Source organism: Mus musculus, chromosome 2 (assembly GCF_000001635.26).
Source record: "Mus musculus strain C57BL/6J chromosome 2, GRCm38.p6 C57BL/6J".
NCBI lineage: Eukaryota > Metazoa > Chordata > Mammalia > Rodentia > Muridae > Mus > Mus musculus.
The window spans coordinates 157,538,742-157,609,292 of NC_000068.7; the positions used below are offsets into that span (position 1 = coordinate 157,538,742).

Below are 70,551 nucleotides of genomic sequence, written 5' to 3' on the forward strand. Positions count from 1 at the left end.
TAGACTTGAGGACCTGAGCTGGACCTCCAGCACCCTCCAAGGCTGGGTAAGGGAGTACTGGTCTGTGATCCCAGCGTCAGCAGGGTGAAGATGGATAGATCCTGGTGGCTCTCGGCCTAGGCTGTGAGAGACTCTGTATGAAAATACCCAAGGTAGGTGGCTTCTAAAAAACACTGCTTCAGGTTAACCCTTAGCTCGGGTGCATGTGCTAACACACACTAAAAGGTAAATTAATTTTAAAAGGGATGAACATGAACAACCTCTTTCTGCCCAAATGGAAATGTTTGACTGACCAATGGGAGAGGAACCCTATGGAGACAGGAGGACCTTACCTAGATCTTCTCAGGCCAGAATGGTCACTGGATGACCAATGGCTCCTAGCATGGTCTAGAAGACCAAGGGTCCTGCTGCAAGGTGACTGGTCAGGGCCTGCTGTTTGCCCAGCAAGCAGGCAATAAGGAAAGCACAGGGCAGTGCTGTGGGCTGCCTGCCGTCAGGGGGACAACAGTGGCTGGAGGAAATAACCCAGCCAGGTGCACATCTCTAGGGCCAGAGCAAACGATCCCACAGATGAGCTGTGGGGAGAAGGGCAGGCATGGTGGTGAGAAAGAGACTGGAAGTGGATGGAGGATAGTTAGGGGAAGTCTGGCTGTTTGAGCAGGATGGGGTGAAGATGTGTGGTGAGCCTAAACTCAGTAGCTGTCTGGGGAGGCTCCTCTCCATGGCTGCTCCTGGGTTATCTTCCACCTAACATTCTCCCTCTGCACAGCTGGCTCTGGGCCTCCAGCTCTTTTCCATCCTCACTGGAATTCACCTTCTATTATGGAACCTGCCTTTGCTGACCATCGCTGCCTGGCCAGGTTCGAGCTGCTTCATAGGAGCACTGGGCCAGAATTCTGGGACTCACACCTTGACGGGGATATACCTGCCTGGTTCTGGTACTGGCCCTGGGCTAAGCATTTTTGGGGGCACTTTTTCTTTGGATCTTGTAACATGCTGAGGTGGGCCCTGCTGTCTGGTTCCTGGAGGCTGCTGAAGGATGTGACCAGAGGTCCTTGAGTGCCTCCTGCACAGGCTCTGACAGCCATGCCTTTTTTGAAAATAAGGTCTCACTATGGAACCCACTTTGGTCTCCAACTCACATTTCCCCTGCTTTAGTCTCCAGAGTATGGTGTCTTTGTTATGATCTTGAGGGATGTGAAACACTGGCACTCTCCAAATCCACCGGTGCTATGTAGGGAGAAGCAGGAGGCCTAAGGGAGAGAGCTGGCCGACATGGACACGGAGTGGAAGGCAGGAAGGAAAAGCCTCTAGCCTCTCACCCCGTGAGGGACTCCACTCCTTAAAGCTGTCCCCCAGGTCTAAAACTTCCTGTGTTAGGAAAGGTGCTTTAGAAAGAACATCCCATCTAAGAGCAGCTAAGAGCAAGAACATTTATTCGAGTGTGAACAATCCAGAAGTCAGCGATTGCAGTTACGCTGGCTCCGAGTCAGCCGTCTCCTCCCCTCCGGATCACAAGCTGGCTGTCAGGGTTCCAAGCTTCATGTTTTCACCCAGCAGCGGCACTAGACAGAAAGGGAAAGGAGGCCAAGAGAGCTACCAGCACATCTCTTCGAGGGAGCAAAGTGGGGCCCTGAAGCTACCCTTGTAAGTCCCACGACATGGAAATGAACTCACAAGTCTCAAAACTGTACCGGCTACGCCCTTTTCTTATCTGTAAGACTGACTACGCCCCACGTGATGGACTAAGCTTTAGGGCCTTTGAGAGCTAGCTACCCCCTAAGAATGCCATGCCCACACACTGTTTCAAGTTCCATTCTGGTTACCGCTGACTTGGAAGGAATCTATTTGTCTCTTTCTTCCTCGGTCCACCGTTGGTCCGCAGCTGCTCCATTTTCTCTGCTCCCACCCTTCCCCCATGGCCACATTAGGATGCTCAGGAACACTGACCTTCTACAGCCCTGGGGTTCACTCAATGCAAACACTATCGACAGCAGAATTCTGTATTTCCTGTGGGCGCCTGGATACATATTTACAAGTTTTTAGAAAGGTCTAGGAAAGTACACACCAAGCCCATCCCCGCGGTTGCCACAGGGGACGGGGAAGGGAACGGGATGGAAGCAGGTGGCCAGAAGGGACCAGCAGCTCCAGCAGTGGTGTTCTGGTTCTTAAAAAGGAGCATGGATTCATGTTTCGCTTGTGTCATTAAACTTTAATTTGAAAAAATTCCCATTCATTTTCAGCCAATTACGCTGGCCCTGTGCTGGCTGTGCTTGCGAGTTTGTGCCCAGGGAGGGAGAACATTTACTTTGTGTGTGTCTGTGAATGAAGTGCAGCGATTAGAAAGTAGATTAAAAAGAAATGTAGCAAACAAAAGCCAAACAAAACGGGCGGGGAGTAGAGAAAACTCATTCATGACAATAATGGAAACCAAAGAAATCAACCCAGGAGGAAAGCCACAAGTTTCTGAGGAAAAAGCAGTGTGTGTGTGTGTGTGTGTGTGTGTGTGTGTGTGTGTGTGTGTGTGTGACATGTAGTGAGCGGCTGGACAAACAGAGTTCTGCCTCGTCCCTGCAGTGAACGGCACAGTATTATACTGATGTCAGTTTCCCCCAAATTAATCTCGGAATTCACAGTATCTGACAAGCAGCTTTCAGAGTCTGTGTGGAGAGAGGAGCAGGCTGAGGCAGCTGGGAGGAAGCATAGTGAAATGTGGCATTTTACTTCACAGATATCACAAGGTGGTAAAGAGTAATGACAAATTAAAGTCTGCTACTGACAGGAATAAACAGATTAGTTAAAAAAAAAAAACCTAAACAAAACCAAACCAAAACCCCAGATAACCAGGGGCCTCCAAGTCCCCTAGCTGTGCGGCTTCACTCTAGGGAGAGCGGAGACAGGATGAATGTGCTGACCCGTTCTATTGTGCTCCGATAATTGGCTGTCCGTTTTGAGAAAGGCTAGACACTGTCTCAATTCTATCATAGAAATATATTCCAGATGCAAGAAAGAGCCAAGAACAAACCTGTGAAACCATTAGAGGAGAATAAGGGCTCTATCTCAATCAAACATGATATATATTCAACAAGGAACAGTGGAGACAGAGGAGACGCATTTGATTGAAACTGGCAACTTCTGTCTAAGGCAAGGTTCTACAGTGAGCTGAGAGCAACAGACACGCTCAGAGAAACATTTGTCCAAAAGCACAAAAGCTTACTATCTGGATTACATCAGGACATTCTACAGGTCAATGAGCTGAAGAGCTCGAGAAAAATTGACAGTTCGGAGCGGGAATAATACAGACGCCCAGTGTACACATGAAAAGCTCACTGGCAAACAGGAAAAGACAAATTTAAAAAGGGATTTAACTTTTTCACCCATCCAATTGGCAAATACTGAGGACTGCTCACAGTGTAGAGATTAAAGTCTCGAGGCCTCTGGCTAGATCCTTGTCTGGTTCAGAAACCATGGCGGGCAATGGTGACGTCTGCTAAAAGTGAAAACGTGCAGACCCAGCATCCTATTTCTCCTTCACTGCCAAGAGAAGGTTGCTCAAAACAGAGTAGAGTCAGAGCCAACTGATGGAGGAGGAGAACTGAGGGAATGAACGGGTGCTTCTCTGTTAAAGAGCAAGAATGTCAGGGACCAGCATGGCTGTGTTGTAAAGATACTAGAGGGAGTCAAGATGCAGCCTCAGGCAAGCTCTCAGCATGGGGAACTCTTTCAAAGCACCCATGCCCAAGAAGCAGATCCACAAACCTGTGGAGGGATGGGATGCAGGACTCTGGTACAGGAGACAGCAGCTGGGCTCACATCACTCCACCTCTAACAGGGAGAATGTCTTCATGCTTTGCTTCCTTAATTAAAGTGTCATTTGGAGAGATTCTAATTTGTTTTCAGCTAATTATGCCAGCTCTGTATTTAGTGGTGCTTGTGTGTTTGAGCCCAGGGAGAAAGAATGTTTACTTTGTGTGTGTGCAGAGCAAGCTCTCAGATCAGTGAAAGGTTGGGATGGAGCGTGGCGAACACGGGTCAGGCAAACAGGAGCACAGAGGGAGCCGTTCTGAGCTCCTGGAAACCCTGTACTAGGACTGAGGGTCAAATCCACCAAGAAACAGAAGGCAAGCTGACCCAGAGGAAGCAGGCATCTTCTCTGGAGGGACGAGATACTCTCTGGGCTGGGAGGGCTCTGTGAGCACACAGGAAAAAGACACTAAGTTCCTTCAGATTTATCTGTGAATTCAGTATAAATCCAACAAAATTTCCTATAGAAAGTTCTTTTGAAAGTTGATAAATTTTAAAATCCATGCAGTAGGACTAACCCATAAGGATTAACAAAATAGTTCTGCAAAACAACAGAGGACCAGCCAACCGGTCCTGCCCTGATCCAAGCTTAGCATCAAGCCTGGAAGCACAGACACAGGCAGAGGACCAGGGGTGGCCCGACAGTGCATGGGGCCCACAGGGTTGGTGCCAGGTAAAGGGAACAGGTTAGATCAAACTGTCTACATACCACAAAATAGTGTTTGGGGTGGGGTAACTTTAGATCGTAAGATTTATACATATGGAATTTATTATTATACATGATATATTTATTAAACATGATATAATTATATATTCATAAACTATATATATATCACTTATAGATGCCAGAGAAGAAAATACAAGAAATGTATATAAAGGAGGTTTCTTAAGATTGTCAAAAGAAGGTGTAAAAAGTAAAACCAACAGACAACAGCAATTCAATTAAGTGTCAAACCCCACAATGTAGAAATATACCACCACCACAAACCACCAACAAAGCATTAGTATATCAAACTCATAAAATATATAAGGATCTAAAAATCAATAAAAGAAAAATCTTTAAACAAACAAAAAGAAGAGGGAGGAGGAGGAAGAGGAAGAGGAGGAGGAGGAAGAGGAGGAGGAGGAGGAGGAAGAGGAGGAAGAGGAAGAGGAGGAGGAGGAAGAGGATGAGGAGGAAGAAGAGGAGGAGGAGGAGGAGGAGGAGGAGGAGGAGGAGGAGGAGGAGGAGGGAGACAGGAAGGCTGTAGCATCATATCCATAGTACCAGCATCCGGGAGCCTGAGGAGACAGGACCTGGAGCTTGAGGTTAGGATGAACTACATAGTGAGGCCCTGTCTCCAAAAAATGGAAGAAAAAGAGATGGGAGGGAGGGAAGGAGAGAGGGAGGGGAAGGACAGAAGGCAGTCAGAAGGGGAGAGGCAGGAAGGACACAGGCACAGAGTCCAGAGAGGAAACTAGGAATGGGGATAAATGAAAGTATCGGTTGGGGTGGGATACGGACAGTGCACACTAACCCAAGACAGTATTTTTATCCGCCCAACTGGTGAGAACATTAACCTGGAGACATCCTGGCAGGAGATTGACCTGGGAACTGGGGAGAACACTGTAGTTGTTTTTTATCTGAATTCAGGACGTGTCTTCCCCGTGACCCAACAGTTCCAAGTCCTTGTCCTACAGAAATCCTGGTATGTGAGCAGAAAGGGACCAGCACAAGGAGTCACCAAAGGCATCTCAACTGTCAGTCGACAGGACACAGCTAAGACAGAAGGCTGTGTGTGGCCAGCCAAGTGCAGCACTGGAGTGGGCGCAGATGCAGACAGCCACTCGAGGCCAGTCCTGTGGGCCACAAGGCTCAGTGGCACTTCCAGTGTGGACACCATCTACCTATGCAGACAGACAAAACAAAAGGACAGAGACATGTTGGAAAGGGCACAGGCAAACACTAGACCAGAGGAGCACTCAGGTCAGCTCCTGCCCACTGTAGATACAAGGATCCGAGGCAGAGGCTAGGGCCAAGTAGGGATGCCCCATCTGTACTGTGGTCTGTAATTAAGAGAAAATGTATTCATGTTTTACTTGTATAATTGAAATTTAATTCAAACATTCAAATTCATTCCTTGCCAATTAGCTCAGCTTTGCACGTGTGCTGTGTTCTCATTCGACCGTCCAGGGACAAAGCACGTTTGCTCACTGTGTGTCTCTGAATGCAGCACAGTGATAAGCAAATTGATTAAAATGTGGAAACTGAAATGAAAAACCAGCAAAGTTTCTCTGTTCACGAAAGCAACAAAACTAACAAGGTGTTCAGGGGTCAAGCCATTAAGAAATGTGGAGAACGCCTGCGACCTGCGGGGCCAGCTTTTATTAGAAGGCATTAAAAAGCAAAGCAAAACCAAACCAAACAAGGGAGACTGACCACGGGAGACGGGCGCCGTGGTTGTTGATAGGAGATGCTGATGGCATCCTAATGATGTTATTTTTCCCTCCAATGCAGTCTCACTTAATAAGATTTTTTTTCCCATGGAACTTTGACAAGCTAATTATAAGATATACAAAAGTAAACCAGCAATATAACAAGGTTTTTTTTTTTTTTTAAGAATAGAGGGCAGAGTAAGGGTACTTACCGTAACAGGTATTAAGACACTATTCAAAACTTTGCTCATTAAAATACAGCCTTGGCTCACAAAGACAGACAGAGATCAGCAGAATGAAGGTACCATACACAGGATCTGGGAGGAAAGAAGGGGCAGGCTGTGAGGTGCTCAGCAGGGTTGCTGTCTGCCAGACTCCATTTCTGTCACATCACACACAATGTGCCTCAGATGGAGTGAGTCCATCTGAGTAGGCACAAAACCATAGCAAACACCAGAGTTTGGGTGCAAATACAGACTGTCTGGCCCAGGGTGAGGATCCTGTCTCCAGACCACACCAGTACAGTAAGATGGACACTGATGGGGGCCATTGTCAGAGTGGGTAAGCTCTCCAGGAAGACCAGCTTGGGTCTGCTGGCCTGACCTCCCAGCCTGCTGGTTTCTCTTTCCTCTCTCCTGTTCCTGTCTCTCATCATCTCATCACTTGGGTGGTGTTGGTATAATCAGCTGTGTCTCCTCTGGCTTCTATTCCCTCCCGGAGGGACCACCGAGCAATGTATTTTGTGAGGGAGGTGATGTTCACGTGAGCCTAGAGGTCAAGGATGCCCGAGACAGTCCCTGTTCCCTCACTGTTTCCCAAGTGTCTGCCTCTCCAGACTTCGCCGCTCCAATTCCTGGTTCTAGTGCTGCAACAGGCACACTTTTTGGTGGAAGCAAGAATACATGTTGACTTTTGGAATTCCAGTGTAAAGCAGGAGATTCTGGCTTGGTACTTAAAGAGCTCACTGATTACTGCACACAGAATATTAAGTCATGATCCCAGCCACAAAACAGGATCAAACTGGTGCTAATTAGACATGCAGGCAGGATAGAGGGCAGATAAAAGCTCCCAAAAGAACAAGGGATCATGTTGCTCTCTAAAAGGTAAATAATTGAGTTTTGCCCACATTTGGTCATATGCACATTATTGCCCCAAACTAATTTATCTTCTTCTGCACTTGATCCCAGCCCCGTTGGGAGCTTATTTCAAATTGCCTCCATCCCTAATTGCTCAATTACACTGACTCCACAGCCCAGGATATCCATGTACCAGCATCGCTCCTTCCCTCAACATTAAGATGAAAAAGGCCAGGCCCTGTATCTCCTTAGCTCCTCCCTGTCTGTCTGCCTCTCTGGAGTCTGTCCATCCTGGAGTAAGCCTCTGACCCAGGGTTGCTCTCGGCCCAGAATACTTTCTACTGGGTTTCCCATCTGGGTCTGGCGTGTGCTTCTGTCAAGAGTACCCATCAGTGTGGGACACTGCGCACTGACGTGCATGACTGCCTCTTTCTCCTCTGTCACTACACAGCCCTACTAAGTGCCTGACTTCGCCTAAAGAACCCAGTGTAGGCTGAAGTCTAGGCTGAACCCAGTCTAGACTGAAGGGGTGACATGATCTGTGTTAGTGAACGACGTGTGCTCTCATGTTGGAGCTCATGTCCACGAACAGGCTCATTCTTCCTAGCCTCACCATGTACACACCCATCTTTCACATCTCTAAGTTCTCCTTCTTGACTCTTTAAAGGGCTCTCAGTGACAGTCTTGTGTTCCTGTAACTTCCCACAAATGCTCTTTTAAAGCCACTACAAGTCAGCTAATCCTGAAATGCAGAGGGAAAATTCCTGTCTTGATCTGACTGGAATTCACTGCCACATCTGACAATGTTCATTACTTTCTCCTTGAAATCCTTCACTACCTTGGTTGCCATGGCAACAGCCTCTCCAAGTTCTTTGTTATGTCTCTTGGGCCCATTCCTTTTCTGCCACCTTGATCAGCTTCTTAGACATCTCTAACTCCTGCTCTTGACCTGGGCCCTCTGACATCTCCACATAGTTCCTGGGAAATCACTTTCTTTGGGTCCCTGCTATTGAGTGGCAATGGCTCCAGGACAGCTTGCCTTTCTCCAGCCTTCTACTTGGGATTCAGGTGTCTGCCAGACCTACCTGTCTATGTCTCCAATACCTTGGTTACAACTGAGTCACTTTCCAATGTCTCTGACTGACTCGCAGAACTATGTTGTTCTTCAACCCTGCCACCCATCAGGGCTGCACTCTAGACATCTGGGCTCTCCTGGCCTGCTCTTTTAAGTGTGTGCACGAGCATGCAAGTGCATTTCAGAGTGTATGTGTGTGTATGTGAACGTAGGAGCCTGCAGAAGTTAGAAGACTCAGCACAATATGAGTACTGGGAACCTATCTGGGTCCTCTGCAGGAGCAGTGTACACACTGGACTACAGAACCATCTCTCTAGCCCCAGCCTGACCTCTTTGTGTTTTCTATCTCACATGAAGTCCTGATTTGTTCCTCTCCAAGCCTACTGGTCTAATTGAGAGCTGTCTCATACAATCTCCAGCCTCTGGACAGACAGAGATCAGGGCTTTCTAGATTCTTCACTTCTCACCCAGCTCTACAAACCTATGCGATTTCCTAGTATGGAGTCTCATGTAGCTGAGGTAGAGCCTGGGCTGCTCTACCACGCAGAGGACACATTATCTAGTCCCATAAGGCATAGTATGGGTCCCAGCTCAGGCAGCTAAGCCATGGCTTACTTGACCTTGACTTCTGGTGCAAAGTATGTAAAGAAATAGCTGGAATTCAGTATATACTGCCTAGGAGAGACCAAAGAATCAAGACCATGGCTTCACCTCCATCCCCTCTGCTTCTTACCACTATCCTTTGCTTTGCTTTTCTGGGTCTCTGTTTCCTTCCCTGAGATACAGGCCAGTGCTGGCTGGCTGCCTCACTGCATGCAGGTGGAGGCTGTCGTGATCAGACAAGACAGTGACCATGACCTCATGGCATACATTATAGGAGCTGAGCCCACATTGAGGCAAGGGAGCATCCCTAAGATCCAGAAAATGTAACCACTACTTCTATGTAATTTGTTGAGTCCCTGTATAACACAACAGAAATCTTTTTGACAAAATGAATGTATCTAAATCTCCATTTCAGATATTGAAAAGTTGAGACAGGCAGTGATTATTCTGCCCCTTCATCGACAGCTGCCTGTTGCTAGGTGCCCAGAGCTACAAAGAATGTTAAGACATGACCCCAGCCACCAGGCAAGATGAAGCCACAGCTAATTAGAGCCAAAGTCAGGACCAGCAGGGCAGATGAAGGCTCCCTGAGAACATGGAGATCAGGTTCCCCGCATAAGGAACATGATTGAATTCTGTTCCTTCCATCAACACAACTAATCCCCTCACCTTCACACTTAATCCCACTGCTCTGGGCCCCTCGCTGTCTGTCCCCACTCTGTAAGCCTGGCTGCCTGAGCCTCCCCTGTCTTGATGCTGAGCACGGGTGCCTTCCTGTCTCTGTAGCCCCTCCATCCCCCTCCTCCCTCCTCTCAGCCAGATTAGAGGTCAATTGTTCCGCACCTGGGGCTTCAGCCCTGACCTCAGAGCTGTGCAGCAAACGCTTTGTTGGGTTCTGGAACATGGCTACCTTTGTTGTCTCTTCCAATGGCACCTTCTTCTCAGGTGCCCTGTTATATCTGCCCTTAGAATGACGGCCAAAGATCAGCTTTGGGTCTGGTTCCTGTGAGTGTGTCTGTACCTTTGTGCTGGTACATGTATGTATATAGAAGATGTGTATGTGCATGTGCATGTCAAGCCACAGGTTGGAGTCAGGTGTCTTTATCACTCTCCACTGTATTTTCTGAAGCGGGATCTTTCCTTGGAGCTAAAACTTGTTATCCAGTGTGTGCTGTCAATATCCATTCTCATGTATTACACAGGGCTGGGGATTGAACTCAGGTCCTAATGCCTGCATAGCAAGCATATCAACTAAGCCACCTTAGTTTAGACTAGAGCTTTCCCTCTAGTGAACAGCAAATCAATAGTTTGCACCTTGGTTTTGGACAAGCCTTCTCACGCTCCAGGTTCCAGTCTCTGGTTGATGATGAAACCTGGAGCTATGTCTTCCTGCTACCTGCACAGAGAACCAGAAGGCCACAGTGACAAGAAACACTGGGTAGCATTTCAAGGTGAGAGAGTGTGGAGAAATGGCTCACCTACTTAGTCAATATGAATGGATCCATCTAGCTGGCATCCACCAGTCTGTAGGCATCCACTCCTGCAGGGAAACATTACTCAGGGGCCACAAGAGTTCATGCCACCCTCTCCCTCACCTGTACTGACCTACCTGAATGCTCTGTCGGCCAAGGCAGCTCACCACAAGCAGCAAAATCATCTTTGCCAGAAGTTCCCCGCAAGGTCACCTTTTGGGGGCTGCAGTCATGTTGATCCTTCCATGCTCCGGAATGTGGAGCTGATGACGGGGGCCTGTTCCGCACCTCGATCAGCACTGTCACAGCCGTGGGGCATCTGAAGATGTGACGCTAGCACTGAAAAGGAACTCAGGGATAATGTAGTTTAACTGCTTCCTCCTACAGACTGGGAAGTAGGCCTGGTGAGTGGAGAAGCATCCTTACTGGGAAAATCAGGATGGGGACTCTGCCTATCTAACTGAAAACGGTGCAGAGGCTGGGACAATGGCTCAGCAGTTAACAACGGTGGCAGATTTTGCAGAGGACCTGGGTTTTAGTTCCTGACACCCACATAGCAGCTCCAGGGCATTCAATGCTGTCTTCTGGCCTCTATGGGCACAAGGTACCTACATGGTACACTTATATACATGTAGGCAAAGCAATTATAAAATAAACATAAAAAAAATAATGTGGAGCTATGGGTTCTAAGACTCAGGAAGTAAATGTTATCTATCCAGGGAAGGAAGCCAGCACTGTGTAAAAGGGATGCTACAATCAGAATGGACAGACCCTTTGTGCCAGTTCTTGCTGGAGGTCCTCTATATAAAGTCTGGATGATTGAGACTTTCTAGGGGATGCCCCAATCGCAAGACCCACAAGTGTGTACAGCCCTCAAACACGAGGCAGAACTGTGACCAAAGGAGGGTTGCTTTTTCCAGTCTTGACCACTGTAGGTTATCAATTCAGAATGACCCAGGCAGCTCCATGCAGCTGGCCGATGGACGAGACTCAGGTACCCATCCATCAGCACCACCTTAACACTGACGGTTTCAATTGATTGCTGTACTATTTATTTGAGACAGGGCTTCGTGTAGCTTAGAGTGGCTTCTAACTCCTTATGTAGTCAAAGATGACCTTGAACTCCTGATCCTTCAATCTCTACCTACCAAATGCCAGGATAACAGGCATGAGCCTCCATGCCTGGCTGCTTCCTTTGATGTAATTTCTCATTTCAGGTGTTTATTTCCTATCAGCAAATATTTACTTAGTGCCTCCCAGCAATGGTTTCAGGACAGATGAGGTCTCTGGCCTGGTGCTAAGCGTCTTTGGTTTGGGTGGGTGGGTTGCTCCATGCTTTCTGTTCCAAAGTTAACCCTGATGAAATAGTCCAGTCCACCCCAGGCAACCAGGACACGGGCCATCTTGTCCTTGCTCACTGCTGGCCTTTGCCTTCCTGATGCCGTTGCTTTGCTTTTTTTGTTTTTGTTTTTTTTTTTTTCGAGACAGGGTTTCTCTGTGTAGCCCTGGGTGTCCTGGAACTCACTCTGTAAACCAGGCTGGCCTTGAACTCAGAAATCCACCTGCCTCTGCCTGGGATTAAAGGTGTGTGCCACCACGCCCGGCATGCTTTTTAGACACTTTAAAATATCTAATTCTTCCCTCACTCCAAATTTCTAGTAGGTTCTCATTTCCTACTTGACTGTTTAATCTCCCTTCACCTTCTCCTGTGAACAGGTGTGTTCTAACCCTCACGCCCCCAAGTCTTCTCTCAGTCTTCCCCTTTGCAGCTCTACACCCCTCTTCCACTCAGGACTGGTGGGAGGAGGAGGGCAGCGTTAAGGTAAGGCTCAGATCTGCTCTTATTCCTGGGCAATCCATGTCTGCAAGCCCTTCAGTATAGTAGGCACAAGTGTGCCGGTCTTAGGGCATGGGAGGGTTTCAGGAAGTCCTACTGACAACTGCTCAGGGTTTCTGACTAGAGAAGTGTCTGCCAAGCAGCAGCCACATAAAGGAGCAGCCTAAAAGGAGCTGCCTCCCGGCGAGTGCCCTTCCTTCCAAGCTGGGAGAGCCAGCTCACCTTTACCTGGTCCCCTCAGACGCTCCTTTCTGCCTCTATCACTATGCTAATCCCAAAAGGGATGATTAAATCCCTTAAGTGACACAGTGAGTCCTTCTTGGTCCTCATGATGGTGACAGTTGTCACCCCAACCCCAGACACCTTTTGGACCACCTCTTTTGAGGACAAGTGTCTCTGACTGGCACCTGAAGAAGGAGCACAGGGGTGCCAGCCAGATTGTGAGTGCCAGTTACTCCACTCAGAGAGCATGCCATCCTTGTGGAAGTCAAAAGTTGAGCCAAGTGCCACAGGAAATGCCCTACATTAGTAAGGAAGCCCAGTGGCAGCCCTGTGGACCACAGGTTGAAATGGAGTTGGGCTGGAGGCTCAGAGACACAGGTGCAACTGAGCAGCTAGAGATGACTGGATCCAACTGAAGAGAAAGCCATGAGCCTGGGAGACACTGAGTGGCCAGAAAGTCAGGTTACAGGTACAGTAGTGTTATCAGCTAAGGAGGTTCCACAACTGCACACCAGGCTGTTAGGTGGGCACTGCCACGAGGGCCATTATGGCAATAGCTGGGTATATGCTAAGCCCCTGTGGGCCCTAGTTTGTCTGTGCAAAATGGCACCACAGAGCACACACAAAAATGGCTTTGAGTGTGGAAATAACTGATTCATACTTGATTAGTAAATAAAAAGAAACCCAAAACCATCCACCAAAAAGCCTCCCCCACAGAGGGCCCTGTCCGTCTAAGTAGAGGCTTTATAGAGATGAGGCCTGTGAGCTGCAGAGGGCACAGGTCTGGAGGAAGACTATCATTTGGGCAGTCTGTCTTCAGGGATGCAGGTATACAGCAGTGGAAAGGGGCTGAAGGAGGCAGTTATGAGCCTGACTCTGGTGACGATGCTCATGATCTCTGGGGAGAGAAGGTGGCAAGGGCAAGGGAAGCAATGCCAACAACCAACTCAGCTTATGGTCTACAGCTTAGGAATCAAGGGGCATGGGGGGCTGTCAATCTGCAGTTAAATGCAGAGCCAGTGCTGGCCTCAGTCGTGGAACAGGGAGGCTACGCTACACTGCTGTCAGCTTCTCCACATGCCAGATACGAAAGAACGGTAGGAGCAGGAAGCGTTCCAACGCAGGCGGGGTTCAAGGCACAGAGCAGGAAAGAGAAGGATGGGCTCAGGGCTCTATTACATCTGGCCTGACAGGTGCCTGCCTTGTGTGCTCTACTCTACAGAAAGGATGCCAGGCTGTGTGCTTTTTGTGAGTTTCTTTTCATCTGCTGCCTCAAAATACTAGTCTGGAAAATAATCCTTGTTACTGCAAAGTTGCCAAGAGTCTTGGGAGGGGATTCCCTTCCTTCTAGGAAAGACCAGTCTCCTAGTGCCTTTAGGAATGCAGCACTAACTGACTGAGTCACCACCTATTTTACCCACAAAGCCACAGACCAACAAGTACTGTGCCAGGCCTGGCCAGGCAGGTTCTGTGTCTGGTCAGGTGACACAGCCTCTATGATTATGGGTCGTGCAGGACTTCAATGACCCAGCTAAGGGGTGGCAACCGTGGCACCAGGGAACCACTGAAGTGCTTTGTCTATTTCCCTCCCTCGTGGGTCCTTTCACATCTGCCTTGGCTATACATGAATATTCTTGGCATTTTTGAACCCAAGAGTAAAGCTCAACTTTATTCCTTTAATGTAAAATCCTTTGATTAAATACTTTATTGCCTTAACACACTTTGAGCCAACATCTCTCAAGACTGAAGTAATAAGCATAAAGGTCACCGATGTCGCATAGGAGACGGCTCTGGAAATGTTACAGACTTCTTCCTTGACTAATAAACGGGTAACACGAGTGGTGAGGAACAAGGTCATATGCCAAGTGGTGGGAAATCAAACCCACGGCTCTGTAATCGTCTGCCTCCCTGCCTCTTTTATGGAAGGTTGCCACCACTACATGGGACGGGGAATGGGAGCTTGGGCAGGCTGTCCAGTGAAGTGTGGGTTTTCTACAACTGCCCAGGGAAAGAGAAGAGGCAAGAACCACCCTGAGCTTTGTCTCTGGGAAGGGTCTTTTCAACTAGATGCAACAAGGCACCCTCACACACACCCCTGTACTGGCTGCTCTGAAGAGACAGAGCCTAGTAAGAGCCGTGGAACAGCCTTCTACCAACAGAGGAGGTAGCACCATGAAGACTGCCTGGAGGCTGGCACCAACAGCCTTCATTTTAAGGTGAGGGAACCAGAAGGGCACTGGACAATCACACACACAAAGGCACAGCACAAGACCCAGGGCTCTGGGAAGCCTCCTAGCAGGTTTTGAAGTCCTCTCAGTTCACTCTGGACACCAGTGTTTGATCCCCTTTTCCTAGATTCCCAAAGGAAGACAGGCCTTCTACATGGAATGTCTGTCCAGGCATGGCCTGGCTTTACCTACCAGGATGGATAATGCTGTTTTCAGCATACTCCACTCTCCCCAGGCCCGGTGCGCAGCTCACCATTGCCACCTCTGAGTCCTTCCTCCTCGTGCCCAGTGATTCTGACAGGCTGGAGGTCGGCAGCTCCCACTGCTCAGACCTAAGCTGTTCCCCAAGGAGTGAATCCCGCCTCGCACGCTGCTCACTGCGATGCCCCCCCCCATTAGCTCCCAGCTGTTTGGGGCCTGCTAGCAGCAAATTCAGCTTTAAAATCCTCCCACAGTGTCCCCCACTGTCAGTGCTCCAGACTTAAACAGACTGACTTCTTTCCCCAGGAGCTTTTTGGGGTCTGAATCTAAGGCGGCCAGATACTAGTGGTCCTACGCTTTACTCTGCAGCTCAGTCTCTGTATCTGTAAGCAGAGATGCTTGAAAAGCAACATTTCATTTATTACTTCAGTGCTCAAATACCTGCACTTGCTCTTTAGATCTGCAAGTCAACCCTCCTGAGGTGTATCAGCTCTTCCCTGAGCCTCCCAGAACACCTGCCACAGTGCCTGGATCTCGGGGATAACTTACTGAGCAATAAATATTATCGCCTTTCTCTTCAGCCTGAAGGGCACCGCAAGGGCAGAAACTGTCCACTGTGGTCCCAGGGTTTCACCACACATGAGATTCTAACCAAAACAAAAGTCCTGAGCAGGACTCATGGGCCACGTCCTCCAGGAGCTCAGTCTGTGACATTTGTCAGCGGCAGTATCCATGAAGACTGAATGAATGATAGACAAACCATCACCAGAGAGAGGAAGAAACAACGAGGAGCTCCAACACAGGCAGTGTCTGAGCTCCCATGGCACGGATCAAAGCACACACTATATGCAGGCAGCTCCCTAAGTATCCCACCAGCAACTCAGTTCGGCCACCTTCCTCAACTGGGCTCCAAAAGAGCCCTGGAGTCGGGGGCCAGGGCGGGGGTGGGGAGACTCCCAGATCAACAGGGTTTGGAAAACTATTTGTTTTAGACACCACATTTTACTTATCAGGAAACTGACAGTGGGAACAGGACACCTCCTCACAGGGTCACAATGGCAAAGCAAGGGCAGCAGTGTGAGGCCCGGGAGGCCTAGTGGCCTTCTGCACGGGAAGTCTTGTTGTTTTCCTGAAAGGTACTTTAGGGACAAGGACAGCATTCTAGGTAAGGTGGGAAGCCCTGTGGGCAGAATGAACTCTGACGTGACAAGTACCGTTCAAGGGATGGGCTACCAGCACCCTACTGAAAGGGCCACAGATCTCCGGCCAGAGGCCTATATATAACCCTCAAGCACATGAACTAAACAGAAAGCTGCTTTCCAAGGGAGAGCAAAATAAGCAATGGTCTTGGCCTCACTTAGGATCCAGGTCCTCCACAGGAGAGGGACACAAAAGCCTGTTTGCTTTCGGAACCTGCAGTTGTCTATTTTGCTAAGTCTCCCCACTAGGCTAGAATCATGAGGTCCTAGAGTGTCAGGCTTGTTTGTCCTCACATCTCCAGCAAGCCTCGTACAAGGCCTCTGTGTTTGTTGAACAAACTTGCCTTTCCCTATGCCCAGCTCCTCAGCCTGTCGAGCTCCGTAGAACCTCAGAGAGCTATATACACAGCAAAGACCACACGATGCAGCAAGAGGACAACTGAAGTGGACAGAAAAGACACCCTGAGAATAGTCACTGCAGGTTTTCAAAGAAAACCCCTCTAAAATAGATAATTCTTTTGTAATTTCATTTTTTGTTTAGATAAGGTCTCACTCTGTAGCCCAGGCTGGAGCTACTCAGAGGAATCCTCCTGCCTCAGCTTCCCGAGTGCTGGGATTATAGGTATGAGTGGATTACATACAGATCACAGTTGTCTCTTTGGAAAAGTTATAATCAAGAGGAAACCATAGATCAGCAATGCCAGGAATGCAAAAAAAAAAAAAAAAAAAAAAAAAAAAAGGCAGAAAAATGCAAAAGAGCAGAAGCAAACCCACACAGCCACACAGCTTTCCCCAATAAAGGGAATGTCTGGGGAGGTCACTTGAGCTTCTCTGAAGTCACCAAACCCACCTCAAACACTCCCTCAGCAGCCCTCACCACAGCTCCTGCTGCTCAGGCAGTGTTCCTGCCCTGCTTTCTGAGAGAGCTAGAGGTGTATGCCCAGCACAGGGCACTGACATGTTGTCCCAATTGAGTGTCCCAGGTCACACTCATAGTACCATGGGCACATCTACATCAAGGGACTGGAGTCTCTGCACTTCTAAGCTGTTACCTAAGATATGCTGGGTGGATGACGAGCCTTATTTATTTTTCCAACTGAAATGCCACGAGGGGTTTCACTCATTTTTACTTCAAAAGCAGCATCATAAAAATCCTTGACGATTAGAGCCCCAGCTGTCCCAAGTTGTTTATCGAGGGATCCACTCCTCAAGTCCTATAGAGCAGACAGCTTCAGGCAGGAAGCCATGGGAGCTGAGAAGTGCAAATGGCATCTCTGAAAACTTCCAGACTCCCTCCTGTTAATGCCTGAGCTGCCCCCTGCTTTCCTCCCCAATTCCAGCATCTGTTCTCCAGAGAACAGATCAGATTTTCCAGCTAAGGTACTCTGGCGCCAAGGACTCAGCCCTGTGTGCTTCACCCTGCCCCCCACCAACTCAGAAATCCAACACCATGACCCAAATGGACTGCAGCCACATAAAACCACAAAGTAAAGTTTATAAAGCTTTATTAAACATTTCAAACAGCTGTGGAACGAACACACCAGAAATAAAAGCTTTACAACAGCAGTCCGAGTGTTTCACAAGTGTGGCCTCTAAGTCCCACTCCCCAGAAGCCTGCTTCCAGCTCTGTCCTATGCCTGCCCCCCCCCCCCACTTGCACACAAGAGGGGGAAAGGAGGGGGGTACATTTCCGACTGGAAGAACAACCATGCTGATCCCCAGTGGGTAGGGGCCAGGAGAAAGTCTCATTTGCAAACACTTGTTTCTGAAGCGCAGAGAAAAGCAAACAAGTACCAAGTCACCAAATCTTTCTTCCTGTGTTTTCTTCATAGTGTACAGTCTACGTGCGCAGCAATGAGGAAGCTCCTGGTGGGAGGATGATGGCGACTGCTCCCCTGGGTCTTGTCTGAACCACCTTGGAGTCCACTGTGCTGGTCGCTCTGCAATCCCCATGCTAAATAAAAACTGCAGCAGGACCTACTACAGCTAGCTACTACTACTAAACCTCAAAATCAGAACATATTCAATAAAGCTTCTTCAAAAGGAATATACACATGTATTGGTATGTAAACACACACACAACACACATTCACACATACGTGTGTACATACACGCTGACACTAGTGCACACATACATACAGGGCACATCAAAAATATCCAAACACCTACCAAGGGAATCATGGCTGCTATGAAAAATGTAATACTTTCTCATTCACTCAGCCAGGGACCACTGGGTCTACGAGAATACTGCACATCTCCCTCCTGAAGAGCATGCACTGGAGACATGAGGTGGCCCCTTTAGGTCAGCTGAGAGAGACAGGAGGAAGAGCAAAGGGAGAGAGGCTGGGCTGGAAGGCAGGAGCCCAGATACCCAGGCCAAAGAGCAATGTCTCCCCATCGCTTCTTTCTTAAAAATGAGGCAGAGGAAATACTGGAGGTCTGCAGACAACGAGCAGTTGAGACATGATTCCGTCTCACCTTCTCAAAAGGGAACGAAGGATGAAAAAGCGAGGCTCTCGGGCATCAGCAATCTCTTCAAATTTGAGATAAGTGCAAAAACAAGCCCTGTCTTGGACAGGTGCTCCCCAAAAAAGGAAAGGGGTTGGAAGTGAACCAAGGGGAAAACGGGGAAAGGGGACGAGGAGGGAACGAGGAAGGTCTTGACGAGGAAGGGTTATGGAGGTGACATTGAGACTACACTGTATCCACACAGGTCATATCAAGGGTATAGATTCCCCAAATCAATGAGCAAGGGGGTGGGCCAATCCGTCAGCCGGGACCCAGATGGTGACAGAACACACAACCATAAGACCACCCACGACTACAGGACTCTACAACAGAAGCACCGATCAGTGCCATTATTCACATTGTAAGGATAAAACATCACAGGCCAAAAGGCTCCATTAGGAATGTGGTACCCGCAGGACTGCGGGATTTGAAACTCCAATGCTTTATGACCTATGTCAATGCCTCCCCTCCCGTCTTCTGCTTCCTTGGCAAGCTATCTCGGCAGACGTTAGGTGCCCACAACACCGGGGTCATGGGCTGATTCCGGAAGTGGGGAATCGGAGCAGTGGTACAGGAAACAATTTCCCCAGCAGCTATAGCAGATGAGAAAGAGGGCTGCCAGGAAAACCAAGGCACATATTGTGCAAGGTTTCCGTTCCAGGAGGAAGCTGAGCAGGTAGAAGCCCATGAACATGGAGTGGCTGAACCACAGAGCGGGGTTGAGGGGCTTGGGGATGAGGAGGACGGGCAGCAGCCACTGGAGGCAATACATGATCTCTGCCGGGCAGGGCCTTCACCAAGGCTGCCAGGCACCGCTGCAGGAACCGACCTAATGGGAGCCAGCAGGCACAGGTGGCTGCCCTTCGCTTTCTTCGACTCTCTCTCCAGGAGCTGAGCCGCTGTGCTCTCTGGCTGTCAGCCCGGGATCACCAAGGCAGCAGGGATCCTGAAGAGAAAAGTCAACACAACAAACAGACAAAGGACAGACAGACACACACAAAAAACAAAAAACAACAAACAAAACAAACAAAAAAACAGGAACAAATTGTATACTTATTTGGGAAAATGGATCATGGTTAACAACAGCAAATGTGAATGCCCTTTCCTCCCCACCCACCCATGAATGTCTACTCCTATCCAAATTATTACTTAAAGATAGCCTGCTAGGGTGTGTCTTCCCTAGGCTTCTACTGGGGGATCCCAGGAGGACACGGTCCCCACAGTGGGCTGGCTTTGCCTGGGCCCTGCCCAGCAGAGATCATGTATCGCCTCCTGGGGCTGCAGCCCGTCCTCAAAGGTCCCAGACCTCACAATACCGCCCTGTGGCTGCCACAGGACACCATGGGCTTGGTGTTGTGCCACCGTGTGGTAAGGAAAGGCTCTGTATCTAGTCTCACATCTTGCTGCTACTGAGTGTGGTGGAGTATGCCAATTTTACAACAGTTATCTGTGCACTGCCGACCTGGAGAGGCTAGGCAATGGAACCTCAGATCCTGGCAAGCTATGGGAAGATACAGTAGAAAGCAGCCTGAACCATTGTTTGCCTTTTGCAAATAGTTCAGCATCATTTACCCCAAACCAGCCAACTTCTTTGAAAAATAAATTTTTAAAAAAAGAAAACCAAAACCACAATACCCAAACTCAGTTGGACCATTAAACCTCCATCTTTTACTGACATTGAACAGAAATGGGTCTATGAAAGTATTTAATCAAAATTAATGTCCTATCCAAATAGGGGCAAATACTATTTGGCCTCTGTGCCAAGGAGGCTTGCTGGAGAGGTACTTTCTCCAGCCACTGGGACCGTGGGAACCTTCTACTTGCAGATGGCAATTTGGTCTTGCTACCATTATCGCAATTCACTAAAGATCTATAAGACAACGCTAACAGAGGACACAAGCTTTACTTTGAAACTAGAAGACAGTAGCCACAACCCTACGTGGATGTAGCAAAATCCTATTTTGTGTTCCAGCTGCATAGCGAACTCATACAAAGAACCACCCTGGCTCAGGCAGACCTACTAAGGATTAAGAGAAGGGAGCACAAAAAACAGAGGTCCGTATCTGTCCCGCAGAAAATTTGGTCTACTTCTCCATAAAGCTCGCTCCTTTGGCACACACAAAGCACGCCAATCCTTCCTACATCCCTCCCAGAGTAGATACAATTGCTTTAGCTACGAAGAGCAAGAGTGCCGGTCCAGCTCGGGATCGCAGCCACTACCGCCTGCCGGACAGAGCGGGAACCAACAGTCAGAAAAGATCAAAGATTCTCACAAAACAGCTGGCATGGGTTTAAAATTCACGGACTAGTAGGAATGCAGAAAAAAGGTATACATTTTGCTTTCAGAGAGACTTCTGTAACTTCGGCTTTCCATCCGTATGGAAGGTATATTTTGGCGCGGCACTGGTTACGCGGCATGTAGAATTTGTAGGCTTGGGTGTGTCGAACCAAGAGGCTTGCACCCCTACCCTCATTCTACACTGTAGAGCCACGACTTCCCTCCATTTTACACCGAATTTCAAAAGCGGGCAGAGCAGAATCTTCTGGAACGGTGTTAGAGCGGGCTCAGGAGGTGGGGGTCGGTGTGGAAAGAACAGACGGGATTTTTTTTTCTCTCTTGGCGAATGAGGAGCGCCCCCCATCACCCCTCCTTCTCAACATCCCCCAAGCGCGCATGCGCACTTAGGTGGCAAGAGGGTACTTAAGGCACGGCCACCGGGGCTGCGGCATTGCGCCCAGCAGCGGACTCCGAGACCAGTAGACCTCGGCGAACCCTTGCTCTCGACCACCCACCCACTTTCGGAACCATGGCCGCAGTGGCAGCAGCCTCGGCAGAACTGCTCATCATCGGCTGGTACATCTTCCGCGTGCTGCTGCAGGTGAGTATGTACCCGGGCTTTGGGTGGGAGAGGGCACCCGAAACGCGCCCCGGGACCCCTTAATCCATATCGCGATTGCCGCCCCTACCCAACCCATCCTATCCCAATTGCCGCAATCCCTGTGTACCAAAGTGCCGCGGTGGTACTATTTGTCCCCGCCCGTTCCCGTGCCCACATCCTCGCGCAGACCCTGTCCCCAGTGCGCCCGCGCCCAGCCGGGAACAAAGACTCAGGGGTGCGGCGGTCGCCCGCTGCGGACGATCGCGACCAACGCGGTAAGAAATACCCGCTATATTCAGGCTCGATCCCAGGAGGGAGGCGGGGCACTTGTGTGCTGTGAAACTTTACAGTTCGCACAACAGAAAATTTTCACCTTAAAAAATTGCGCAATGCAGGAAATTTTCTTTTAAATACACTATGTACACACATATAACACTTGGGTGGGTGAAAAAGAAGTTAGAAAATGGCACTCCTCAGGAAAAATAACAAAAAGAATCTCAATAAGGGGGAAAGGGAGGAAATAGAGAAAACGCGCATTGCAGGAAAAATAAGCCAGACAAAGGCACTTACTAGGAGAAAAATGGATTAGATAAAAGTGCATTGGAAAAGAAACAAAGAAACGAAAAAAAAAAAAAAAAAAACCGAATTGGAAACACACTAGAGAAAAAAATGCCCCTTGCAGGACAAAAACGGAAGGGGAAAGAACATTTTCAAAAAAAAAAAAAAAAGAAAGAAAGAAAGAAAAAGAAAAAAGAAAGAAAGAAAGAAAGAAAGGGGCAAATCATTTTATGGAAAAAGAGAGTGCGCGATATCGCGCGCAAAAGTGCTTCTCTTAAAGCCAAACTGGAAGAAAGCGCTTTGTGCAAAAAAAAACTATCTACCCCAAGAGCTCCCTTTGCAGGAATCCTGCTAAAGGAATCCTTTGCCAAAGGAATCGCATATTTCCTTCAAGGTGTTCCTGGAATGCTGCATTTACTGGGTAGGATTCGCTTTTCGAAATCCTCCAGGGACACAGCCCATTGCGAGAAGTGAGGTATACTTAAGTTGTGGGTCCAATCAGCTTGCAGCCATGCAGCTCTCAGCACAGTTGGAAAAGCTCCAGCTGCCCTGACTGGTGGACAAGCTGTGCCTCGGCCGCCACTCCAGGCTATGCTGGACAGGCGGGCGGGGCAGGGGGCGGGGCCGGGCGGGCAAAGCAGCAGCAGCAAGCAGCAGTAGCAGCAGTAGCACACAGGATCATGGGTACTTCTCTAAGGGTGGGTCCTGGGTCTCTCACCGCAGGTGTTCAGGTACTCCCTGCAGAAGCTGGCGCACACGGTGTCCCGGACCGGGCGGCAGGTGCTGGGGGAGCGCAGGCAGCGAGCCCCCAACTGAGGCCCCAGCTCCCAGCCCTGGGCGGCCGTGTCATCAGGTGCTCCTGTGCTTCTCGACCAGCATGGGAGCCAGTGCCGCGCAGGAATGGGGGGTCCCCTGTGTTCCCTCGTCAGAGGAGCACTTGCCAAGGTCAGTGAGGGGCCGGTAGGCCCCCAGAAAAGCAGCACCGACAATGATGAAGATATCAGTTCCCTTCCCAGCCCCTTTGCCCCTGTCCCACTACCGGCGGGTGGGAGAGGAGGGGGGAAGAGGGGAGCAACCCTCGAGATATGGGCGTAGGCACCACATTCTGATCTGGACCAAGTCGGAACAGTACCATCTCAGCCGCACAAGATCCTACCATGAAGATCGAACAGCCCATCAACCAGCAGAATGGACATTCTGACATCACCAGCTGAAGCCCTACATCTCGGTGCAGAAGAGAAAGTGTCAACTGTGTGCAGCATGGGGGGAGTGGAGGGCGTGGGTGGTGGAGGAAGAGGGTTAAGAAAACTAGTGGGGCCCCCTTGCTGCCCCTTGCCTATGGCACACATATTCCTGCCTTGCTCCCTCATTTCCCCTTTTCCCCCCGCCTTCGAAAGCCCTCCCCAAAATGTGTCACTTGATTTGGATATATTCAACCAGTAATTGAATCCCACCTTTACCAAAACACGTTCTCTAACCCCCGGCCCTTCACTGATCTTGCTTATCCCTGGTCTCACGCAGCAGTTGTGGTCAATATTGTGGTAGTCGCTAATTGTACTGGTTTAAGTGTGCATTAGTAGTGTCTCCCCAGCTAGATTGTAAGCTCCTGGAGACAGGGACCACCTCCACCAAAAATAAAAAAATGGACCTCTCCTGTCTTGTAGTGTCCTAGGACCCTGCAGGGCAGTGGGGGTGCACCAAAAAGTTCTTTTGTGGCTTCTTTTGCGACTGCGTCACATTATCCATAAAGCTGGGCAATGTACTCATTGTGGAGGGGCACACCACTTGGAATGGGGAGGGGGACCACAAGAAGACAAGAATAAACTGAGATGCCCATATCTGCCTCATTTAAATCTGTCCTGAGATAAAGGACTATTTCTCATCCGCAATGAGAAGAGTGGAATTCATCTGTCCCAGAATAAGGGACATTTTCCCTTCCCCACGATGATGGGTGAATTTATTTGGTGGTGCCGAGATAAGGTACCATGGCAGGTTTTCTATCTGGGAAAGATGGAGAGAAAATAACTGGGACTGGCCCTCTAAATGGAATACTAAGGGTCATACGGGTTAATTTAAGAATATAAAGCTATACCACAGATCTCTCTACCCAGGAGCCCCAGGAAATGAATGCTGGGCAAGAAGAGGGGGTGGTGGCTGGGACAATGAGCATGAGGTGTGGCTTGGCCCCTCCTCCACCAAGCTTAATGCTCCAGACCCCAGGATCACCCTAAGGCTGGCCATCCTGTCTTGATTTTCCAACCCTCCAGCTGGACACTCCCTCTCTTAGTTTTCTCAGTTCATCCCTAAGGGCCTTATCAGATCGATAGCTTGCCTTTTCCCCTCCCATTGCAGCAGGGAGGGTGGGCTGGCCCCTTAGTTCCCTTTCTTGGTTAGCCAGAGCTGTTCACAAGTGTCAGCTGACTGCCTCACCAAATGGTCCTGCCACCTGTTAAGCCTCATTTCTGGCTTTACCCGTCCCTGTCTCTGCACACCTGCTCCTATGCCAATGAGTTAGAAGGTCACCAGTCTCTCTTGCTATTTCCTCAAACTTCCTAGTCCTGGTCATCACATTACACACTCAGGTGCACAAAGCACCTCAAAGTTCTTGAACCCTGACCTGCAGATCCCCCAAGAAACCCTGATTTTCAAATCAATCACTGGCACCTCCCTCTTCTGCAGGGACTTTATAGTCTCATTCAGCACTAGGGAATTACGGGGGAAAGTAGCACAGATTTTGGTGTGGCCTTGGCTTTTCCACCCAGCCAGGTTGCTTTTAGTTCCCTACTAAGGTCCAGATGAGCCCCATACACATCAGAGAGGCGGGATTCCACAGGACTTGGATGTGAAACCCATTCCAAGGCGCGGTCTTCCTTAGCAGGGTAGATACAGCTGCTGCTAAGGCCTGAAGTCAGGTCAGGTCCTGTGCCTGCCCCGTAGTTACTCATCTGCAGTCAGTGGCTACCTCCTTTATGGTTAGAAACTTCTGTGGTTTGCCATACTAAACTCATTGAACCTTGAGTACATATACAACACAGGTTCCAAAGGAAGGTTGACTCTCCCCTTGGAGATCTGGAGTGGGGGGCCTGATGTCACTCTATTGTTCCATGTTCTAACGTCAGCCCAAATTAGATGCCAGCTGAGTACACAAAAGCCAAACCAGGGAGAAAGGAGTCTGGCTACTCTGGTCATAGCATATCCTGTGCCCATCCCTAAGCCAGGAGGCTACTACTGGTAACTCCAGGGCTTTCCAGATGATCTTGGTAAAACCTTTTTCTTCCATCTATTATCCAGCAGTGATGAGTGTAGGTGGAGTCTTCAAGGCGCCCTGGTGACCCTGAGAATGTGAATGTCTACTACCCACTTTCTTCTCCCACTCCACACCCTTTTGTCCTGACAGCAAACTAAACCCTCCAGAGGAGGCAGGAATGTGTTCGTGCCCTTTCTTTGTGTCAAACCTGCAAGCCTGATACAAAACCACCTTGTTTATACAATGCTTCCACAAGCTATGCATTAAAACATTTTATTCTCACATAAAGCAATGGGATGTGTCTTTATTGCAAAGTCCTTAGTACACAGAACTAAATATCCCTTTTTCTTAAAGAGGTTGCTACCTCCAAAGAGGAGCAAAGGTGGAGAAGGTGAAGTGGAACAGCTTTATGGGAATCTAGCAACACACGAGATTCCAGGCACTAATGCCAGAGAAGGCCTGACCAGCTCAAGCTCAGTAGGGTGGAGGTTACTAAGTACCAAAACTTTTAGAGATGTGGGTTCTAGGAGACTTTTAAGTCTATCTGTAAAGTAACTGAATTGTGACTGAAATGTATCTGAGGGACAGGACAGGAATTAAGATTTTTGGCTTTGACTCTGGGGCTGGCCAAAGACAGCTTAATTACACAGAGGTTTTGAAGGAAGCAGGCTCGCTGCTGACTCCTTACTAGATATCTACTTTCAAACTTGGATCGCTTCAGGAGCCAACATCCCAAAGGGCGAGCCTCTGAGCTGGCAGCTAATCTTCCCCAGGAGATTTAAATGTGTATACACAAACATAAGACTAATTTACCAAAGTCTCTTTTTTCAGGTGACCACTGACTTCTTCCATATGCCTGAGAGACAATGTTTGCCACAATCTTCTCTGGAAATAATCCTGTCCCCCTCCCTCCACAGGGCTCATACCACACCAGGATACAGATTCCTGAACATTCCCAGGGCAGAGCCAGAAGACAGAGAGGAAGGCAATACAGGGCTCTTGGTAAATCACACAGTCACAAGCTTGAATGGAATGCGTGTATTTCAAAGAGAACAAGTAAAAAGGGCAGCCTAACTCTCATCCCCCTAGAAATAACAGGTAAGAAGTTAAAGTGTTCTGTCAACAACTTTAAGATGACCATTTTCAGATCGAGAATTGATCTGGTTCCTGGAAACTGACCAAGGTTCCAGAAATCCAATCTTTAAACAGGAACTCTGGCCATTAATGAATCTTGACTTAAAAGAAACAAGCCAGCTCAATCTAATGCTTGCCAGGGGCACATAAAATGGAACTTTTTTTGGGTCCTGGCTTTGGTGTTGCAGTTCAGATGGCTGACAGGATGGCTGGACCATGTCAGACAGGGCAGAGCTGTCCCCAATATATCAGTTCCCTGAAAGGGACAAAGAAGATCCGAACCTATAAACAGAAATAACCTATAAACTAGAACGGGCCCCAGTTTCCCAAGTAAAAAGAGACAAGAGACTTAGAAGAAACCTAAAGGTGGTTTGGCAGAGAAAGGAAAAAAAAAAAAAAATCGACTGTCCCCATCCCCCATTCTTCCTTTCCAGCCAGGCACTCCGTTCCTTCTGCTGCCCTTGAGTGCCACTCCCCACAAACTGGAGAGGGAACCGGTGTCCAGACTCGACGAAAAGTTGGTGGAAGTGAGAAGCACACGGGACCCGTAGCAGATGGTCACCCTATCACTCCGGACACAAAAGAGAGCGTTCGGGGCCCACTTCTACTTTCTCCCCACACTCCTTCGGATAAGGGTGGGGGAAGAAAAAGAAAAAAAAAGGGGGGGGGGAGAGAAACTGAAGTGGCGAGGAAAGAGTGTCCAGCCTCCCAGAAGCTGAGCCCCTCGCCAAGGTCCGGAACAGAGGAGGTGGTGGTCGCGCCCGCCCCTCCCAGCCCCGTCCCGGGAGCGCGCTGACCTTGGAGGCCAGAGTGACAGCTAAGGAACCCCGGAACCCACCCAAGGGACGGGAAGGGACCACCCCCAAGGCCCAGGTTGGGACGAAAAGGGGAGGTCATCTGACGCCAGACAAGGGTGCGCCCGACCCCGGCCGCGCGGAAAGCCCCGGCGAGAGGCCAAGCGACGCCTAAGGTGACCCCGGAGGGCTAACATGGCGGCGCGGCCGCACCGAGCGCTCTCACCCTGCCCAGGCGGGCGACGCCACGATACCTGCGAGCCCCACCATGGCACTGCCGCCACTGTCGCCGTCGCCGCCGCTGCTTGCCTCCACCTTAGCTCGCCACCAACGCCGCAGGAGCTGGGGAGACGCCCCCTTCGTCTTCTAGTGGAGCGGTCCAAGGACCCCCGGTCCAGAACCGAGCTGTCTTCTGAGAACGCCTGACAAACTGGCTCAAAGCGAGGCTACTCTCAGACACTCTCCCCTCAGTATCCGCCACGAAATGTCCTTTCTGAGTTTTTAGTAGACTTGAATAAAATTATGGGGCGCTAAGGTCTTCAAACCCGTGGAATATTTGGTCAGGCGTATCTTAGGCAGCCCCGAACCTCCGGCCCATGGTCCCCTTCATGCATATGCAGCAGATTGTGATTCTTACTCTTTGAGAGCTCCGCGGGCGAGCGAGGTGTAGTTACGCTGATGAGCGTAACTCCGCAGAATCCTTAGCACCTTGTGATTTGTGTACTTTGGGAAAACTTCTCGTGGCTCAGATCTGGCCCTTCAACCACGGGCTGAGGACGTGCTTCCTCCTTGGTGAGGAAATGGCTTGCCCCAGGCTTGTTAATGTCTAGATGAGTCAGTGTGGTCACTTACTAGCTTATTAGCCACGTTCCTGACCTCATACTGTGCGCAAGCGCAGTGCTAGAGGCTAAGGAGGTACAATTCTACTCCTGACCCCAATTTTCTCAGTCACCAGGGTGAGAGTGAGTGTCGGGGGATAGTGGAGAGACTACCACCCAGTAACCACTTGTAGTCGCACCAGTACATGATTTGTAATTAGGCATCGTGGAAGGCACTAGGAGGCAAAGTAAAGAGAGGAGAAATGAGTGGAATCCTGGTGTCTGGAGTGGGCGAGGGTTGGGGCCGTCTTAGGCATATTGAGTTTGTGCATTGTGTGAGTGAGGGGTCTTGTTCCAGACATGGAGGTGACAACCCTAAGGGTGGAAGGTGAACAAGGAATATGACAGGTACCTTGGTCATGAATTTGAATTTTTGTCTTGAGAGACATGGGAAGCTATGTTCTTCGAGGCAATGAAAAGAAATCTGGGTCTCTCCGAGGCCATTGACTTTCAGGGTTAGAAAACATGAAAGTGAGGTTTGGGACAGGAAGCCAGTTAAGCAACCAGAACATCTTTCCAGACACAAAGTCATGGTGACTCAGACAGGTAGTGACTAAGGGAGCTAGAAGAGATCATATCAAACTGGGTGCGGGAAGCACATACTGAGGCACAGGCATTGACTCCTAAGCTGTGGCTGTAGGGATGAAGAAGAGGTGAAGAGCCCTTGGCCAGGGTGGAAAGGCCCGAAGACAGGCTGCTAGGGGACAATCAGAAGTGGGACAGAGAACTCAGTAGCGGAAATGCCTGGGCACACCGTGGATGGAGAGAGTGGACCTGTATAAGGGCTGGTGGGCCTCCCTCAGCACACGGGTCTTGGTAGTGTCTAGAAGCCAAGGGGATCCAAGGCAGGAAGGAAGGAGGCCAATGGTGATCTAGGGAGGAGCTGGGAAAGGAACTGCAGAAGCGGGGTGCAGCAGACTCTCTTGTCCCTACTGCCACAGGCTGGTCCATGAAGCAGGGGTTCCGTGGAGTGGAGCTGGCTGGTGCTGACTCACGTGGGAGACTTTGGACACCTTGGATTCGGGAATGAGATGGCTCTGTAGCCTGTTCTTCATGTTGCCTCTCTCTCTCTTTCTTTCTTTCTTTCTTTCTTTCTTTCTTTCTTTCTTTCTTTCTTTCTTTCTTAACAGTAAATTACTGCCTTAAAAAGGAGGGGCTGGCGAGATGGCTCAGTGGTTAAAAGCACCGACTGCTCTTCCGAAGGTTCTGAGTTCAAATCCCAGCAACCACATGGTGGCTCACAACCATCTGTAATGAGATCTGATGCCCTCTTCTGGTGCATCTGAAGACAGCTACAGTGTACTTAGATATAATAATAAAAAATAAATCTTAAAAAAAAAAAAAAAAAGGAAATGAGTGGCCGGGCGTGGTGGTGCACACCTTTAATCTCAGCACTCAGGAGGCAGAGGCAGGCAGATTTCTGAGTTTGAGGCCAGCCTAGTCTACAAAGTGTGTTCCAGAACAGCCAGAGCTACACAGAGAAACCCTGTCTCAAAAAACAACAACAAACAACAACAAAAAACAAAAACAAAAAAAAAAAAAAAAAGGAAATGAGTGGCGGATACATGGAATGGCTTGGTGTCTCAGAGGACCTGGGTTTCTTCCAACACTCTGTTATCCTTCAGTTCATGGGCACAAGATGATCCCAGTTCCAGGTGTCACACCTGAGCGGGGATGGGTTGAGACCACAGCGGGTTGGGCTGTGACCCTCATGTTTAATTGCTTATGAGTCCTTTACCTGTACCTGGTTTTCTGTCATCTAACAACAGAAGAAAACAGAGGGCCAGGGAGCTCTTGTTAAATGAATAGCGGTCTGAGCACTGAATGGGGGCAACTCAAATTACTGCCTGAAAACAGAAGAGCTGTTATCGCACTTACAGGATTTTGATAGGTTATTTCTCTGCCGCCAGTGAAATGAGCCAATTCAAGCCAGATTAGAATATTTTGAAGGCAGGTTTATTGGGAAGCTGCTCTCTGGTGAATTCACTGGCCCTAAGGAACGAGGCCGGAAAAGTCCCCATGGGGAGTGGGAGACAGAAGGGAAGGAGAAAGGGACGGAGGGAAAGAGAGAGCTCGAGGGAGCAAAATGTCTGGATTTCTATAGGGAGGAGCCACTGAGGGAAGAGCAGCCCAGCCCCTGGGCTGGAAAGTTCAGGGTTGGGGGCCAGGAGGGGACTGAGGGATGCTGGGAGAACCTGGAGGCCAGGTCTGTTTTGATATGTAAATTATGTACCCTGGTCCTGGGGTGGTCCCAAACCAGTTTTAGCTCAGTTTTCTAGAGCTGGAGTGTAGAGGAGGTGTGTGGGGAGCCTGTGGATGCTGCACCATAGTATGAGGGACTTGAGCAGCATCCTCATATTTGGGCCTTAGAACCAATCCCCTCTGACACACATATTTTATGCATAAATGTAACAAACCACTAAAGCACTACAGATTAATCTGACATATACAGGATGCGGGTTAGAAAGAGCTGGACCCACACCAGTGCAAAAAGCAGGATCCCATTGTCTAGCTCAAGAGTTGATGATACTGAACAGAGGTGATAGCAATCAAATTAGTGGGTTCAGGGGGTCTGGAGGGGAAGGGACCAAGCAAAGACTTGGCTCAGGTCTCAAGGGAAACATTCGATGGTCCTATAAAAAATTAAAAAAAAAAAAAAAAAAAAAGGAAAAGCATATTTTAAAAGACCCTGCTGGGGAATGTTTTCGGTCATTGTGTATTCAGACACTGATTTCTGAATCCAGAGATCTGGTTGCAATCTGGACTTTGGTGTTGTCATTATTATGAAATAGGAATTGAGACTCAGTATGTTGTAAAACATTGTATCCCAGAATCTTCTGATTGTTTAAAATAAAGGGCTGAGCAGCTTACAGCTGGGCAGGAAAGGAAAAGGTGGTACCTCTGTGCTCAGAGAGAGGGAGCCAGTCTCAGGTGGGGAACCAGGGAGTGGCCGTCACTGGGAAGCCGAAGAAGAAGGAGGTGTTGTCAAGGCAAGGGCAGGTATCAGGCCATGTGGCTGGAAAGCAGTCTGAGAAGTAGTCTAAGGCCAGCTTTGTCGGGTTGGAATAGCTCAGAACCTGCCCGGCTATAGTGTCTGAAGCTTATTAGTAAATATAAGGTATACATGTCAGTATTCAAAACAAGGGTGGGTATAGAAAAGCTCTGTACTTATACAGATCCCAAAACAAGGGTCAGAAAGTGTTCCTAGTACTTCTGTGGCGGTGTGGGCATTGCCAAAGCCCCAGTGGCCAACTTTCTTATGGGAACTGCAGAGCTGGAGGCAGGCATGGCTTCTCACCTCCGCTTGGTTTCTCTGGTTGCTTCCACCCTCAGGCTTGCTCCATTTGGATCCTGGGATTTGGAATGACCCAGAAACCCTTTCTGCCCTAAAATTGGGCTAAGCCAACCTTGACTTCCTGCCAAGGCCTCCGAAATTCTCCCCGTCCACCTGGCAGCCAACCAGGACACCTGCTTTCCTCAACTCGGCACCCCCTCTGAAACTAGTCTTTTCCTTGGGGATCCCTGTCTCCTTTAGACCTTTTTGTCTTCACTGCCAAAGTTTGGTCCTGATCACCACCCACCCTCCCTCCCTCCCTCCCTCCCTCCCTCCCTCCCTCCCTCCCTCCCTCCCTCAGGCCTGTACTGGCCTCTCTGTTTTGACTCCTGTGAAACCCCAAACAGTCCTTGTGATGGCTAGTTTTGCCAACGTAGCCAAGAATCACCTGGAAAAAGTCTCAGTGAGGGACTTACTTAAAGCAGGTTGGCCCATAGGCATGTCTGTGGAAGATGCTCTTGATTGCTTTAATTAATATGGGAAGACCTGGTCTGGAAGTTGGTGGCACCATTCCCTGGCTTTGGAACCTGGACTGTATAGGCAGAGAAAGGTCAGTGAGCACCCAAGCCTGTATGCATTCATTTCTCCCTGCCTATGACTGTGGACTTGGTGTGGCCAGCTGCTTCCAGCTCCTGGCACCTTGACCTTCTCTCCCACCCCATCCCCAGTTATGACACTCTGTAACCTGGCTCTCTCTAAGCTGCTCTCTGTCAGGTTTTTGTTACTGTTTGTTTGTTTGTTTTTTTTTTTTTTTTAATCACAGCAACAGAGATCACAGGTGTCCTTCATACTGCAGCCAGAAGACCCTGTTACTCTCCTCTGGAGGTGGTGTCCCCTCCTCTGTAGTGACCTGTCAAAGTCCTCCCCATCAGCCTTCAGTTGCTGTGAAGGGACACTGTGACTATAGCAACTGTTACAAAGGAAAACATTTAACTGGGGGTGACTTACAGTTTCAGAAGTTTAGTCCATTATTGTCATGGCAGGAAGCATGGTGGTGTGCAGGCAGACAAAGGTGCTGGAGAAGGGGCTGAAAGTTCTTCATCCTGATCCACAGGCAGCAGGAGAGACAGTGAGCCACTGAACCTTGGCTTGAGCTTCAGAGACCTCAAAGCCCACTCGTTGCCTAGTGACATACTTCCTAAAGCCACACCTCCTCCAGTAAGGTCACTCCCCCTAATAGTGCCATTCCCTATGAACCTATAGGGGTTATTATTCAAGTCACCAGAGTCAGCAAGTGCTGACCCGTTGGTCTCCTACAAGTAGCACTTTAAGCACCAATCAAAGTGCAGTGGGGGTGGGGTGTGGGACTCCCCCAAAGCCTGGCCCCATGAATTTACCAGATAACTTTTGAGTGTGCAGATTAGGTCTTGTCCTCAAGTGACCTTTAGAGACATATATTCAAATGGAGTAGCCCTTCCCAGGGCTGCCCTCTGCTTTAGGACTCAGTTTTTAGGACTCTCTCACTTGGGAAAGCAAGAAGGAAGTATTTTAGCCAAGTCTGTGGTGACACCTAGCGGTATGGTGCAGAACTGCCGGATTTTTTAAAACCTCAAATGCCAAAGTTAACTTTCAGTGCGATTTTGTAACATGTAGACTTATTTGTATGTATTTTACACAAGATGAAACGGTGGAGAGCATTGGCTGAGGATGCCTAGACACAGGTGGTGGCTAGATTTTAATCTAGGCCATATGGATCTGAAGCCTAAATCCTAGACTTTAGTTCCTCTATACCAGACCCTTCTGAGGACGTGAAAATTCATACCCCTGGCCTCACGCAGAACACAAATATATAATCTTTGAAAGGAGCCGGGAGATGGAGGAGCAATGAGCTCAGGACTGAGGATCAGTTGTGGAGTGTGGGTTGGCAAAGATTGTGTTGAGGGGGCTGGCAATGAGTCCTGTTGGGATCCTGGACTGTGTAGGAAAAGGAGCTTGTACTACCCACTCTGCATCCTGATGGTGAGTGTGCCCTGACCTGATACTTCAAGTTACTGTTGCCTTGACTTCCCTGTGTCCATCTGTGAGCAAATACAAACCCTTTCTCCTTCTCTTGTTTTTTTGTCAGAGTATTTAAAAAAAAAATTCTTCTCTCATACATTGTATCCCATCCACAGCACCCCCCCCCTCCAAGCATCTCCGAACAACTTCCCATTTTCACCAGATCCACTCTTCCTCCATCTCCTTTCAGAAAACATCAGGCCTCCAAGAGATATGAACCAAACAAGACCTAACAAGTTACAATTAAGATGAAACACATACTCTCGTATTGAGAGTGGAAGAGGCAACCTAGCAGGAGGAAAATGACTCCAAGAATAGGCAAATGAATCAGAGACACCCCCAGTCTGACTGTTAGGAATCCCACAAGAACACCAAGCTACACAGCCACAACACATATGCAGAGAACTGAGCTCCGATTCATACAGGCTCCACGAGTGTCACTTCAGCCTTTGTGAGCCCCCATAAACCTTGCTTGGTTGATTCAGTGGGCCATGTTCTTGTGGTGTCCTTGGCCCCTCTGGTACCTACAGTTCTTCCTCCCACTCTTCTATGGGGTTTCCTGAGCTCTGCCTAATGTTTGGCTGTGGGTCTCTGCATCTGTTCCCATCAGTTGCTGGGTGAAGCCTCCCTCTCTAATGATAGTTGGCCAGGCACTAATTTATGAGTATAGCAGAGTATCATTACTAATCATCTCATTGACTCCCCCTCCCCCCCCCTTGTGTTTGGGTCTATCCTAAGTCTCTGGGTGTTCAGCCTTTGGCTTCTGGCCATCCGGGCTCTCTTGCTGGACCACTGCCTGGAGTGTTACAGCTCTTAGAAAAGAAGCAATGAAGTAGCTGAGGTCCTGTGTCTCTTGTCAGCTACTGTGACAGTGACAGAGATGGTGTGAGCCTGCCCAGCCAGGCAGGTCCAAGATCCAGCCACCGGTGAGTGCTTTGGGAGAGAGAACTCTTCCCCAAGAGTTCAGTAAAGACAGCCACTCTCAGATGATCCTCGGTGAAATAACGTGTGTGCTTTATTTCATGTGGATAGGGGCTATATAAACCCTGAGTGGGGTGGGATTTAGGGGGTAGGTGGTTCCTATTGGCTGAGTTTGAGGTGTTAGTGATGCTTTATTTGCATGGGGAAGGACACCAGGTCTTATATTACTTGACTGACTGCACATGATCATCTTAGCGGGGTGCCTTTGTTATCTGTTCCAGAGTAGGTGCAGAATCATGGAGAAAGCCGTTCAACTCTTGATCTCAAATCTGTGACATTCTTGGCTTCTGAGCTCACTCAGCCTTACCAGTTCTTCTGTCTGGTCTGGTGGCACGCCCCACATCTCCTATAAGTACAAACCATATTTGTCTTTTTGAGTCTGGGTTACTACACTCAGAATGATTTTTTTTTTCTCTAGTTTTATCCATTTACGTTCATGTCAGTCTGCGACTGCCCCACCAATGGGCATGATCTCTTGGGGAGGTGGAATGAGGGGAGTTTGACTGTGCTTATCACATCCATTGTGAGTGCCAGGCTGTTCATAAGCACTGATACACTGCTCTAGGGGTGGGAAAGCGCAGTCTGAGATGTGGGAAGAGCAGAAGCTGGTTCAGGGGTCTCCATACCTGCGACAAGGCTGGGGCCATGGGATTCTCAGACTCTTGGACATTCAGATATTGCTGGGTGTCATAGAAGAACAGAGAATGGAGTCAGGGAGCTGAGAGCTGGTGCTGGGGCAGCGTCTAGCCCAGGACCAGGGGAAAGGGGAGCACCAGATTGTCCCATGGGGATGATTGTCTTAGCTTGTTGGAGGCAGGCTTTGTGGCGGCTATGGCTAGGATGCAGAGAGGCCTTCTACGGAGAATCGAGTTGTTGCAACTCTGTGGTCCAATGCCTTTTCCCTGTCTCCCCGTGGGGATCTTGATGAAAGAGAGTCCATGGTTCTAAACAGTTCATTGGTTGCTATGGGTGGAAAATGGGTAATGTACCATACTCACTTCTCCAGGTAGGCCTGAGATGAAACATCTTTTGTAGGTAGGGAGGAATGTCTGGGAAGGGAAGCTTATTGGCTAAGCCCTCTAGGCTTCTAGGTACCTCATTAGCATGGAGAACTCTGTTTTGGGCCTACGTGACCATAGGACATGTTGCTTTATTTGAAGAGTGTTCCAGGCCAGGAATCTAGCAGGGAGCTGGGAGTAACCTAAGCCTCAGGTGTGTGCCCACCGAGTCTCCGGGTCTTGACCGCTCTACCTTACCAAACTTCCTGGCATGGCTTTACCATCCCACACTTGCAAATCTCATGATGTCAGTTTTTTAACAGCTGAGCAATACTTCATTGTGCAAATGTATCAAATTTTCTTTAGCCATTCTTTGGTTGAGGGTTATCTAGGTTGTTTCTAGTTTCTGGTGTTATGAATAAGGCTGCTATGAATATAGTTGATCAAGTGGCCTTGTGGCAGGGTGAAATGTCCTTTAGGTATATGCCCAAGAGTATAGTGTATAAGGATAGCGCTGTGTCTTGAGATAGATCTAGTCCCAATTTTCTGAGGAACCATCATATTGATTTCCAAAGTGGCTATACAAGTTTGCATTCCCACCAGCCATGGAGGAGTATTAGGGTCTGTGAATTGATGAAGAATGATATCCCAGATTCAAATAGTATGCAAAAGCAAGGAACATTTATCCTGCAGAAATCCAGCATGCAGAGGTCTAAGATTTGTCAAAATGGTGACCCAGAGGTGAGCTTGAAGGCTCAATTTAAAGCTGATTAGGGGAATTCCAGGGAGGGAGGGGTAAGCGACCTTTATCTTGATTGGTGGGCTCTATCCCTAGGGGTGCTGGTGTCTCTGGGATTGGCTAGGCACTGGAGTCTTTCTTGAACCATCACTGGGGGTCCTGAAAACTGTTGCTGACTCATTCTGTTTTTGCCCCAGGCCAGATGGTGACACAGTTCCTGATTGGTTGCCCATGGGCTATGGTTTTCCCAGGAACTAACTTGCCCAGTTCTGGGAAACAGGAACTTAGGCCTAGTCTCCTGAACTGCCAGTATGGAGCCTGTCATGGAGTCAGCCTGCCTCAGTCCTCTCATTTCCCCCTTGAGTAATGGGCTATCTTGAATCCTTGAAATGTTTCCATAGGTTGGTACTGTTGTTGGAGAATCATCAATTGAACAGTAAAAGTCCATTCCTTAACAAACCTAACTAAAACATTGATTAGATAGGGACCACCAGTCCAGGTCAGTATCAGTAGGATCAGAGGACCAGTCAGGGTGGAGATGGGGTGGTCAGCCAACGAGACCAGCTAAAGAAGGACTCATACCAACCCTGAGACTGCTTTCACTCTACTTTTCTGTCATGTAATCTATTTCTGACTAAGGCCATTGATTCTTTGACCATCCCTGAGTGGTCAGCATAGAAACAATGTTCTTCTCCTAATGCTGCACAGGGTCCATCCTACTGGAGGAACAGCAAGTTTAGGCCTTTTCTGTTTTATAAGACTCCTTCTGCCAAGGGGGACAGGGAATCTTGCAGGGCTGTGATGGATTTTTCCATCTCCTGCAAATCTGTATCAATAGCCATTGTAGGGCCTCATAGTTTTTGTCCTGAAGTATTAGGGTTGAGGCCCCTATGCCAGCAGTTCTTGCCAGCCCTATGCTAAGGAGGGACCCCAGTAACACAGTGGAAATGGCCACTCTCTTTAACCAATTGGATAGAGGTGCCGGTTGGTTAAAAATGCCCTCCTCTGAGTAGTAATCCACCCTAGGAACAAGTTGCACCAGAACACAAAGATCCCCAGTCATATTTATAACAGCATCATAAATGCATGGTGTAAGCCCCAAGACACAAGCCCACCAAATGTCCTTTGCAGGCAGCATGCACCCTGTGACAGCAGGGACTATGGTATGGTTTATAGGGATGAGAATAGGCCGAGGCTACCTTTTTTCCAATACAAAACCCTGACTGATTATTGATTGTAGGGTCAGCTAACCTCTGATTGTTTTAATCTACATTGAGTACCATCTGTGATCTGTGAGTAGTCTCTAGAGATAGCTATTCCTTAATAGTACCAGGGTGACCATTTAAGCATAACCACCAATCCTCAGATGGAGGAAGGAATTGAGGACCTGGAAAGTGGCTTCTATTAGTTGTAAGGGCTCTGACTTGGGCAACCATGTGGGATTTCGCTGAGGTGAGAGAGTAGGGGTGAGGACAGGCCAGTGCAAAGGTTTATTTAGCTTTATTAATACCTTGTTGGGACCCAGTGGAAAGCTAGAGTCAGGTTAACACAATAGCTAGATAGTGAACAACCCCTGGGTCCCAGGCCCCGGCCAGTACCAGTTATAAACTTGTAGACCCCAACTCTTTCCCATTTTCTAGTCCCAGGCCTTTTCCCCTTCATTAATGAATGAGGTAACAATATACCTGTTTCCCTTTTTCAGTTTTCCCTCTGATTTTTCCCATTTTACCATGATCAAAACTTTGGTCACTGGTGGGGTATATCATAAATGCCCAGTGGATTCACATCCCCAAGAGTTTCAAAACCAACCATTGTGAGCTCCCCCACATCTGGACCTTTAGGCCCTTGTTGATTATGACCAGGGCAAACATAGAACCAGCCAGCATCTGACCAGAGGGTAAGTTCTTTGGCGGTAAATCCAGAGAAGTTATCTAGCTATACTTTCAGGTAAGGGAACCAAGTTTCTTCTGGGGCGAGCCCCCAGACTTGATGGAGGACTTTTTCTTCTTTGATATATATAATTGTCCAGGTGAGGTTGTGGGGTTGGTGGGGTATGGCAGACCCTTCCCTTAATGAATAAAGATTTCAAGGGACCAATCACTGAGTGGGTCAGCAGGACTTCCAGGTCGGAGAGAGGAAGAGGGAGGCAGGAAAAAGATACTTCATTTTGGATGGGAGAGAGCATGGAGACAAAATGTAGGTAGAGAGAGGCCCCTAGTTTAGGTGGCAGATCCACTGGGATGTGCCACCAGAGGATTTATAACTTAAATAGCTTACAAAATTAGGTTGCTAGTTTCTGCCCAGCGATTGTGCTGCCTGTAGATTCTAAACTAAGATTGTGAAGTGCTTTCCTTCATGCATCGACTGGGTTCCAGAGAAAGGTATGGCGGCAGGGCACCCCAGCTAGCCATGGGAATGTAGAAGTGTGGGGCATATGTGGCAACAGCCCGCCATGGGAACTTAGTGAGCAGGGTGGAGGGTGGAGAGATTTTGGGGCACTGAGTCAGAGAGTTTGCTGGGCTGAGAACAAACAGGCTGGCCTGTCCGCCGGTGCAATGCTGGCAGTAGCATGGATTGTTTTTTAAATATTTCACGCAACATTGGGGATTGGCAGCAGTTGCAGCAGGCAGTGAGTTGCAAGCAAGCAGAATTAGGAGCATTTAAGTCACAGCTTCAGCAGGTCAACAGGGTGTGGGGTGACCATCCATTGTTCTTGAGGTGGGTTGCCTGGTAGTTTCCTCCAGCGAGACCTCAGTTGCTGGGTTGTCTATCTCCTAGTGGGCTTATTGTGGAAGTAGTGTATTCATACCTGGATCCTGTCCACATTAGCAGTTGTTGGCATGGTCAGGATCACAGTGTGAGGTCCTTTCCGGTGGGCTTCCAGAGTCTTGTGGTTATTAAGTCTCTTGATCCAGATTTCTTTACCTGGTTTTAAGCAATGGGGGGCTAGGGGGAGAAGCAGACTCATAAGCCTGGTGAATGGCAGGCAGGCCACAGTTGCTTCTGGATCCTATGGAGGGCTTCTAAGGATCCACAAGATCTGTGTTGATCAAATTCAGCTAGAATATCAGACTGAAGGTTAGGCAGCATGAGAGGGTGGCTCCCATACAGGATCTCAAAGGAAGTAAGACCAAAGTGGAGAAGGTGTTCCAAGCCCCATGTAAGGCATAAGGTAGGAGAGACATCCAGTTACCGCCAGTTTCAAGGGTTAGTTTGGTCAAGGCCTCCTTCAGGGTTTGATTCATCCTCTCTATGTGCCCTCAACTCTGGGGTCTGAATGCATAATGTAATTTCCAATTGGTACCCTATAGGTGGTGGTTCTGATGCTAAGGTCCTGATCCCCAATTGGTTCTTGATCAAGCAATAAAGATGCTAGGGGCCAATTGCTAGGTGGAAGAAAAGAGGTGGGACTTCCAGATCCCTGCAGGTTGTCTAAGAGATGCAGGGGAGGAAAACTTTGCCATGCTTCAGAGGGAAAAGGAGCCATCAGCCATGTGAGGTCTCTGGTGGAATGGCCATGGGTCCCTTCTCCGACTGGGTCTGGGGGAGCAGGTGGGATATTAGAAACATAATTAAACTTAAGGCAGATTTAGAGGGCTGAACAAGGAGAAGGTAACTGGGAAACTGAAGATGAAGGGAGATTTAGGGTGCTGAGCCCGGAGTGAAAAGAAGGGCATGAGATAGCTGAGGAAGGCTTAGAAGATCCTAACAATTGAGCCAATAAGGCAGGTTGAAATTGAGCTCTGTGTGTGTGTGTGTGTGTGTGTGTGTGTGTGTGTGTGTGTGTGTGTGTGTTCTGTGTGTGTCTTTGTCTGTGTCTATGTTTTTCATCTGCAAATCTAACATTCTCTGGGTGGGGGCCGGTAGCATGGTCTACCAGGAGCTTAAAGCAGGGTAGCAAAAACTACACACAACAGCACCTAAGATCTGTGCTAAAGATTGAGTTACCTGGGAGATGAATGCTGGTCTACTGTCAGAAGCAAGTTGGGTAGGCAGACTATACCTGGGTATGACTTCTTCAAGAATTCTCTTTGCCACTATGTTGGCAGTCTCCTTTGTAGGGTAAGCTTTTACCCATCCTGAAAAGTTATCTATAAAATCTAGTAGATCTCCACATGCTTCTGGCCTTATCTCTGTAGCATCTCTTTCTCAATTGACCCCTGGCTGTTGGCCTCTAATCCTGGTTTCTTGGGTCCCTTGATTAAGGCTTGAGGGGTTCACAGCCTGACAAGTGGGATAGTTTGAGATTACCTGACTGATGAAGGGTCCCAAGTTATATATTTTGTTATTTGTCTCTCATAGCAATTCCTTTAGTTTTTGGTGACCCCCATATGTGAAGCTTGATGCGTTTGATGGATGAGTGGCTTGGTGAGCTCCTGAGGTAGGATGGGACAGACTTCGAAGGTTAGCCACCATCCATCTTCTCTTCTGCAACTTCCCTTACACTTGGCCTGATCTTGTCTTCAGCAGTATATTTGGGGATGGCTGGGAGTGCAGGGAGTGACAAGGCTACCAGGATGTAGGCAGTAAAAACCTGGGTGGCCTCTCTTGTGGCTTTATTAGCTAGCCTGTTTCTTCAGGCTATTTCTGCTGTCCCTTTCTGATGCCCAGGGCAATGAATTATTGGCTTTGAGAGGAAGCCATAACACTTATAGTGGAGCAAGTGTTTCTTTATTATTTTTGATGGCTTTTTCCTTCAGCACTCGACAGTCCCCTCCCTAGGTATGTGACCCATGTATGTGAGCCATAGCAAAGGCATATCTGCCATCAGTGTAGATGTCAGCTATGGCCCCTTTGACCAGTTTTAAAGCCTGGCTTAGAGCCATCAGTTCAGCTTTCTGGGCTGAAGTTTCTGGCAGCAAAGCAGTTAGTTACCCAAATGACAGAGTCCAAGTCCACTACTGCCTCCCCCACAAACCTGGTTCTGTTCTGGATGAAGCTACAACCATCTGTGAAGTAAATGTATTCTGCTTCTGGCCAGGGTATGCCAGTCAAGCCTAGCCTGATGTCCTAGACATACCCCAAAATGATAGAGCAGTCATACTGTACATCTTGAGGACAGGTCAGGTAGCAGGGTGATTCAGGTGAAGGCAGTTGATGGCTTATATCTTATGCAAGGGGGATTCAAAAGAAAAGCCTGGAAGTATACCAGTCTGGCATTGGAAAGCCATTGGCTAGGTGGATTCTTTTTTTTTTTTTTAAGATTGATTGATTTATTTATTTATTTATTTATTTATTATATGTAAGTACACTGTAGCTGTCCTCAGACACTCCAGAAGAGGGAGTCAGGTCTCGTTACGGATGGTTGTGAGCCACCATGTGGTTGCTGGTATTTGAACTCCTGATCTTTGGAAGAGCAGTCGGGTGCTCTTACCCACTGAGCCATCTCACCAGCCCAGCTAGGTGGATTCTTGAGGGTCCCCTCAATAGCATGGGGCTGGAGGTGGGGATAACAAGCTTCTACCTCATGGTTATTTTGTCAGCATCTTTGACCAGCAGGGTGGTGGCAGCTATAATTCAGAGACAGGCTGACCATCCCTGGACCATTGGGTCCAGGTTTTTGGATAAGCAGTCCACAGGTCATTTCCATGGGCTCAAAGTCTGGGTGAGCACTCCCTTGGCTATCCCCTTTCTCTCACCCACATTCAGGTGGAATGGTTTGTGAATGTCTGGGAGGGCCAAAACGGATGCCTCCAATAAGGTTTTTCTTAAGCTCTTAAAAGCTGTGTCCATCTCAGGGGTCCTTTCTATCTTATCTTCTTGGCCCCTGGTGGCCTCTCAGTGAACCCTGGTAACCCAGAGTCTACAAAACCTGGTAGATCCCAAAAATTCCCATACGTGCCTTCCCTTTCGGGTTGATAAAACTAGAATGCTAAGAATAGTTTGCTTCCAGGCATCTGATCTGACAGCATACACTGGACCCCCTTGAGTATGAACCCCAGGTAGGTGACCTCAAATTGACAAAGTTGGGCCTTCTTAGCAGACACTCAGTAGCCCAGTTGACTCAGCTCCTGTAGCAGGTCTCTTGTGGCCTCCTGGCATGTCTACAAGTCAGAGGCCAAAATTAGGAGGTCATCCACATACTGGAATAAGGTTGTTAGGGGTGGGCCCACTGGCACTCACCCAAGTCCTCATGAAGAGCCTTACCAAAGATGGTAGGTGAATTCTTGAATCCTTGAGGCAGACATGTCCAAGGGAGTTGTTTGTTGAGCCTCTCTCTAGACTTTGCCATTTGAAGGCAAACAGGCTGGCTTTTGGGTGCCGGGGTCAGGCTGAAGAAGGCATCCTTCAGGTCTAGCCTAGTGTACGTAGTGTGCTTAGGAGGGAGGCTGCTCAGCAGGGTGTATGGGTTTGGAACTGTGGGGTGGATGTCTTCCACCCACTTATTTACCTCCCTCAAATCCTCCACAGGTCAATAGTTATTGGAATGGGGCTTATTGACCAGAAGAAGAGGAGTGTTCCGTGCTGAATGGCAAGGAATCAGAACCCTGGTCTCCCAGAGCCCGTTGTGCAGGATGATCCAAGTTCTGGCCTCTCTAGGCATTAGATATTGGCTGATTGGGCTAGGGTAGCTCCAGCTTTTAATTGGACTAAAACTGAGGCCCAATGATGGGCAAATCCTACTGGATTCCTTTCTGCCCAGACCTCAGGGACTTCTGCCAGAAATTTCTGGAGTAAAGGCTCATAGGTGGGGCTAGTTGAGGGAACAATTTATATTCTTTGTCTAAGGTCAGAACATAGATGGGGCCATTCTCACTTAGCATTTCCAGTCTGTCTGGGCCAAAATGAATTTGGGCTCTTATTTTGGTGAGGAGATTTCTTTCCAGCAGGGAATATGGGAATCCAGGGATGACAATAAATGAGCGAGTTACCCATCCCACTCCCAAGTCCACCTTTCTTCAGGTCGTCCATATATAGGGCTTGGTGCCCATTGCCCCTTGTACCCATGTTTTTCGATTTGACAATGGCCCTAGCATTTGTTTTAAAACAGAGTGTTATGGCCCTGTGGCCACCAGAAAGTCTATGGGCTTCCCCTCCACCTTTAGGATTACCCAAGGCTCATGGAGGGAGGTTGGGTCCTGACGCCCTCAATCATCTAGCTCTTCCAATTCTGGAAACTTTGGACCCTCTCTCTGATTCTTAGTGCACTCATTTTTCCAATGGAATTTTCCCTTGCAATAGTCACATTGGTTCCTCTCTAATGAAGGATGGGTTTTTCCTTCAGTGGGAGCTGGCTTACCTCTTCCCTTTCTGAGAGATAGGTTTTTCAGCTCTTTCATCAGAATGGTTTCAGCTCGTGGCAGCAAGCAGCACTTTTGCCAGTCCTCTGGTCTGTTGGTCCTCATAGGACTCCAGATTGTTAAAAACACTTTCAGCTATACCTACTAATTCAGTTGTTTACCTGCAAAGCCACTAAGGTGCTGAAGTTTCTATCAGATGTCTGGGGCAGGTTGGTTAACAAAAGCCATGTTTGAGGCTGGAGAGGTGGCTCAATGGTTAAGAGCACTGACTGTTCTTCTAGAGGTCCTGAATTCAGATGCCAGCAGCCACATGGTGACTCACAACCATCTGCAATGGGATCCGATGCCCAATTCTGATGTGTCTGGAAACAGCTACAGTGTACTCATATGTATAAAATAAATAAAAATTTTAAAAAAGCCATGTTTATAGCTGACCAGTTTTCTCTGGCTTCTGGGTCAAAAGGAGTATAGTTTCAGTAAGTCTCAAAGACCCTCTCTAAGTATTCCGTAGGGCTTTCATTTTTTCCCCCTACATCACCTGGTTTGAATATGCTTGGCCCAGGGAGTGGCACTATTAGGAGGTGTGGCCTTGTTGGAGTAGGTGTGTCACTGTGGACATGGGCTTTAATACCCTCATCCTAGCTGGAAGCTAATTTTCTTCTAGTGGCTTTCAGATAAGATGTAGAACTCTCAGCTCCTCCTGCACCATGCCTGCCTGAATGCTGCCATGCTCTCACCTTGATGATACTGGACTGAAACTCTGAACCTGTAAGCCAGCTCCAATTAAATGTTGTCCTTAAAAGAGTTGCCTTGGCCGGGCAGTGGTGGCACATGCCTTTAATCCCAGCACTTGGGCAGAGGCAGGCGGATTTCTGAGTTCAAGGCCAGCCTAGTCTACAGAGTGAGTTCCAGGACAGCCAGGGCTCTACAGAGAAAACCTGCCTCGAAAATCGAAAAAAAAAAAAGAAAGAAAAGGAAGAAAGAAAGAAAGAAAGAAAGAAGGAAAGGAAAGGAAAGGAAAGGAAAGGAAAGGAAAGGAAAGGAAAGGGGAAAGGGAAAGGGAAAGGGAAAGGGAAAGGGAAAGGGAAAGGGAAAGGGAAAGGGAAAGGGAAAGGGAAAGGGAAAGGGAAAGGGAAAGGGAAAGGGAAAGGGAAAGGGAAAAAGGGAAAGGGAAAAAGGGAAAGGGAAAAAGGGAAAGGGAAAGGAAAAGGAAAAGGAAAAGGGAAGAGAAGTGGAGAGGCGAGGAGAGGCGAGGAGAGGAGATTAGGAAGAGAAGAGAAGAGAAGAGAAGAGAAGAGAAGAGAAGAGAAGAGAAGAGAAGAGAAGAGAGAGGAGAAGAGAGAAGACAAGAGAAGAGAAGAGAAGAGAAGAGAAGAGAAGAGAAGAGAAGAGAAGAGAAGAGAAGAGAAGAGAAGAAAAGAGTTGCCTTGATCATGGTATCTGTTCACAGCAGTAAAACCCTAACTAAGTCACTTAACTTGGATAAATTTGTAGGTCTCCTGGAGGCTTCTCAGAGGGCCCCTCACTAGAACCTGGTGTTAGATCAGGAGCCTCTCCTTACTTTCAGCAGAGTTATAATCCCAGTTGGGTCAAGCCAAAGAGAAGGCTACATCAATATCAGGCTGGACCTGGGTGGGCAGCCCATTTGCTCCGGTTGTTGAAATACAGCTATAATCCATGGTTATCTGATGTGATGCAGGGGGTTATGTGCCCGAATATGTGGTCAGTTTTGGAGATAGTTCTGTGAACAGCTGAGGAGGAGGCATATTCTTTTGTGTTTGGGTTCTGTAGTTATGTTAAGTATATTTCATTCAAAACATCTTTTAGCCCCAGTATTTCTGTTTAATCTTTGTCTGGATGACCTGTCCATTGTTGAGTGTGGGGTATTAAAGTCTTCTTCTATCAATGAGTGAGGCTCACTGTGTAATTTAAGCTTTAGTTATATTTCTTTTACAGACATGGGTACCTTTGTGTTCAGGTCATAGATGTTAAGGACTGAAACACCATCTTGGCGAATTTTTCCTTTGATGAGTATGAAGTATCCTATGCCATATCTTTTGATTAATTTTCATTTGAAGCCTATTTTGTTAGATAGTTTGTTAAATATTATAGAATGGCTACACCAGCTTGATTCTTAGGTCCATTAGCTTGGAAAACCCTTTTCCAACCCTTTACTCTGAGGTAACGTCTACCTTTGATGTTAAGGTGTGTTTCCTGTATTCAGCAGAAGGATGGATCATGTTTTCACATCCATCCTATTATTGTTCATGTCTTTTTATTGAGAATTTGATTCCATTGATATTGAGATATCAACTACTAATGATTGTTAGTTCCTGTTACTTTATTGCTATAGTAGTTGTTGTTTGGTTGTGTGTGTGTTCTTCTTTGGGTTTTACTGGTGTGATATTATTTATTGCTTGGGTTTTTGCGGGTATAGTTGGCCTTCTTAGGTTGGCATATTCCTTCTACTATCTTCTGTAGGGTTGGATTTATAGATACATATTGTTTGATTTTGACTTTATCATGGAATATCTTTATGAAACTATGATTGAAAGTTTTGCTAGGTATACCAATCTGCTTGCATCTGTGGTCTGCTTTAGAGTCTGCAAGACATCTGTCCAGGCCCTTCTGGATTTTAGAGTCTCCATTGAGAAGTCAGGTATGATTCTAATAGGTCTGCCTTAATATGCTACTTGCTTTTTATCCCTTGCTGCTTTTAATATTCTTTCTTTGTTCTGTTTGTTTAGTGTTTTTATTATTATGTGGTATGAGGACTTTTTTTTCTGGTTCAATCTATTTGATGTTCTTTAAGCTTTTTGTACCTCTATAAGCCTCTCCTTTTTTTAGGTTAGGATTTTTTTTTCTAACATCTTGTTGAAAATGTTTTCTGGGTCTTTGAGCTCAGATCCTTCACATTCCTCTATACTTATTGTTCTTAGGCTTGGTCTTTTCATAGTGTCCCAGATTTCCTGGAAGTTTAGTGTCATGAATTTTTTTAGATTTAATATTTTTTGACCAATACTTATATGGCGATGCTTGTATCTGTAGTTCACTTATCTACACTTTTAATTTCCAGAATTCCCTCAATTTGTGTTTTCTTTATTGCTTCCATTTTTAGTTTCAGGTCTTAATAGTTTTATTCATTTCCTTAAACTTTTTTTTTTTTTTTTTTGGCTTTAAGAGATTGTTCATTTCCTTCAGTTTTTTGTTTGTCTTTCTTTTGCTTTCCTTAAGGGATTTATTCATTTCTTCTTTAAGAACCTCTATTATCTTCATAAAGTTGGTTTTAAGGTCTTCTTCTCATACTTCAGCTGTGTTGGAATATTCAGGGCTTTCTGTAGGATGGACATCTAGGCTCTGGTGGTAATATATTGTCTTGGCTGTTGTTGATTGTGTTCTTATGCTGGTGTCTGTAGTCTCCCCTCCCCTAGCCTGAAACCTGCTTGTTCAGGGGTGGAGCTTCCTGCTCATTCGTTCTGCCACGCCCATTGCTGGAACCTGCGGAGCCACACCTTTCTACTGGACCAGAGATTATTCGGCGGGAATCGGGTCCCCTCTCCCTTCCTTCATAACTAGTGTCGCAACAATAAAATTTGAGCCTTGATCAGAGTAACTGTCTTGGCTACATTCTTTTCTCTCGCCACCTAGCCCCTCTTCTCTTCCAGGTTTCCAAAATGCCTTTCCAGGCTAGAACCCAGGTTGTGGTCTGCTGGCCGGACACAACAATTGGCGAACCAACGCGGGACTGAGAAACGGCAAAGGATTTTTGGAAGAGACGCTGCTGGTTCGGAGCTCCATAAAATAAAGGATAAGGGAAATTCATACCGGAGAAGGTATGGGCTAAGCTGAGACAGCGTTAAACCGGAGCGCTGGTTCACTTAGGTTCAGCAGTGAGGAGCTGGGTATCAGGCGGTAGGCCGTAGCTCTACGAAGCTACATGAGGTGTGAGAAAAGAAAGGGTTTATTAAAAGGAATAGGCGGATTGCCCCAGTTAATAAAAAATGCATCATAAGGGAGGAAAATGTCCCAAAAAGCAGAGAGAAATATCTCTCTGGGCCTTATAGCAGGAGTACTCTGTTCCCTTTTGTGTCTTGTCTAATGTCCGGTGCACCAATCTGTTCTCGTGTTCAATTCATGTATGTTCGTGTCCAGTCTGTATGAATGAATGTTCTATGTTTTGTGTTGGATAATAAAGATGGTATAAAAAACTTTATCTGCAAAGCCGAGAGCTGCCACGTGTTTCAGCCAGGAATCAGACACGTGGCGAGAGGGCCCCTGCTGGAAAAACTGTTCGTTTTAGAAAATAAGGGCGAGTGCACAGCCTCTAAGTTTCAGAGTAAAAAAGCTAATAAATGGTTCATGATTAATGTGTTTGACAATGGTAAAGTGTTTTTTATTTTTATGGTTGTAGCTACAAAAATTATTATTCTCTGATTGGTCTAAATGTAACTGTTTCATTTGGTTCTTTTTTATTGGTAATGTGCTCTGAGTGTTTTCACAATCAGCTCATAAGTTGTTGGTTAAGATTAATAATTGTTACATTGCTACAGATGGTTAGTGTTAAATTTGATAACTCAAGTTTAGAGTCCTTCCGACACATGGCATAAAGCAGGCCAAGAGGCTGGGTCTCTAAAGATATTTCTAGTTTAGGTAATAATTAATGTGGTTCGTATCCTAAATAGTAAAATTTAAGATAAGATTTAAAGCAATGCCTCTTTATTAAAGCATTAAAGCTGCTTTAATAGGTATTCATAGGTATTAATTGACATCCAAACTTCGTAATATGATAGTAATGCTTCTAATATTGATTTTAAAGATAATAAATTGTTTTAAACTTGGGTTTTGCTTTCCCAAGGTTACAGGTATTATCCTAACCTTGCACAAAAAACTTAAAAATTATGGTTAAAACTGCTATTGTTCCATTGACTGCAGCTTGCAGTTTGATTTCAAATTTAAGATCTTTAATTCACCTGTATACTGTAATTAAGATAATTACAAGAGTAATCATCTTATGAGAGCGCTCATACAGCTCACTTCATACAAAACTGTGACAGAGTTATCTAGTTATGTTTGTCTTTGTAAATAGATTAGATAAACAGTTTGGTTATAGTTGCTGCCTGGCAGGAAACTGCAGTACGGGCAATTTTTTCACAACACTAAAGTTGTAAAGAACGTTTTAACTGTAAGTCATCTTAAGAAAGAGTATCAAAATTTAGAGGCATAGACAGTTATATTGTTTCTCTAGAATCGGTCCTTATTACAGGAGGGCCAAGATGCTCAGATTAAAAAGTATTTTACGTTTGAGTCAATGCAGGGCTCTGGGCAGCCCCAGAGCAGCTTGTGGCCTTTCTTTTGTTTTACAAACAGTGCCTGAAAAAGATTTTTCCCTGTGTTCAAGAGAAATTCTTTTTAACAGTGTTACAGATCTATTCAGATGTTTAAAATAATGCTTTAATTCAAAGAGTTTTGCTTCTAGTGAACTGTAATCACTAGAAAATTTTGCCTCTAGGTATGGCTAATGTAACTTTACATTATGTAAGAAAAATTTTTATTGTTTCTGCTTCTATACAAGAAGCCAAGAGTTTTAATCTTTCAGTGTATATTGTTTCTTAAGTAAAAAGTATTTTATTAACTAATGCTTCTTAAAGTTTACCTTAAATCCTTGCTCTCACCCAAAAGATTCAGAGACAATATCCTTTTATTACTTAGGGTTTTAGTTTACTACAAAAGTTTCTACAAAAAATAAAGCTTTTATAATTGTTATTAATTGGTAATTAAAAATTGGTTGTGCCCAAAACAATTCTTTGGCCAGAAGAAAACATTATTGTAAAGTCATTTTTCTCATCCTCCCAGCCAATCGTTGGCCCATGTGGGCCCAACTAGCTTCTGTGGGGTGGAGTCTTAAGACACAGTTTCCCCTGTTCCAGCACAGATGATCTAGTTGTGTGCTGTAGATGGTGTTTTAAAATGCTGAACAATCAAACCTTAATTTGTATATTAATAGTCAATGCCATATCTCTGAGCTCGCAATTGCTTAAATTGTTCATCCCTCAGATACTATTAATTCTCAAATTTACAATTGCTTATGCATATTTCTAGTTAATAAATAAATTATGCACATGTGACTCTTAATAACTTTGCAAGCCTTCTAGTTACAACTGCTCCTTAAGAAAATTGATTAAAAGTGCAATTAGTCACTGCCCCTTTACAGCCATGTATTTAAAATATTTTGTCAACTAGTTATTAATTCAAAAGTTTAGGTATTATAAAATTTTAAAACTTTAACTTCTTAAAAGACAAAAAAGAGAGAAATTGTATCCCCGTGCATGCTATTTAGTGCATTCCCATGCACACTATTAAAGTCTTACCTTTATTTTCAAAATCTAATATTTTAATGTCAAAGAGTTTAATAAATGCTTTATAGTATCTTAAAGGGATCTACTTATTGGCTTATAGATTAATCCTAAAACAACTACCTTATTAAAAAAGGGAAAAACAGGTTTTCTCCACAGAACGCTGCAGAAGCATATTAGTAAATTCGTGTGACGAGCTGGTAGGTAAGTTGACTCATGTCCTGATTTAATTGACTAAAAAACTAAATTAAATTCATGTTTTAGATCCATCCTTACTTGTCATTTTTCCAGTTTAGACTAGCTTCTAGCCTTTTAACTTTATGGCAATAGTACATCAGAGACTGTATATTCAGACTTAGTAAAATTAGTCATTTAATAGAGTCATAATGATTTTTCTCCTTTCTTCAGTGTGACCAGCCATTCTAACTCAATCTTAGACTGGTCCTAATATTCAGTCCAATGTTAGAGATTCCTATATTCTAAATTACCTAGCAAGTTAATTCAGAGCACATCCCCCACTTCCCCTAGATCCCTAACTTCAGAAGGATTGCTGGCCTTACAGCTAGTGAAAAAAGCTATTAAAGAGCAATTGGTCACTTAATACATTGGTAAAATAGAAGGACCCCCTGACTAACAAATGGAAGGGTCCAGATCCAGTTCTAATTTGGGGTAGGGACTCAGTTTGTGTTTTTTCACGAGATGAAGATAGAGCACAGTGGCTGCCAGATAAATTAATTTGTTAGATAAACACAGATTCTAAATCTTCTAAAGTATCACCTTGAGGACTAAAATTCCTCTTTTGCTTAAAAGTCGGCTTGAAGACTCAGGCTCCGAAAAAAGCTACTCTCTGAGCCAGCTCCCGACAGGAGGCCGGAGACTAGCCTCAACTTTACAATTTGCATTTGAATAAAGTACCTGGACTTCCCCAAAATAAGTTCTGCTTTCCTACTTTCTCACTGTCGAGATTTTGTCTTTCAAGCAGGTAAATCAACATTCTCGAGGCGGACCAGCGGATGTGCATCCCCGCCCCCCTAGAGCACACAGGTGGCTGCTGTTATCTCCTTTCCAAGGACATTTCCAGCATGTGGCTTTCAGTCTGAGTTAAAAATTTAGGTTTTCCTAGAGGGCTAGAAAAGTAGATATTTCTATATTAATAAAGATTGTTTTTTATTTTGATAGACAGGCTTAGTCCCTTAGCTGACCTCTGGCTTTTCACCCTTGCTGTTACTGCAAGGTGTCCTTAGGCTGTGGAAAAAACAGGGATGAGGAGGAACGACTTCCAGCTCCTATTTTAGCCACAAATCGTGGTGTTACTAATGACATAATTATTGCTTAGGCCTTGCTAAATCTGAGGTTGATAATTCTCCTTTAGAAGCTGCACAGCACTCAGAACTGTGCATACTGGTTTGTGATTGTACAAATTCAGTATGGGCATCGCTTGGTGCAGAGGTACTGCAAGGGAAGGTCCAGCTTGACCATTTCTGAGTTTCCTGTGAGATAAACCCGGTTTAAAAGAGGTTGGTACCAAATTTTGGCTAAAAATGAAAAATATTTTTCGGCTCTGCCTCACCTCTCCAAAAGGTACCGAGAGCCACAAGTGTGGGTCTTATCAATACCCACGGGAGGAATCGGGTCCATGTCCACCCAAGCCAAGGTTAAAAGCCCACTCATCTACGGATGAGAAAATCATTTGATCACCTCAGTTAAGCGTTGCCTTATTTAAGTTAATCAATAGGGGGGAGAGAGATTGGAGACGTACTATTGAAAGGGCAAGCCCTTCACTGCCTCCCACCCAAATAAAAAAGCCAATTGGCCTTGTACTACAAGAGCCGGTCGAACTCCTTCTCCCTGTTTCCCACCTATCATCCAAAAAAGCGGAGAAATATCAACTTAGTGTTATTATAGTGTATTTCACATTTGTTCAGTCAAACTTAGCCAGAGTTCCAACGCCCTACTTAAAATTCAACTAGAAAGTTACCTACCAAGTACTAATTAGCATTATAAAGTTAGAGCCTACAACTCCAGGCTTTTCAGTTAGTTGTTTACTAAGATAAGAAAGGACAGTCTTAGCCAGATACAGTTTACCATAAGAAAAGTTAAGGAATCCCACGAAAGCAGGTTTTTTCTTTAGCCCTAGATTCCAGGCAGAACTATTGAGCATAGATAATTTTCCCCACTCAGGCCAGCTTTTTCTTTTTTTAAATTTTGTTAATAAAAGGGAGGAGATGTAGTCTCCCCTCCCCTAGCCTGAAACCTGCTTGCTCAGGGGTGGAGCTTCCTGCTCATTCGTTCTGCCACGCCCACTGCTGGAACCTGCGGAGCCACACCTTTCTACTGGACCAGAGATTATTCGGCGGGCTGGTGTTCTAGTGGCTGTGAGGACTCTGGTTAGGCAGTGCGTCTCCACCTGGGTTCATCTACCTGTTCTGTCAGGCATGGTCTGCATTTGGGTCCTTGTTTTATCCTTTTAAAAAAATATACTACTTGAGTGCACACATACACATGTGTGCGCATGCGTGTGTGTGTGTGTGTGTGTGTGTGTGTAGAGTTTGTGAATAAGCATGTATGTGAGTGTGCAAGCCTGTGTGCACACTCAGACTAGGAGAGGGCATTAGTTGTCCTCTTTCCCTCTCCCTCTAGTCTGCTGACCTTAGGATTCCCCAGTGGGTGGGAGTGGATGGGTTTCTATGCGTGTAAAGATGAGGTCTGGAAAGAAGAGAGGTGAGAGTCTGGTGGACTCTTTTGTCATTGCTATCTCTTCAAACTCCCCACTACAGCCCAGGCTAGCTTCAAGCTAGTTGTGTAGCTGAAGATGTCCTTGAACATCTGATTCTCCTGCCCCCACCTCCTGAGGACAGGAACCACAGGCATGTGCCTCCATGGAAGAAGTGTCATTCTTTACAACTCCAGACTCGTACTGCCTGCCTGCCTTGCTCCTTACCATGGTATCTATTGTTCTCTCAAAGTTATCAGAGTCAAAGGATCCTCACCAGCTGCCCCACCTATCCATCTGCACTGTTCTCCCTCCCTGGTGTGTGTCATAGGCCCAATCAGTCTCTCCCTTTGCATAGGTTGACCACCTTTAGTTGCCCTAGGTGCCTCCCCTCCCCCCAATCTCATCAGTGTCTGAAACTAAGTGCACAGTGGCCTCAGGAAGCCAGCAGCCCACCAGATCTACTGGTGACACCCAGGCAAAGAGCCAGTGCAGATGCCTCCGTGTTCCCAGTGACAGCACACCAAGACCTAGCAGCTAGTGTAGTTTTTTAAAAAATGAGATCATTAAAATCTTCAGTGTCCCTATTCTGGTCTCCCTTCCAGTGTTCAATTCTGAATATTTTTAAAAAAGGATTTATTTATTCTATGAGTACACTGTAGCTGTTGTCAGACACACTGGAAGAAGGCATCCATTACAGATTGTTGCAAGCCATCATGTGGTTGCTGGGAATTGAACTCAGGACCTCTGAAAGAGCAGTCGGTGCTCTTAACCACTGAGCCATCTCTCCAGCCCCCAACCCTGAATCTTATAAAATAGCCTTCGAGCTGACTTCCAGCCACCACCACTCCATTGCCTGTCCATACTCCACCACTTTGTTCTGTTACTTCATGGATTCCAGACACACTTCTTACGTAATGTGCACTGGCCGTCCCATCTGTGGGAACACTCTTCCCACAGACACTGCTATGGCCCCTCTTAACACAGTCTGTGGATTTTGCTCAAGTATGATCTGTTGAAAAAAGCCAACTTTGACCCTCCTTTCTGGCCTCCCCTGACATCTACACCTTTTCACTTGCTTCATTTCAGGCTAGTAACATTTTATGTAGTTTATTTATTATACTGTTCATCACCTAACCCCACCCAGGACAAGTTCCAGGTGAGCGGGGCCATTTTTCAGCTATAACAGTGGATATAATTCCTTTTCCTTGCAAACTATCTACTGAAATAACAGGTTCTCAGAAAATATTATTGAATGATTGAATGAATGGATGGATGGAGCAGGAGTCTTCTTGAGTAGATCTACCTATGAGGAACACTTCTTGCTGAAGATTACTTTTTATTTACTTATCTTTTAAAATGTACTGATTTTTATTTTATGTGTATGGGTGTTTTGCTTGTACCGATGTGCTACAGAGACCAGGATAGGGTATGCAGTCCCCTGGTGTACTGGCTAGTTTTGTGTCAACTTGACACAGCTGGGGTTATCACAGAGAAAGGAGCTTCAGTTGAGGAAATGCCTCCATGAGATCCAACTCTAAGGCATTTTCTCAATTAGTGATCAAGGGGGAAAGGCCCCTTGTGGGTGGGACCATCTCTGGGCTGGTAGTCTTGGGTTCTATAAGAGAGCAGGCTGAGCAAGCCAGGAGAGGAAAGCCAGTAAAGAACATCCCTCCATGGCCTCTGCATCAGCTCCTGCTTCCTGACCTGCTTGAGTTCCAGTCCTGGCTTCCTTGGTGATGAACAGCAGCATGGAAGTGTAAGCTGAATAAACCCTTTCCTCCCCAACTTGTTTCTTGGTCATGATATTTGTGCAGGAATAGAAACCCTGACTAAGACACCTGGTATTACAGTTACACATGATTGTGAGCCACCATGCAAATGATGGGAATTGAACTCAAGTCCTTGGGAAAAGCAGCCAGTGCTCTTAAACTCTAAGCTATCACTCCAATCCATCCTTGGTGGAGTTTAAACAAGTTGAAAAGCTGTGGTCATCTGTTGATTTTATTGTTCAGAACTTCCTTGTCCAAGGCTAAGCAGCACTCAGGCAGGCCTCATGTTCTTCCCTCTTTCCTGGAAGCTGATGTACTAAGACACAAGAGCCTCCACCTTCTAGCTGGTGAGTAGGTGAGTACAGTTGCATCATTTGACCTTGTACAGCATCTTGTGGGGCAAATGGACCATGCCACCAGACAGAACAACTAGTAAGGTTGAAGCAGGTTTAAAACCCTGGGGAATCTCCGACTTGAGAATGGTAGGCAAGGAACCAGCTCTACCTGCCCTAGAACATGTAACCATGACACCCCACTGAGAGGACCATGACAACCAGTCATGTAGCATAAAAACCTGGAGTTCTCCGTGCTAATGAGGTATCTAGATTGGCTCTGAATGTTTAGCCAATAGTGGCTTCCCTCCTAGGGCACTCCTTCCTACAAAAAGTATCACCCTGAGTAAGGCATATGCAGTCTCATCCACCATAACAATAAAACCATTTAGACAATGTCTTAGTCAGGGTTTCTATTCCTGCACAAATATCATGACCAGGAATCAAATTGGGGAGGAAAGGGTTTATTCAGCTTACACTTCCATATTGCTGTTCATCACCAAAGGAAGTCAGGACTGGAACTCAAGCAGGTCAGGAAGCAGGAGCTGATGCAGAGGCCATGGAGGGATGTTCCTTACTGGCTTGCTTCCCCTGGCTTGCTCAGCCTGCTCTCTTATAGAACCAAGACTACCAGCCCAGAGATGGTCCCACCCACAAGGGGCCTTTCCCCCTTGATCACTAATTGAGAAAATGCCTTAGAGTTGGATCTCATGGAGGCATTTCCTCAACTGAAGCTCCTTTCTCTGTGATAACTCCAGCTGTGTCAAGTGGACACAAAACTAGCCAGTACAGACAAGCAGGGGCATCTCCATTAAGGACCACATGGGGGTAAGGGGAGACTTCTGGGTCCCTGGAGGAAAAGAGACAATGAAAATGAACAGGTTGTTGAAAATGAACAACCTGTGTGTGTGTCTTTTATCCATGGATTCAAGGGAAGCTGGGTGGGGGGTGCTAGCATGGCCTGTTCCTGGAGCTTAGGGAGGGTAGCAAAAGCTACATTCAGCAGAAGGCCTTCTCTCTTTCAGCCCCTCCATACTCATGGCACTGAATTGAAACCAAACTGGATTCTGCTCCATCCTGGGCTTAGCTACCCACTTCCCGCCTGGTGTATAGGGGGAGAGCAGACCCTTAGACCACTGTTCTTAACTCCCTTCAGTCCCCAGTGGAGTCTGTTACACAGGAGATTGAGAATCACAGCATCCATCAAAGATCTCCCCATTTCTCACCTGAAAGGACATGGACTGGGATGCCTATCATGGACTGTGTTCTGCCTCCCCTGAGTAGCTTTCAGGCAGTGCTCCGGCATCCCAGCAACAAGGCAGACACACAGCCTGGCAACATCTCACTGGGGTTTTGCCAGCATCCTCCTAATGCCTGAAGCACAAGGAACATCTTCTCATGAACTCAACCATCATCTAGTAATTTTTCCATGAAATGTCTGTCTTTTTTTGTCTATTTCCAAAGAAAGGATTGCATTAATAATCTCCAAATGAGTAAATAAATCACTATAATGATTGGACGTGATTTTTTTTTTAAAATCTGCTTGTAAAGCTACAGCAGAACATGAACTACCTAACAGTGAGTCTATCAAAAGGCATCAAGAGCTTAGTGGGCAAACACATTTTCTGTGAGAGCCTGATGCCCTGAGTTCAATTCCCAGGACCCACAGGAGGCAAGAGAGAACTCGATTGCCTCATGTGCCGAAGCATGGAAGTGATCCAAGCTGTGCAAAGATCTATATTAAAAAATCACAAAATAATAGCCGAGAAAAGTTAAACATCTAAACCAGTGGTTCCCAACCTGTGGGTCAAGCTCCCACTGGGGTCACAGATCAGACATATTTACAATTCATAACAGTAGCAAAATTATAGTTATGAAGCAGCACCAAAATAATTTTATAGTTGGGGTCACCACAACTTGAACTGTATTAAAGGGTTACAGCGTCAGGAAGGTTGAGAACCGCTGCCCTAAATGAATGAGGAGGCCTCCAATAATTATGGACTGAATGACTCAACACTCAAATTGTTTCTCCCCAAACAATCTTCAAGTTAAGCACTGTCTCAGGCAAGACTTTCCTACAGAAATTGACAACATAATTACATAATTGTATGGAATGGACAGGGATACAGGTCAATGCAAGAGATGAATCTTTCTTCCCACCACAGGGTCAGTTTCCATTACACAGATTTATTGTGACATACACACACACACACACACAAGCACATACATACATATTTGGCCAGATGTAGTGAAACATGCCTTTAATCTCAGGAATCAGAGGCAGGCAGCCTGGTCTACATAGTGAAACCCTGTCTACAAACAATAATGTATTTCTTTGAGACGAGCTCTCTATCTTATGTAGCTTCTTCCTTGGAGAAGACGTTCCCCTACTCTCAGCACTCCTTGGCTGCCTGTAATTGCAGCTTTGAAGCTCCATAAGCTCCACTTCCTCTGCCCACATGAGCATGTCTACTGGCGTCGTCCTTGTTCAGGCCATGTGTTGGCAGCCGCGTTAGGAAGACCTTATGGCCGCAGCTTCTGACATTTCTAGGAGACACAATCTCACAGGCAAATCCTCTGTTCTTCTGGCTCTTCAAGTCTTCTGCCCACTCTTCAGCCACGGGTTGTAGTTTCCCTTAATGGTCTTCATCTGCTGCAGAGAGAAGCTTCCTTGATAAGAGGTTGTTGGGAACTGGAGAGATGGCTCAGCAGTTAAGAGCACTGACTGCTCTTGCAAAGGTCGTGAGTTCAAATCCCAGCAACCACATGGTGGCTCACAACCATCAGTAATGAGATCTGACGCCCTCTTCTGGAGTGTCTGAAGACAGTTACAGTGTACTTAGATATAATAATAAATCTTTAAGAAAATTACCCATACACATAAAAAAGTGCCCAGCCATTGAGCTAGTCAAGGCATATCAAAATTAGCTTGGGGTGTGTGTGCCTTTCATTGGTGAATCCAGAGCGCTCTTGGGTGAGTGCAGCGCTTTCCCCAATGGGAACCAAAGTGGTTTAACTAATTTGCTGTTGTAAGAGGTGAGGACTGTGCTTATTTTATGAAAATAAGCATAGATATTAAGGATGTAGTTAGGGGTTATGCTGTTTAGTAAAGCAGTGGTTATAGGTGATAGGTTTTTTTCTTCAAAATCCATGACTTCAGTAGTCTTGGGTAACTGGCTAGGTGTCCAGGAGCAGACATGATTTCCCTCTCGTTGAGAAGATCTTAATGTCTAATTAGAGAGCTGTTGGTTACTGCCAAAGTATGCATGGCACTATTGCACCCTTACAGTTACTGTGCCATGCTGCTTGTGTGGTTCATGGGTGTCAGAGCTGGGTAGGGCTCTTGGTTGCTTCCCTTCTTTGGAAGCTTGCATGAAGCCTTCTGGTACCAGGAAAGCTATAGTCCTCAGGCAGGATTTATTGTTACATTGTATTTATTATTCATTTATTTATTATTTGCTTTGAGACAGTTTCTCTCTACGTAGTCCTGGCTGCTCTAGAACTCACTACACAGACCAGGCTGCCCTCAGACTCAGAGATCTTCGTGCCTCTGCCTGCCAAGTGCTCGGATGTAAAGTATGCACTACCACGATCTGTAGCGTGAACTACATTTAAAAGGCAATCCATGCTACGGCCGGCAAGGCACTGGCGGACAGGCCACCCGGCTCTCTAAGTTCCCATGGCCGGCCGCCGCCACCCCCCTCCCCCAGCCCCCCATGCTTCCAAATTCCTGTGGCAGGCTGGGATGCCCTGCCACCATACCTTTCTCTGGAACCCAGCTGAGTCGCCTCATGAAGGAAAACACCACACAATCTTAGTTTAGAATCAACAGGCAATACAATCGCTGGGTGCAGAAACTAGCATCCTGATTTTGTAAGCTATTCAAATTATAAATCCTCCAGGTGGTGCATCCCAGTGGATCTGCCACCTAAACCAGGAACCTCTTTCTACCTACATTGTGTACTCCACACTCTCTCCTGTCCAAAAGGAAGTCTCTTTCTCGTGCTTCCCTCTTCCTCTCACCGACCCAGAAGTCCCGCCTACTACTCACCCAGTGATTGGTCCCTTGAAATCTTTATTCATTAGGGGAAGATTTCTGCCACAGTGCTCTGCTACTGTTACCTTTAGGTGGCGCACGCCTTTAATCCCAGCACTCGGGAGGCAGAGGCAGGCGGATTTCTGAGTTCGAGGCCGGCCTGGTCTACAGAGTGAGTTCCAGGATAGTCAGGGCTATACAGAGTAACCCTGTCTCAAAAAACCAAAAAAAAAAAAAAAAAAAAAAAAAAAAAAAAGAACCAATTTCTAGGGCTGGGGCTGTAGTTTAGAGGTAGACAGCTTCTCTGGTATCCAAGAGGCGCTTGGCTCTTCCATACTACCAATAAACAAAAACAGCCTCCGAGCTGGGGAGATGGCTGAGTGAGATGCCTCAGGAGTGTAAGGGCTTGATTTTGAGTCTCCACGACAGTGCATGTGGGATCCTGTTCCGCCTCCAGGGAAATGGGAGGCAGAGATAGGAGAATGCCCAGATGCTCACAGGCAGCTAACCTGGGGTACACATCAACTAGCAAGGTGAAAGGTGAGTCCCAACAGCTGGGGTTAGCCTCTGACTTCCACATACTATAGCACAGGCATCTACATGTCTACATACACACATCATGCACATGCAAATCACACACGGTCACATACATACACTCTCATACACACACACTCTCACACACTCATACACTCAAACTCTCTCACACACACATACACTGTCACACACACACTCTCACACATTCACACCCACCCACACATATGTACTCACACTCTAACACACTCTACACACGTACACACACTCTCCCCACACACACATACACTCACACTCTGACACACACATACTCATACACACACTCCCCCATTCTCTCTCTCTCTCACACACACTCATACACACATTCACACACACACATATAGTCACATTCACATCCTGACACACACTCTACACAGTCACCCATGCTCACATACACTCTATCACACACATTCTCTCTTTCTCTTACACACACACACACACACACACACACACACACTCCTATTCAGTGATGGTGGCTCATGTCTCTAGGGTCTAGCAGTTGCAAGGCTGAGGTGGGATGACCCAATGTCTGCTTGAGCTACAGAGTGAGACCCAATCACAAACAACAAACAAATGAGACTCAACTTCACTGAAGCATATTTTACAAAATAAAACTAAATGAAAAATAAAGTACAGACCCACCCAGAGGGCTTGGGGTTACAGGCATGAGCCACCACACCTGGCTAACTGTATTCCTTTAACATCTTTGTCTAGCTTTGTCTGCAGGTGTCCTGGAGATGGTGGGCTGGGTTCTATTCCTTCTTGAATAAATTTTCTGAAGAAGCAACCATTTTGTTACAAGTTATTTATTTATTTATTTATTTATTTATTTATTTTTGGTTTTTTGAGACAGGGTTTCTCTGTGTAGCTCTGGCCGTCCTGGAACTCACTCTGTAGACCAGGCTGGCCTCGAACTCAGAAATCCACCTGCCTCTGCCTCCCAAGTGCTGGGATTAAAGGGGTGCGCCACCACGCCTGCCCAGCTTGTTACAAGTTATTTTAAGTGGATAGAAAGTTAGCCTTAGTCATACAGATTTAAAAAAAGACACAAAAATGAAACAAACAAAAAGACTCCATTTGCCCCATTTAAATTTATTTATGTAATTTTTGTGTGCTGGGTAATAGTTGTACCTCTGAGCAGGCCCTTGTCCCCTATTTTGACTTTTGATGTCTTAATTTACCTCATTCTATACTGTCAATCTCTTAACAAGCTAATGTAGCTGTCCTTTGTATAAGCACATAGTGGATTTTGCTCCATGCTTACAGTGTCAGCGTAGTCTAAATATCGCTATGTTCACTCTTACAAGTAAGATTTGTCCTCCTAGGTGCTCTGATTGATGTATTAATCTCTTTCTCCTGGTGGTTATGACTTCTCTCAGCTTTTAGAGGTATTTTTCTCTTTCCTTCATTTTTGGCAGACCATTTGGCCGGGCCTGGTACTGTTGGTTGACAGTCTTCTCCTGAGCACACGGTATACACCATCCCCCTCTTTTCTAGCCCCAGAATGTTTCTGTTGAGAAATCTGCTGATGGGCAAATTACAAACACAGTTTGTATTATTCACTTCCGTTTTCTTCTTGCTTTGGAATCCTTGATCTCTGTGAGTTTGACTCCTTCGGTTGGGTTCCATTTCTGTTGAAACAGACCAGTGACTTTTAACCTCGCTGGAGTTGGAGGATCCTTGGCCTCTCTCAGGCAGGAATGCTTCCTCTTTAGTGTGGGCCAGCTCCTTCCCTGGAGGCAAATGGCCTTTGGTTCTGTCCAGCTTACCCCCTCCCCAAATAGCAGGGCTTTGAGGCTGGGGACTAGTTTCCTGTCCCTCCTCCAGGAGCATCTAGCTTTTGCACTGTAGGAGCAGACTGAGAATCTGTGACCTGGTGCAGAGGGAGCCGGCCCCAGTGGCCTGGGAGAGAGTGCAGAGGATTGTGATCTCCACAGGCCTACTGCCCTTTAGAAACATGGTAAAATTCTAGCCACTTTTTTTTTTAAACTTTGCTTTTTACATTTGTTAGCCAAATACTATAGATCAGGATCTCTTATAAGCAACAAAAACTTGACTTCCACATTTCTCTGGGGTTTGGGAAGCCCAAGGTGAGGTAGCTAGCAATGCAGCTGAGGAGGGCTTCTGGCTGTGGATGCCACCCATTCTGGTTTTGTTTTGTTTCTGCGACAAATCCCATGATCAGAAGCAACTTAGGGAAGAGCAGGATTTGTCTGTCTTAGCCTTCCTGGTTCCAGTCTGTCTTAGCTAGGCTAGGGCTTCTGTCACTGATGAAACACCGTGACGCCAAAAGCCAGTTGGGGAGGAAAGGGTTATTCAGCTTATACTTCCACAGCACTGTTCATCACTGAAGGATATCAGGACAGGAACTCAAACGACACAGAATACTGGAGGCAGGAGTTGCTGCAGAGGCCGTGGAGGGGTGCTGCTTACTGGCTTGCTTGCTCAATCTGTTCTCTCTCTCTCTCTCTCTCTCTCTCTCTCTCTCTCTCTCTCTCTCTCTCTCTCTCTCTCTCTCTCCCCACCTCCTTTCCATTGTTTGTTTTTCAAGACAGGGTTTCTCTGTGTAACCCTGGCTATCCTAGAACTTACTCTGTACACCAGCTAGCCTCAAGCTCAGAGATCCACCTGCCTCTATCTCCCAAGTGCTGAGATTAAAAGACATGTGCCACTACTACCTGGCATTAGCCTGCCCTCTTATAGAACCCAGGACCACCCTCCCAGGGATGGTACCACCCACAAATTAATCACTAATGAAGAAAATTCCTCATAGCCAGGCAGTGGTGGCATATGATCTTAATCCCAGTACTTGAGAGGCAGAGGCAGGTGGATCCATCTTTGTTTGAGGCCAGCCTGGTCTACAGAGTGAGTTTCAGGACACCTAGGACTGCACAGAAAAACCCTGGCTAAAAGAAAAGAAAAGAAGCCTTACAGCCAGATCATATGGAAGCATTTCCTCAATTGAGATGTCCTTCCTTCGAGATAACTTTAGTGCGTGTGTCAAGTTGACATAAGATTAGGCAGCACATAGTCCATCACTGAGGAAAGTCAGGGCAGGAACTCTTAAGCAGAAACTTGAAGCAGAAGCTATAGAGGAGCCCTGCTTGCTGGATTATGTAGCAGGTTTATGCTCAGTTAGCTTTCTTAGACAGCTCAGGGCTGGTGCCTGCCTGCTTAGGGACGGTGCCACTCACGGTGGATGGAATCTTCCTAGTTAATTAACAAGCAAGACAGTCCCTCTCAGACATGCCCGTAGACGAGTTTGATCTGGACAGTCCTTTGGCATAGATTACAGTCACCTGTAATCTATGCCAAGCTGGCAGTGAAAGCATTAGTGCCTTTAGCCAAGGCCTCACCTAGTAGGAGCCAGCTAGCTCTTTGGTATCTTTGCTATAAGGTTACATGAAGACTTTGGTCACCTTCCAAAGGCCCCACTTTGCAACATTGTCACATGGGTGATTCAGCGACCTGATACCCTGCAAGACAAATGCTTCTTCAGTAGCGGGTCCCTTCCATGGAATAAGACCTCCTTCCTCCCTCCAAGACCACACCACGCTTGTGTCTGCATTTCTCCAGAAGTTGCGGGGCCTAAGGCATTCTTGTCCTCCTTCCAAGAATGTCTTGCTTTTGAGCTATAGAATAGACGATTCTGGAAAGCAACTGGGTTCAAGGCATTTATGGGAGAAGGGCTCCCTGGGTGGCCTTGGATGAAGCCAATCTCATGTTTTTCCTGCTGTACTTGTCAAGAATGACAAGAATGTCTACTGGGCAGGATGTCCTGAGATAAGAGTTGTCTGAAACTGCCTGTACTCTGTCATGCCCCATCCCCACCCAGGGCGAGCCCAGGGCAGGCGGGCTGAGTTTTGAGTCTCTCCAGCTGCAGTGTTAAGTGGGAGCAGCATATGAGATGCTGTCTGCCTCAGTCACTGTGTTGAGCCTTGGAAGACCCACTAGTCTAGTTGTGACCCCTGGAAGTCTCAGGTCATTTCATGTGATGTGATGTGACGTGTGTATGTATGTAAATGTAAGAATATACATGTATGTGGCAAAATATGTGTATGTATATATGAGTATGTATGGAGAAAGCAGATATGTGTGTTGAGTGTGTATAAGAGTGTGAATGTGTGTGTGGGAGGGTGTATACCAAGTTACTCCACAGATTTCAGGCTCCCACAGGGTGGCTTGTTCCTAGAGCAGCTTCAACGGACCCTGCAGTGGGTCCTGAATGTTTCTTCAAGCAGGTGGTCGCCCTTCAGAATCTGATCTGCCTGGTGGCCATGTGACCTCAGTTCTCGGATGGATTCAAGGAAAGTTACAATTTTGAAGAGGTGTCTGTCTCTCTTTCCGGCAGGGAGGGAGATGCTCTGCCACAGCCGCCCATTTTCTAGGGAAATGGAACCTCCTGGGAATCAATCTCTTAAGACTCAGGAACTTTGATTTGTTTCTAACAAAGCGACCATATGGAGCCTCGAATGAAAACAATACCATACACAATGTTTCCAAAGAGAGAGAGACTCACACACCTGCAGAGAGTGTACTTAGAAAATTACAAAATACTGAAGGGCAGAATCAGAGAGGTTTTAAGTGGCTGACTGTGCTCCTGGATCCGAATTAACATAGGAAAATGGCAGTTCTCCCCAGATGATCTACATTTTTAGTGCAATTCCCATAAAAATCCCAGAAAAGCTTTCCATAGGCATAAAAAACAAACCAACCAACCTATTTTAATGTCTATGTAGAAAGGCACAAGCCCCCAGATCATAAAGCCCAGGAGAACAAAGTGGGGGAATAACTTGAATTGATAGCTATGGAAACCTAGTCAGTGCTGTGCTGGCAGAGGGGTAGACATGGAATGGACAGGCATCCTGCTCAGAGCAGAGGCAAAGGGATTGCCTGGTGTGTGAGGTTCTGGGTTCCATCCCTAGCAACCCACCCCCGACCCCCCACCCCCCCACCCCCCCACCCCACAGGAGAGGAATAGACTAGAGAAACCCAAAGCAGTAGCATGCAGTGGTGCTCACCAGCAATCCCAGCCACCAGGAAGCAGAAACAGGGGTATGGGGAGTTCACAGTCAACTTCAGCTGCAACCTGGGCTCATGAGACTCTCAACTCCCTCTCCCTCTAGGTGGGCATGCATGTGCAACAGTGGCTCTCTGCCTGTGGGTCTTGACCCCTTTGGGATCAAATATCAGATATTTACATTGTGATTCGCAACAGTTGCAAAATTATACTTATGAAGTAACAACAAAATAGCTTTATGGTTGGAGGGGGTGGGGGGTGGGGGTGGGGGTGGGGGTGGGGTGGGGTTCGCCACAGCATGAGGGACTGTATTAAATGCCCTGGCATTAGGAAGGCGGAGAACCGCTGATGTGGAAGCCTGAGGTTGGTTGATTTTGTGAATTATCTCCCATTGCTCTTTTACCTTCTTCACTGAGGCAGGGTCTCTCAGTGAGTCCCAGGAGCTTGTGGGAATGGCAGTGCACTCCCTCATGTTGTACTGGCTACTTTTAAGTCAACTTGACACAAGCTAGCTTCTCTTTGGAAGAGGGAACTTCAACTGAGAAAATAACCCCACTTGACAGGCCCCTGGGCAGGTCTGTGATGTATTTTCTTTCTTTTTTTCTTTTTTTTTTTTTTTGTGATGTTTTTTCTTGATTGATGAATCCTTAGTCCTGAGGGCCCAGCTCACGGGGGCAATGTCACCCTTGGGAGGTGGTTCTGGGTGCTATAAGAAAGCAGGCTGAGCAAGCCATGGGTGAGCAAGCCAGTAAAAAATATTCCCCATTGCCTCTGCATCAGCCCTGCCTCCAGGGTCCTACCCTGACTTCCCTTGGAGTTGTAAGCTGAAATAAACCCTTTCCTCCCCAAGCTGCTTTTTGGTCATGGTGTTTTATCACAGCAATAGACCCCTAACTAAGACACATAAACTCACAAATGAAAACATTAGCACATACTCTCTCTCCCTCTCCTCCTCTCTCTTCCTCTCCCCCCCACCCCAACACTTGCAGGTAATGAGCTATGACAGAAAGGTTTGTCCTAGCTCATGGCTCTGGCCCAAGGAGCAAAGAATAGCTCTGCAGATGGCTTTGTTGACAGAGTTCTGGTGTGGCACAGGTAAGATACAGGAAGCAGGTGGCAGAATCGGCCACACTGGTTCTTACAGCAAGCCCACTCTTCTGAGAAACTATTAATTCCTTCAAACTCCAATCTCACAAATAAGTCTATCTACACAGTGGGGGTGGAGCCCCAGCCACCTTGTGATGGTCCCACCTCTTAATGGAGTACCATGAGGATTAAATTCAACGTGAGATTCTGGGACAAGGCATACTGGTGCCACCCGCATAGGGGTATGTGGTTTTATTCCTTTCCCATGTTAGTAGCAATTGATGGGTTATTGACTAGCCTTGCTTTATCTGTGTAATTGCTTATTCCCCTGCCCCGTGCACGTGTGTGTGTGTGTGTGTGTGTGTGTGTGTGTGTGTGTGTGTAAGCTCGAAGTTGACATCAGGTGTCTTCTTCCTTCCTTAGTCTCTTCTCTATTTATTGAGGCAGACTCTCTAGCTGAGCCCAGAGCTTGCTAATTCCACCTAGTCAACTTAGCCAGCTTGCTCCAGGGATTCCCCTGCCTCTGCCTATAGGAGTTGCAGAAATTACATTTTAGCTAGCCAGCTTTTAGTTTCTTTCTCCTTTTGACCATAATTCCATGGAGGTCAGGGCTAGGGCTGGACCTGCTCTGCCCATAAGAACTGCTCAGCAAGCACAAGGCACTGTCTATACCGTGAAAAGCTAGCAACCCTAATGTCAAATCTAAGGGCTTGCACCAGGACACTGGATCCTGGTATTCTTCTTTCTCCCCTACAGGCCAAAGTCCCCGAGGGCGGGAGAGCACCCAGAAGAGGCCTGAAACCACAGCCTGAGTGAGGGCTGGTGAGATGCTGAGATGGGTGGTGCCCCTGCCTCCTTGCTTGTCCCTGGGGAAGCCTGGCCCCATCTACATCCTCCTACCCCAGGGGAACTAGGTACACAAAGCCCTATCTGCATTTCTACCAACAGTAGCATTTTACTTTGTAAATGCCATCTGCTCAAGTATAGGGGAGCTGGCATCGTGGCAGCTCCCCTATACTTGAGTGGTCTGCACCTTTGGGGCGGTGGGTGTTTACCTGTCTGTGAATTTCTCCGCAAAGGACTTTCCGGACAGTGATTAGAACTTGCGCCCCCTGTCAAGTCGGGTCTCAGGCAGGTGAAGAGTCTGGCTGCGTGTTCACCGCTCTCCACCAGGGGGCGCCAACGCTCCGCGGAGAGACCACGCTCAGACCGGCTGAGGCTATCGCATCCCCTCTGCTCTGAAAAATAAAGTGAGATTGTGGAAGGAGACTACTTAATCTTTTAAATCCCAGTTCCATAACACAAAACCTCTCTTTAGACTTCATGGGTGCACACGTGGAGAAAGTAGGGAGTGCTTTTCCCTAACTGGGCTGCCTAGAGCCACTCATAAGCAAGGGCTTGGATTTAATGACCCCTCTCCCTTCAGAGATCTGAAGCTGCTAAGGAAGTGTGTGAGCCACCGTTCATGCCCCCTCCTCTCCATGTTCTGTAACACAGGCATCTTGGGAAACAGATACCTCCTGCTCCCTTCCTGCCTCTCTAACATCCTTTCTCAACCCCGAGACTTCAGAGGTGGCTGGGCACAGCCAGAGGTCTTGCCCATTCCCAGATTTTGTGTATCTGGACAGTGAGACAGCCATCTGAGTCCAAGGTTGGATCTCTCAGGATGTGCTGTGCAATCAGGTGCTCTCCCCCTACTCTTCCAGCCCCCACTGTGGGCCAGGCCTTCTGCTGCTTGCTAGGCACAAGGCAGGAAACAGGGAAGCCAGGCTTTGTCTCAGGGTCTGCCTTTCCAGGGGTGGGAGAGATGGTCTAACTAGTGAGCACCAGTTACAGATAGTAATGATAGAAGCCACAATGGGAACTAGGCAAGGCCATGCACATCTGCAATCCTAGTTTGTGAGAGGCTAAGACTGAAAAATAGCAAGTTTGAGGCTAGCCTCGGTTACATAAAAAACATCCTGTCTTAAAAATTAATCGATTGGGGGACTGGAGAGGTGGCTCAGCAGTTAAGAGCACCGACTGCTCTTCTAGAGGTTCTGAGTTCAATTTCCAGCAACCACATGGTGACTCACAACCATCTGTAATGGGATCTGATGCCTTCTTCTGGTGTCTGAGGACTGCAACAGTGTACTTGAATATGTATGTATAATCATTTTTTTAAAAGAATAAATTTCTTTTTAAAAACCAGCTGATTCATTGATTGATTAAGTGGAGAAAGGCTAACGATGCAGCGTTTAAGCCATGAGCTGGGAGATGCGGCCTAGCCACATCGAGGCCAGGCAAGCAGGAGCGACACAGAAAAGGAAAGATCAGAGTCGTTCTCCTGAAAGCGTCTGTGGTGCTGGGTGGGATCTGTTGGGAGCCCGAAGTCCCTAGGAAACTGATGGCATAATTCAGGGGGTCTATGGGTGGACGTTACAGCAGGGTTGAGAGGGAGGAGACAGGCAAGGGTGCTGGCTGGTGGACAGAGGCACCTTTGACCAAGGTGTGTGTGTGTGTGTGTGTGGTGGGGGATGGGGGAGGCTTGCATGAACTGTAGGCAGAAGGCAAACCAGAACAGAATCTTGGACTCCACCCCTCCTCCTTTGCCCTGCTCTGGGGTGGGGGTCAGTGTGGGAGATGGGAGTCGTGAGTGGGTGAGTGAGTTGAAGTTCTACAGGCAAGTATTGGGCTCCAGATCTCAGCCTGGCCTCAGATCACACTGGTTGCATGGCAGACCTCATCCTTGAGTCCAGATGAGGCTGAGAACTTCTCAGCTGCACCAACTCTTGGAAAACCCCTGCACCAGAGCACTCTGGTGACCTTTGACCTCCTCTTCCAGACCCAGGTGAGGGCTGAGGCAGTGGCGGGGAATGCCAGTACAACGAAGCATCTTTATCTTTTGACCTCATTTCTAAATTATCCTCCACACAGAGAACAACATGATTCTTGTGCACCTAGGAAAGCGGCCACGGGAAGTCTGTAGCCAGTGACCTAGCCTGCATGGGTTTCACATGGCCTAGACACCCTTTGCCTGGGCAGGCTGGAGAGGCCTGTGGGACATTCTCTTTCTTCGAGCTTTGTGGGACTCCTCCTTCAGGTCCCATCTCCTTTAGTGCAAGCGAACCTGGCTGAGCCATCTCCTTCCACTCTGGGGCTGTCCCTATCTGAGCTCACTACTCATCCTGCTGGCTCCACCTATAGATGGAGCACTGGGCTTCAGAGGGTACGGTATGTGCAGCCCGCCCAAGGTCAGGTAGCAAGCACATGCCCTTAAACTTCCACTGGTATTCACTGTGATGGTCACAGAAGATGCTGCTCAAATCTACCGTACAGCAGATCACCTCTGAATAGCAGGAAACCACAGCTACTCAAAAAGATCACACACATCTCTTTAGAGGACCAAGAAAACACCCAAGTGGGGCCTGGGCACGAGGCTGGGGTTACATTTAAAACCCTACAACATGATTCTGAGATCCCCTTCCCAAAGTCAGCTCTCTCTCTCTCTCTCTCTCTCTCTCTCTCTCTCTCTCTCTCTCTCTCCCTGGAAATGCCTGGGAAATGTCAATGGCAGCCCTTCCCTCCTCCCTTGAGTCGCATAGCAGCTCAAATATATTATACATATTAAAAGAATATATTCTCTGGCAGCCCTGAAGGGGATAATGAAACCTATATATATATATCTATATATTTATACACAATGGATTGTCTGGGAATGCTCCAAATATCCCTCCAGCTGTGGCAATCCTTTGATATATGGTGCAGGACTGACGCCTCCCCACCAGCGCCTGGCGGGAGACATTAAAGATTAAAAAAAAGAAAAAAAAAAGAAGAAGAAGAAGAAGAAGAAGGAAGGAAGCAGAGAAGGAGAAGAAAAAGAACACAGCTGCCTTCGCCTGTGGCTGTACAGCAGGAAGCTGTGTTTAAATATTAAAACCACCCATCACCCAGCCCAGCTGTCCACCCCCTCCAGCGGCCTGGGACTGCGCGGAGCCTCCTATAGCTTTGAGAAAGTGGGAGCTGAGTGCAGACTGTGGAGTCCAGCCCTAGTGATGGACTGGGGGTGGGGGAGTGGGGGTGGGGTGGGGTTCCAAGTCAGACCTCCCTCAGCCTTCAGGCTTGTCTGGGTTCGTCTGGGGGAGGGGCCTGCTGTGGGAGTGAGGGAGGCTGCAGACAGTTTGAGGATTCTTCCTGAGTGGTGCTTTGTCTTGGTAGGACCTTGTCCTACACCCTGAGAGATCTGGACATTTCAGAGGCGTTTCTGACATTACCTGCCACTTTGGGGGCATCTCTGAGGAGTAGGGGAATCCTCTGAATGGGCAGAGAATTCTTTTATCTCACTGCTGACTCTTCGGGGTCCCTGGCAGGGTGTGACTTCTTTTGTGTCTCCAGTGTATACCGGAGAGGCGCCTTGTAGCTGTCTGTTTATGATCAGGGGCAAAGGAAGATTTGCTCTGTCCACCAGCATGATTAGAGGCGTTCAGAGTCGAGCTTTGGGAAGGGTCTTGCTTAGAGACAAGCTCTGGACACTGAAGGAATTCAAACAGGTCAAGGGAATGAGGATGCTAGCGAGAAGTTCAACAATTGATGGGAGCCGGCTGTGGCGTCCCCTCTGGTCTCACACGTCTGTGATTCTAATTTCTGGTGATTATAGAGAACTTCTGAATGGCTGGGGAGAGGGAGAGAGCAAGCAGTTCCGGACCCTTCGTGCCTGTGGAAAGTGTTGGCACATGGCCTTGCTTCCTAGGTGCCTCTTAGGGTGAGTTCATTCCAGGGTTAAAAGACACAGTCTACATCATCAGTTTGGATGCACACCAAATACTTTTTTTTTTTCCTTTTCTGAGACAGGGTTTCTCTGTGTAGCCCTGGCTGTCCTGGAATCACTCTGTAGACCAGGCTGGCCTCAAACTCAGAAATCTGCCTGCCTCTGCCTCCCAAGTGCTGGGGTTAAAGATGATGCGCCACCACTGCCCGGCTTACACCAAAATTTCATCTCCTCACTTGGAAGGGCAGAGATTAGTTCCTGCTCCAAAGAAAACAGCAGGCAGGCCTGCCATACCCAGCCAAGTGCAAGCCCTGTGCAGACTCAGGCACAGATCTTCCACCAGGGTTTGTCAGTACGGTGTGAATGATGTTAGGAAGGACATTAGTTCACTCAGTCTCTCTTGAACCTAAATGTGAGCCTCTTCAGGCCGGGATGCTTGATGTATGATTACAAAATCTAAAATTTCTGTAAGTGAACAATCTTGAGCCCCGGTGAGCCCTG

General features: G+C 47.2%; 2 protein-coding genes and 1 long non-coding RNA gene across 8 annotated transcripts; 1 reads left to right on the plus strand and 2 right to left on the minus strand.

The window, feature by feature from the left end:
• Positions 1 to 17,620: 17,620 nt before the first annotated feature.
• Blcap (bladder cancer associated protein) lies at positions 17,621 to 27,620 on the minus strand. Of its 2 annotated transcripts, none has more exons than NM_016916.3 (2): positions 27,507 to 27,620; positions 17,621 to 19,586 (listed from the first exon to the last, which is right to left on the minus strand). In NM_016916.3, exon 2 carries the CDS (start codon positions 19,410 to 19,412, stop codon positions 19,149 to 19,151), a length of 264 nt encoding a protein of 87 aa, NP_058612.3. In that variant the 5' UTR covers positions 19,413 to 19,586; positions 27,507 to 27,620; the 3' UTR covers positions 17,621 to 19,148. The 2 variants fall into 2 exon arrangements, with proteins under 2 accessions (NP_058612.3, NP_001342355.1); NM_001355426.1 differs by having other exon boundaries at positions 27,479 to 27,620.
• Nnat (neuronatin) lies at positions 21,337 to 23,784 on the plus strand. Of its 5 annotated transcripts, none has more exons than NM_001291128.1 (3): positions 21,337 to 21,519; positions 21,707 to 21,794; positions 22,801 to 23,784. In NM_001291128.1, the coding sequence occupies exons 1-3, from the start codon at positions 21,448 to 21,450 to the stop codon at positions 23,028 to 23,030; spliced, it is 390 nt and encodes a 129-aa protein (NP_001278057.1). In that variant the 5' UTR covers positions 21,337 to 21,447; the 3' UTR covers positions 23,031 to 23,784. The 5 variants fall into 5 exon arrangements, with proteins under 5 accessions (NP_001278057.1, NP_035053.1, NP_001278058.1 ...); NM_010923.3 differs by lacking the exon at positions 21,707 to 21,794 and adding an exon at positions 22,472 to 22,552; NM_001291129.1 differs by lacking the exon at positions 21,707 to 21,794 and adding an exon at positions 22,472 to 22,547.
• Positions 27,621 to 56,837: 29,217 nt separating the features above from the next.
• Positions 56,838 to 58,579, minus strand: Platr27 (pluripotency associated transcript 27). Its single transcript, NR_166472.1, has 2 exons — positions 58,354 to 58,579; positions 56,838 to 57,244 (listed from the first exon to the last, which is right to left on the minus strand). It is a non-coding gene; the product is annotated as a pluripotency associated transcript 27 (long non-coding RNA).
• Positions 58,580 to 70,551: the final 11,972 nt, after the last annotated feature.

What these genes read in the sequence shown, in the direction of transcription:
- Blcap (NM_016916.3), bottom strand. Translation starts at nt 19,412, where the DNA reads ATGTATTGCCTCCAGTGGCTGCTGCCCGTCCTCCTCATCCCCAAGCCC.
- Nnat (NM_001291128.1), top strand. Translation starts at nt 21,448, where the DNA reads ATGGCCGCAGTGGCAGCAGCCTCGGCAGAACTGCTCATCATCGGCTGG. An exon ending in TCTTCCGCGTGCTGCTGCAG is followed by an intron (nt 21,520 to 21,706) that starts GTGAGTATGTAC and finishes ATCCTCGCGCAG; the next exon opens with ACCCTGTCCCCAGTGCGCCC. An exon ending in GGACGATCGCGACCAACGCG is followed by an intron (nt 21,795 to 22,800) that starts GTAAGAAATACC and finishes CTCTCACCGCAG; the next exon opens with GTGTTCAGGTACTCCCTGCA.